This window comes from Sesamum indicum, linkage group LG13 (assembly GCF_026168435.1).
Source record: "Sesamum indicum cultivar Baizhima isolate 11 linkage group LG13, ASM2616843v1, whole genome shotgun sequence".
NCBI classification, from domain to species: Eukaryota; Viridiplantae; Streptophyta; class Magnoliopsida; order Lamiales; family Pedaliaceae; genus Sesamum; species Sesamum indicum.
Window position 1 is genome coordinate 11,270,703 of NC_142669.1, and position 72,089 is coordinate 11,342,791.

At 33.5% G+C, this 72,089-nt stretch overlaps 6 protein-coding genes and 1 pseudogene across 8 annotated transcripts; 4 read left to right on the forward strand and 3 right to left on the reverse strand.

Moving 5' to 3' along the window:
- Nucleotides 1-7,512: 7,512 nt before the first annotated feature.
- On the reverse strand, nt 7,513-8,738 carry LOC105176852 (non-specific lipid-transfer protein 1). The gene is made up of 2 exons (XM_011099785.3): nt 8,285-8,738; nt 7,513-7,685 (listed from the first exon to the last, which is right to left on the reverse strand). Exons 1-2 carry the CDS (start codon nt 8,629-8,631, stop codon nt 7,676-7,678), a joined length of 357 nt encoding a protein of 118 aa, XP_011098087.1. The 5' UTR covers nt 8,632-8,738; the 3' UTR covers nt 7,513-7,675.
- A 371-nt stretch (nt 8,739-9,109) lies between these two features.
- Nucleotides 9,110-9,259, forward strand: LOC148784502 (U1 spliceosomal RNA; annotated as a pseudogene).
- Nucleotides 9,260-9,649: 390 nt separating this feature from the next.
- LOC105176851 (uncharacterized) lies at nt 9,650-19,557 on the reverse strand. 2 transcript variants are annotated; one of them, XM_011099784.3, is made up of 8 exons: nt 19,286-19,557; nt 17,513-18,262; nt 16,572-16,760; nt 16,362-16,453; nt 15,923-15,982; nt 15,747-15,816; nt 13,903-14,106; nt 9,650-10,156 (listed from the first exon to the last, which is right to left on the reverse strand). In XM_011099784.3, the coding sequence occupies exons 2-8, from the start codon at nt 18,185-18,187 to the stop codon at nt 9,770-9,772; spliced, it is 1,677 nt and encodes a 558-aa protein (XP_011098086.3). In that variant the 5' UTR covers nt 18,188-18,262; nt 19,286-19,557; the 3' UTR covers nt 9,650-9,769. The 2 variants fall into 2 exon arrangements, with proteins under 2 accessions (XP_011098086.3, XP_088733271.1); XM_088877145.1 differs by having other exon boundaries at nt 17,513-17,871; nt 19,286-19,556.
- A 7,474-nt stretch (nt 19,558-27,031) lies between these two features.
- Nucleotides 27,032-29,121, forward strand: LOC105176849 (uncharacterized). 2 transcript variants are annotated; one of them, XR_849004.3, is made up of 5 exons: nt 27,032-27,359; nt 27,448-27,924; nt 28,367-28,397; nt 28,578-28,956; nt 29,049-29,121. XR_849004.3 is itself a non-coding variant. In XM_011099783.3 (4 exons), the coding sequence occupies exons 1-4, from the start codon at nt 27,293-27,295 to the stop codon at nt 28,741-28,743; spliced, it is 741 nt and encodes a 246-aa protein (XP_011098085.1). In that variant the 5' UTR covers nt 27,032-27,292; the 3' UTR covers nt 28,744-29,069. The 2 variants fall into 2 exon arrangements, 1 of the variants encoding a protein (XP_011098085.1); XM_011099783.3 differs by having other exon boundaries at nt 28,578-29,069.
- A 725-nt stretch (nt 29,122-29,846) lies between these two features.
- On the reverse strand, nt 29,847-31,736 carry LOC105177060 (transcription termination factor MTERF8, chloroplastic-like; the record flags this gene model as incomplete). Its single annotated transcript, XM_011100083.3, has 2 exons — nt 29,847-31,328; nt 31,621-31,736. Coding segments are annotated over 2 exons (1,263 nt in total), but the record flags the coding sequence as incomplete, so codon positions are not given.
- A 7,802-nt stretch (nt 31,737-39,538) lies between these two features.
- On the forward strand, nt 39,539-44,649 carry LOC105176848 (ribose-phosphate pyrophosphokinase 4). Its single transcript, XM_011099781.3, has 7 exons — nt 39,539-39,899; nt 40,671-40,986; nt 43,042-43,137; nt 43,272-43,340; nt 43,430-43,558; nt 44,146-44,245; nt 44,344-44,649. Exons 1-7 carry the CDS (start codon nt 39,784-39,786, stop codon nt 44,472-44,474), a joined length of 957 nt encoding a protein of 318 aa, XP_011098083.1. The 5' UTR covers nt 39,539-39,783; the 3' UTR covers nt 44,475-44,649.
- A 7,796-nt stretch (nt 44,650-52,445) lies between these two features.
- On the forward strand, nt 52,446-60,414 carry LOC105176847 (mitogen-activated protein kinase 20). The gene is made up of 10 exons (XM_011099780.3): nt 52,446-53,016; nt 54,517-54,925; nt 55,249-55,376; nt 55,472-55,531; nt 56,325-56,474; nt 56,583-56,738; nt 56,960-57,171; nt 57,287-57,388; nt 59,400-59,572; nt 59,681-60,414. Exons 1-10 carry the CDS (start codon nt 52,993-52,995, stop codon nt 60,112-60,114), a joined length of 1,848 nt encoding a protein of 615 aa, XP_011098082.1. The 5' UTR covers nt 52,446-52,992; the 3' UTR covers nt 60,115-60,414.
- Nucleotides 60,415-72,089: the final 11,675 nt, after the last annotated feature.

The window sequence follows — 72,089 nt, forward strand, 5'->3', positions numbered from 1 at the left end:
ATGTTATCTCCTACTTCTGTCCCTAGCAAATTGATAATTTTTTAAGATTACTATCATTTTCCTGATTTTCATGTTGATTTTTCTTCCCTTAATTCCTCCCCTTGTTGGTTATCATCTAAGGTCTCCACCTTATTGAAGTTGAATTCTATGTCTATGTTGGTTTCTTGTCGAGGTGAGTTTTTTAGGCATGGCATTTCATTTTCATTAAAAACAACATCCCTGCTTATTATTACTTTTAAACCAGGTTTATTTCTTAGCCACAGCCATACCCTTTAGTACCTTCAAGATAAACAATAAAAACGCATTTTTGTGATCGAGGTTCTAGCTTATCATTAGCATGCAAAGCAACGGCAGAACATCCAAAAACGCGAAGAGAAGAAATATCAACATGCTTTTCAGACCAAATAGTTTCAGGTATTTTACTACGTAATGGCATAGAAGGACAACAATTAATAAGATATGCAGCAGTTAAAAGGGCTTCGCCCTTTGATAAGTTTGAGCTAATGAGCATTCATCGAACTTTATTTAAGAGTGTTCTATTCATCCTTTCAGCAACACCATTATGCTGAGAAGTGTATGGTGTTGATCTGTGCGTTTTAATACCAAAATTTTCACTAATTCAGAGAATTGCTGATTACAAAATTCAAGTCCATTATTAGTTCTTAAAACCTTTATTCTTTTGTAAGTTTGATTTTCAACAAAGGTTTTCCAAGTTTTGAATTTATCAAAAACCTCTGATTTTTGTTTCAAAAGAAAGACAAAAACCTTTCGAAAAAAATCATCAATGATTGATTAAAAATATTTGTTACCACCATGCGTGAGGGTATTTGCAGGTCCCTACACATCGGCATGAATATATTCTAAAACACAAGAAGATGATGCAGTTTTTGGATAAGAAGATGCAGAAAATTGAACTCTATGTTGTTTTCTTAGCACACAATCATCACAGAAATCCAACTTTTCAAGTTTTTCTGAAAGAATTCCATTTTTATAGAGTAATTCTAATCCTTTAGAACTAATGTGTCCAAGTTTTTTGTGCCACAGATTTGTTTTGTCACTTTTAATGACAGTGTTGACTTCATAAATATAATTTACATAACAAATATATAAGTTTTTCTTCCTTTCAGCCTTAAACGCAGTTAAGGAACCCCTCAAAATTTTTATTACGCCTTTCCCCCATTTACCCTCAAGGCCATCTTCCTCAGGGCCGCACACGACATAAAATTGTGACACAAGTCAGGCATATACCTGACATTTCTCATGGTTAACTTATAACTATTTTCAAAACACACAATTATGTCACCAAGTCCCTGTATTTCACATAATTTTCATTTGCCATAGATACACATCCCAGTTTTTCAGGCTTGAAATTTGTAAAAATTTCTTTAAATGGACTCGTATGAAAAGTACACCCTAATTCTATTAACCATTCATTTTTATGAGAAACAATAATATCATTTACTTCAGAAACCATAAAAACTTTTTCAGTGTTTGCAGTTGTCAAATTTACATCTTCTTTATTTCTATTATCTTTTCTGGGTTTCTTACATTCCTTAATGTAGTGACCCCTGCCCCTACAATTAAAACATCTTCTTTCTTTTGGTTTTTCTTCTCTATTTTTATCATTTCTTGTTCTAGACCTAGATTTGCTTCAGCTTTTACTTCTACTTCTTCCCCTACTGAATTTTCTATTCTTAAAATCAGTATATCGAGTTCTAGTTCTTCCCCTTACATAAATTTACTTCACTTTGACTTTTATTTGTTTTTAAGTCAATTTCTTTACTTTTAAGGCCGTTAATTATAGTTTCAAGGTTTACATTATCTCTTCCATACTTGATTACAACTTTTACATCACTATATGCCTCTGGTATAGCATTTCACAAGACTATTGGTGAATAATCGTTTATGTTTTTATCTCCAGTTAACTTAATGTCTTGAATTAGTTTTGTGAATTCATCTAAATTTTCTTCAATATTTTTAGATAAATCCAATTTATACCGAAAGAATTTTTCTAATAAAAAAATTTGCTAGGTAGGGAGGTTTCAGTATAAAGCTCTTCAAGTTTATCCCGCAAATTTTTAGCGGATTCCTATTTTCCTACTTTTTTAAGGACTGTATCAAACAGGTTTAAAATTATGGAGGAGTAGGCATACTCATCGTTTTCTAATTTCTTTTCTTCAGAAACCCCTTCGACATATTTACCGTCAATTGCTTTAAAAACCTTTTGTTGGATTAATATTCCTTTAATTTTTTGTTGTCAAATCGAAAAAATCGCTTTTACCATTAAAAGGTTGAAGATTAAATCCTGTCATTTTAATGATTTACAATTTAATAAATTACCAAAATATTTTTCTATTTTTTAAAAAAAAAATCAAAAAGACTGACCAGATTTTTTGAAAAGGTTTTTCTTCAAAAAATAGATTTTTTAACACAGACATATAGACAGAAAAAATCGAGCAGAATCCGAAAAATATTGACAGAAAATTTCAGCAATAATTCTCAGCAAAAAATATCTCAATATCGACAGAAAATTTCAGCACTTATTCTCAGCAAAAATATCTCAATATTGACAGAAAATTTCAGCACTTAATCTCAGCAAAAAGTATCTCAATATTGACAAAAAATTTTAGCAAAATGTTACAATAACGACAGAAAATTTCAGCAGTAAATTTTGCAAGAAAATACTCCAAAAATTCACTGAAAAATTGCTAAATATTAAAATGACAATATTTGACAGTAACAACAAGAATATATCTCAAAGTTTTGCAATTAAAAAACCGAGGTCTTTCCAGCCTAATTCCCAACCAGATACTCGACGACCTCAGGGGTCCGGCCAGGTGGGAGATCAGGGGAAATAAAACCGCAGTAATTGTTAGTTAAGTGGAACAGTTATATTAACGACAAAAATAGCAGCAGTAACAGTTAAAAAAGGCGAAAATAAAGGAGTAGGGTTAGAAGTTACCGTGCGCCTTCCAAATCAGAGCAACCGTGGCTTTGATACCACTATTGGGGATTGTCCCTATTTACTATTACAGACCAAATAGGGTATTGAACCTTTAAATACAGAAATAATACACAAAAGTTACAAGATATTGAGCGAAAATTGCAGCAAAATAAAGACAATGAAATAATCGATCAAACGAGGCTCAGAGAGCTAGATACGTTTCTTAGGCTTTCCCCACAGTCATAAAGACCGGTAGCCTTTGAAAACAAATTAACCGTACACACGGTTTTGGCACAAAGCCCTTGCCACTTAGGCTATAACTCTAAATCATACAGATCCTCACTATTAAGTTCATAAAGAACCAAAATATTATGCTTGGTTTAGAACAGAGGAAGAGAGAAGAAGAGAGAAGCACTTTTCAAATTGCCCACAACCAAGAAACCGACTACCGTTATATAGGTAGCTCTCGAAAGTAGAAATGGAAGAAGGTGGCCAAGGCAAAGTTCCAAGACGATGGGAAAATTGCGCCATAAATGAGAGGTTGAAGAAGAAGAGACATGGAGAAGAGGGAGCATCAATCGGCCGCTAGAGAGAGAGAAGAGAGAGATGTGAGATGTGAGAGATCAGGGTTAGGGTAGAGAATAAATAGTCAAACGGTGAGTCGGGTCATGGATTGTGGGTTGGTGGGTCGTGGGCTTGGGCCAAAGTGTTGCCATCCAAGTGAGTAAATGGCCTACCTTTATTATTATTGGTCATGGGCCATTTAGATATCCAACAACTTCCCTTGCCGCAAAAGCCTCCAATTCACGCTCTGGCACCCATTTCTTGCGAACAGAGCTCCACCAGACACACTCTCCGACTAAGTCATGGGAAACAATACCAATCCCAATCTCAGATGAAGCTGCGAACATAGCACCATCAAAATTGACCTTGGTTTTGTTGTCCCCATGAGGAAACCAGCGGCCCGACGGCATCTTAGTAGTTATCTTTGTTACTGTTGCACTGATTTGACGGTACATGAGGAGGTAATTAAGAGCAAAAGAGAGGAGCCCACCTAGCGGAAGAGAGATTCATTCCATGAGAACACGATTCCTGTTCCACCAAAGTGCCCAACAAATGGAGATGAAACGTTCAAATTCTTCCAGGGCAAAACTCTTTGCCATGTGCTCAAGCCACTCGCAAGAAACTGAATGGAAATCGGACATGAACGCCCAACGAAGATGGGAAAGACTCCAAACTTGGCGGGCAAACAGGCATCGAAGAAACACGTGCGCTGTATCCTCGTCTCCGTATTGACACATTGCGCACACCAATATTGTATCCCTCAGTTAATGCTGTAAATTTGCCCTCGTCAGAAGCGCATTCATAGCCAACTCCATGTAAAGACTCAGATATTTCCTGGGACATTAGACTCCCATAATGTCTTCCAAAGAGGGGAACAGGGGAGCCATACCCGCACACTAGATACATTCCAACATTTTAGGCGCTAAACATGCAAATAGGCCAACAATCTATTTGTCCTAATTCCATAACATGATATACAAACACAAAAATAAAAGGAACTATAGTATTTTGGTCCTCCGACCAAGCTTCATATTTTCTTCCTCCATCTTATTTAGGTGACGCAATAGTTAAATCCAATTACCTATTTGGAGTCTTTATGCAGCATTATTTTATAAAGTCTATTTCTATATGGTTAGGAAATAATTAAAGAGCGCATTATTACAACCTTTGACATTCATATAATTAAGCCCAAAGCCTCCAACACAATTTATCGTACGCAAGAATTGTTATTATTTTTTACGCAGCATTATTTTCTAAAGTCTATTTCTGTACGGTCAGGAAATTAAAGAGCACTGTATTGGAACATTTCACATTTAATTTTCAACAATAACCCTACTAATTAACTTCTATGTAATGGACCATTTGACTTAGAAATATGACATATGCTGCAATATGGGGAGTTTTTTTGTTAGATGAAAACAAATATCTTAATGCTATATGTATTTTTCAAATCACAGAAAATTTATGTATAATTACGCGAAACCTCAAGAGAAAAAACTATAATTATCCCTTTATATAACTATTAATGAGAATTTCATAAGTAATAGGGTCAAAAGTATACCGAACATAAAATACTGGACGAAAAATAAAATTTTCCCCAAAGTCGGCATACAATAATTTCGAAGATCACATTATAGACAACACATAGGTGAACTCATCTTACTTATATAATTACCTAAAATTAAGTACAATTTTAGTAAGTTCTAGATGGAACAAAATCACAAAATTATTAACAACTTTATATATCTATACTATTATAAAAAAAAAAATTATCGTATCAATTTTTGAATATTCAAAATTATCCTTTATCTAATCTCTTCCTTTTAGAAAAATTTGGTTAAATTAGTAATTTTATTATTTTTATGATAGTTTCACAATTATATTTTTTTCCTTAATTACCTACTACTCTACATTTATCTCTTACCTTACTTTTCCACATATATTACAATTTATAATTATAAGTTGTTCTTTTTACAAATTTCTTTTTTCTCATCATCTCACACTAAAGTTTTTTTAATATGCAGGTGAGAATCGTGTGCGACAATAACTAATATATGTATATATATAATCTTTCTAGGTAAGTCGGATCTTTGTTCACTATTATTTTTTTCCCGCGATTCATTTATTGAATTGAAAATAGATACTTTTTGTCTGTATTTGTAATTAAGTTTCTTATTTCCATAGACTAAAAAATTAAATAAAAAGAAAGGGAGAATGAGGCAAAGGTACTTTCAGAAGTCCATTCAAAGTGGGCAAAAAATGTGAAAAGGAAGTCAATTTCATTTTCGCACAGTCGATATCAGAAGACATTATGGGTGAAGATAGGAAAGGTCCACTTGACAGGAATTTCAACCTAAATTTGTTGATTGATTGGAACAAAATGGCTACAAAAGGACCAGACCCTAACACAGTTCATTGCACCTATTCATATTTCTTGCTCCACAAAGATTACAAGAAATTTTCTTTCGTGTGATAATTTGTGAGGAAATGACAAACAAGAGAATCTATGGACAGTCGTCTCCAAAATCAGACGCCCACAACGGCGTATTTTGGGCGGGTGCTTAGCAATTTATTTTCTCGTAATATTAAAAATGAGCAAATTATTTCGTTTAAAAAAATAAAAGCAATCTATTTCATGTACTGTAAGGAAGTAAATTGCTTCATTTTAAAAAAATATAGGGAAGCAATCTATTTCATATACTGTAAGGAAGTAAATTGCTTCATTTTAAAAAAATATAAGGAAGTAAATTGTTGTATTTTAAAAAATATAGGGAAGTAAATTGCTATTTATTTTTTGAAAAAAGTGGGGAAGAAGGGGGCGGGGGAAAAGTGGGGAAGAAGACAGGTGGGGGGTGGGGGGGGTTTATAATTATTATTTTAATTTTTTATAAATTATAATTATATATATTATAAATATATTTTAATAGTATTAAATTATATATATTATAAATTAAAATAATTATATATTAATAGGCCTAGTTTGACCATTTGACTAAAAGGGGTATTTTAGTCATTGTTTTTAAAAAAATAGGTTCAAATTGACCAGGGGGCGGTGTGATTATTTATTCGTAACATGAGGGTGATTTTTTATATTAAAAATTTTATAGGGGGATTGTTGATATTTTTATATATCACAGGGGGTCAAAATGGATTTCACCCTTTATTTTTTTATATAGGATAATTTGCTTATTTGCAATATTACGAGTGGATTGTATTTTTCTCTATATTTGGCTAGTTAAATGAATTGAGTTGAGCCAAAGTCGAAATCAGTACTATATGATAGATGGAATAAAAAAATTGATTTGGTTAGTTATTATTTGAATATAAAAATTGATTTCGACATCCGCACCGGAGACGACTGCATATCCATGGTCTCCGGCAGCCAAAACATCGACATACACGACGTTTCTTGGTGGGCTGGGCCACCGAATCAGCATCGGAAGCCTAGTAAAAAGCCATGAGCATGAATGCGTCATGGGAATAAGTGTGAGAAACTGTACTTCATAGGCTCGGACAATGGCTTGAGGATCAAAACATGGGCGCCATCCTTGCATGTGATTGGTTCTTCATCTGGAAAACTAGTCCCGGTGTCTATAGTTCTTTTTGCTCGAATTGATTTTTTTATTTTAAATTATTGCATCTTCTATTTCGTTCAATATATACAAACTACGAATATAAAATTTTCACATTATTTATTTTATATAAGGAAAAAAATCCAATTCATTATCAGCTCGTAGTATATTTCTATTTCATTTATATTATTTCATTAACTTAAATGATTCTTTTCACTTACTAGAATTTATGAATTTCCTGGTTTTGATTTGCAGCCATTATGTATTTGGTTTATATATACATTTTGTTATGTGACTGGTCATTCTTTTTAACTGTATATCAATCACAAATGTGTGGTACTTGTCATATAATTGATTCAAATTTAGCTAAGTCAGGTCCTAGAATTTCCATACGTTGGATCGGAGGCAGAATTTGTTCTTGATAAAGAAAAATTTAATACAAAACCATTTATTTTTATATCCAAAAAGTCAGTGTGTGAAGCACAATGACTTGAAAACACATATAGAAGCTTTATTGTTTTTACAGCTATTTCTTATGTATTGGCATGCGGAAACGGCCTCTGAACAGGGTGGATGTCCATAGAGATTTCACAAGCTAAGTGATCCTGCATAGACAACAAAAAAACACAAGAAGGTATCTAAAATTTATTTTCAACATCTTTGGATTGATGGATTTGGATTTAAGAAAAGAATTTTATAGAAAATGATTTTGAAATGACTCGATACGAAAGGAATTTGAAACCCATCAATTTTCAACAAAATATAGTTCAAAAATAGAGTGAAAGGCTTCCAATCCTTTGAATTTAAAATAATCCGAACAAATCCAAAGAATTTATTATTAGGTATTTGAAATTCCATCAGTTCAAATGCACCATTGGAGTTTATGAGATTTTAGGTTTTAATTTAGAAATAAGTTTTCGAAATGTTTGAATAAAATAAAATGATTCGGTTCATAAAATATTAGTAATGATAATTTTGTAATTAATCTGAAAGAATTTGTTCAAGTTTTAAAAATAGATCAAGTATCTGAGCAACCTTAGCGGACGCTCCTAACGTCTTACTTTTTAAACATATAAGCTTGTCTTCGAGAAAGTTTACCAAACACTTTGTAATTCTCAAATATCTTATAAAATATTTGTGAAGCTTTTGAAGGAATACGACCAAATTTTAATGGAAAGAAGAGAATACGAAGAAGGTGGTTTACTTGCTGCAATCAGTGTCCCTTCTGATCGGGAAGGAGAGAGCCACACGACACAATTGTGGGAGTGCTAGAAGATTAGCATCCATGGCACCTGGATACTGAGGAGCAATTTGCTTCAAGCAATTGCACGCTTGTCGCCTGTCGTCTGTTGTCCTAGCCATCCCATGAAGGCGGCTCAGCTCGTTGCAGCATTGGCTGGATGGCCGAGACACCATGCCTAAGGCGAAAGATGCACACTGCATCACGGTTGGCATTATATCCAAGCAGGTGAGCGCCTCTGCTGGCGATTCAAGCAGAAAAACACCGGCGCTCACTAGTAGAACGATGAAAATGATTGAACGTTTCACCATTTTCGTTCCCAAGGATGGATTATTTGTTTTATCTCAAAGATGGGACATGTAAAGATTAATTAGACAAGGAAAGAACAGATGCTAGGATAAGGATTGAATGGTATTTTGGTTTTTGCTAACTCCTATTTATTGTTCTGTCTCTTCAACACTTCCCATTGTATCAGCTGCCAAGAATAGCAAACATTTTCAAGGTGGATGATGATCGCTTTGTTTTTGTTTCATCCCTGACATATTTTCCTTTCTATTTGTAGTCTTGTGGACAAGATTGCATAAATGGATCACGGTATGTTTACTATATGAGACATTGATGTCATTGTCACCTTACTTTTATGTTGTCATTGTATTTTTCTTCAAACATGTAAACATTGATGTGTTTCTGGTATAAGCAATTGAGGAGTGTTTATGAGATTCCCAACCGATTTGGAAGTTTTAGTAGAGTTTGGAAGAGTAATATAGATAGGAACGAGGTGAGTTGAGTGAACATACGTTGATGGACGATCAAGAAGGTCCATGGCCTAGGTTGGTGATCTTCGTTGCACTTGGAAAGGGTGCCTATCTAAGGTAGGCCTAAGTGGTCAAACCTACACTATAACTTGTGGTAGAGGGACCTCCGTTCGCGCGGCCCACAATTCATAGTTGAATGTGTTTTGGCCCCTCCAGCTCAAACTGTGTTGGCTTTTGGGCTATTATGTTAATGTAAATAAATCTGCATGTCTTCTGAATAGTTAAAGCTTAGATTCTATTTATTTGAAGTGGAATTGTTTCCGCCAGAATTTGCTATTTTCATCTGCTTACAAAAGATAAAAGGTGTAAAGCTAAGCTCTACATAATGTCCATTTAAAATGCGAAACATATCGTTTCTAACATTACTCATTTACACTCCAAACGCAGATTTGGATTGTTCAATCGCAAGGCTAAACAGAAGCTTAGCCAGAGAAAATTGGAAACCTCAACTCTGCCAAGTGCTTATCTGCAGACCATGCATTTAATATGCACGCAGAGTTTCCTGAATATAATCTACCACAAAAATATGACTGATTTTCAGGTTCCAGCAATAACATTGGTTAACAATTTCAACCAGAAGAATGTCATCAGTGAAAATTTATAAAAGGAGAAATTACACAAAACCATGTAGTTATTAATTAATGAGAATAACATTGTCAACATCAGCAAGTATGGCTTCAGCTCCATAAGATAATTTTGATTGCGAGTGAGTTTTTCTGACTTGGGCATGAGACTCAGCTTCCTGCTGAAACATTCTGACAAGCTCTTGAAGTTCCAATTTCCGCACCTCAGCCTTCTCTTCAATCAACGGCCTTTTCAGTCCAAGATAAATCAATCCAATTGCTATTAGCACAGCTCCTAACAAGAAGAGAGCGCAGGAGAATAGGGCAAATGCATAAGGGGACCTATCAGATCCTGGGATCCCATCCACATTTATGCCCCAGAGCCCAGTGATAATGGAAAGAACAAGGCCACAACCTCCAAATACTCCCAGGTTGTGTTGAACTCTCAGGCTTTGATCCTGAAACATCGGATTGTAGTTAAGTGTCTTTAGACTTTTTGGGGATGAGCACAGCAATTAAGAGATTTATGGGAATGGAAAACTGCAATGAAATGCAAGGATTATAAGTCATGATGTTCCCTCCCTCCAACCCAAAAAGAAAGAAAAATAAACACATAGAAACACATACATAAACAGAAAGAAAATAATATACTTCTCATATCATGGAGAGCCAAGACAACAATTTGTATGTAATTAATTCTCTAATATATGCTCCTGCCACTACAAGGATTGCAGATCCACTCTTTTACCCAAATTTGAATCGTAAAAGAAGTAAAAGAAGTGAAGTGATGTAATTTTGTTGAGGAAATTTATAGCAAGTGTGAACATGTAGGGGGGAAATGTAAAATAAAAGGTTGGATCTGCCACATCAGCTAACAACAGCCAATTGAAATTTTGATTGTGTTTTCTTCTCAAATATTGTAAGTTGTAACTTTCAGCCTTCCGAAATTTAAGCCACCAACAGGAAATTGTAACTTAATGCAGAATATCCTTATATTTCTTGCCTCAAACTGCACCGATTACAAGAGCATGCACAAAGTGTTAAGAAATCCTAGAACTTGTGTAATGGAGAGACACCAGAAGCCTATTACTATGTAGAACCCAACCTTGACATGATACGAAATTCATGCTCCCAAAGATTGTCTATTGTTCTGAAAAGTTGCTACATTCTCAAGTAACCATGGCACCTGAGCCATCAGTGGTACACAAACAAATCTTTAGCACAACCTGGATCTCGTTCGCTTAAACATGTCTACAGTTAAAACCACAAACTGTACCAACAACCACATGCATGCTCTAGTCTTCACTATAAATATCCACCAAGACCTCAAAATAAGGAAATACTGAAAGCACAACCAAAGTTCTCTACCAGGATTAAGTATATCGACCAGGAACCAGAACCTGAATAGATTTACAATATTTAACATACACCAGAAGCATATAGCATCGCTTGGAGAAATTCCCAAACATCAATCACTAAATCTACATTTCAAGTTAATGTGGAACCTAGGGACGATAGAAGTCCAATAGGAAAGTAGAAAAAAAAACAGTCATTGGTGTTGGGCCTATCCTTGTCCCGGCCCTCCATCAAGTCAGCATGTGAAGGTGACACTCCTGTGAAAACTTTATGATATTTAAACACTTGAGACATAGACATTTAACATGCATAAGAAAGTAGTATCAAATTCTCAATTACTACAGTTAACTACACACTTTATTCATTAATTTTCCGCCTGATTCTCTATATCAATCCTATTTATCACAGAGTTTTCAACTACATATGTCTTGCTTTTCTCATTTCTTCAGGACTTCCATCTATGATTTGCCTAAACTTCTGTAGCCACAAATTGATTTGGCATTACAAAATTTCTTAAAATGCCATCACTTTATATTCTCAAAGCAAACGACTTACTCCATTTTTTTCAGGCAAAGCATCCTGATATTACTTAACTTTAGGTTTAATATCAAATCACTGTGGAAATTTTTGCCTGAAAAAGGTCATGTGCACGGTGCATCATGCTTTTTGGGGCAAAATGATCAAAGTAGAATATGAAAGTTCCATTTAAGTCTCCGAATTAACAGGGTCAAAATTAAGATATATTAGAGCTTGATTCAAATATCCAATTTAAGGAAAAATGTAAAGTGGTATTTATTTTTCTTCTAAAATTTAACTTAAGTACTATGTCGTAACTAATTTGAAAAATGGAAGTAAACTTATTATTCGACTTTAGATATAATTATTTAATTCCACATTTTGTATGAAATACCATAATTTGGACTGGAAATTAATCTTCTCGAAAATGAAAAGAAAGATTCATTTTGTAAATTAACATGCTCTTTTTAAGTTTATAAAGTTTTATGATTCAATAAAGTAATTTAATAAAAATATATATATATATATAAAAAAGTAAAACAAAATCTTCAAAATTACTAAATACTAACTGAGTAATTTGCACTTTGGGTGAGTAATTCTTTTAGAGGCATGTAAACTAAGGATCCTTAAGTGAAATTTTATATCTGAAGGACTATTGAACATATTTCTCAGTCTTGAAAGCAGATTCAATCAACTTATCCAATAAACTTAGTCGTTAAATTTTATTCTTACGCCGCTAAGACTTTCTGGCTTTTGCATTATATTACCCTAGAGCTTTTACAGAGAAATTAATAGATCATTTCTTCTTCTTGGGGGGTATAAGACTAAAATTGATAGATTATATTAATGATGACATTATTTTTTTTTTATAAGTTTATCATTAAGTGACTTTATTACAATAAAAAAAAATTCTCAATATTATGGGCTCAAACATAACATGTTAAACAACTTTTAAAATAAATCTTGCTTTTTTCATTTGAGAATTGAGAATAAAAAAATTTAGTAATGTGGTATTGTTGTGAAAGTAGAACTAAATGATCATCAAAGAGGAAAAATTACTTTAATTTTTATTAATGACTCCATGTTACATAGATTAAATTAAAGGTAAAAATGATTTTACTATAAAGTTTCAGTAAATTATATGTTTGACCCATATGCACGTATACAATACATTTAAACATTTACCCTCTTTTAGTTTTTGAGTAAAATGAATCACGTGAAAAATTAGGAGTCCGGTGCAGTATGCACAAGCATATGACTGTTTTCTGGGAAACATCACCTAGAAAGTGCTAAAAAGCATGGAAGTGGAACCATATTAAACTTGAGGGACCATAAAGTCATGATTTTAACTTTAGGTATGAAGAGATATTTGAATATAGACTTATTGACTATTAATGTGATTTGATGTTTCTTTTATTAACATGATCTCCTCAAACTCTCAACCTGCCACTAAAATATGTCTTATTAGGAATGAACTTTTTACAACTCTAAGACCAAGTACTCTACCAGGTATCAAGTGTAAGAGAATATAAACCTTCCAAGGAACACATAAGGTTCAATGTATTCATACATCTAGGAGGAATTTACTGGCCTCAAGCTTGCAAGAGCAGAGGAAGAACTTTGGAATAATAGATCCACTGTCTGCTGTAAAATTCTTTATGACATAGCTATAAGCATTCACAACTCACTTGCCCGACCCTCACTCATCTGAAACTACTTTCCACCTAATCATAAGATAGTCCCGACATATTTGGAATCCGCCACAACTCATTAGTTATCAATTTCTCAACAATTTCAATGGAAGCTGTCATTTTGAGCAGGTAATTAAGTGGGAAATAGATCTTCAGATTTCTAGTACTTATCTCCAAAAATGGTTAACCCAAGCATGCCATATAGGTTCAAAAATGATATTTTATCCACTATGTCCTCAGTATATTCGTTTTCCACTATTTTCCTTGAATAGATCAGTTGAATCAATGTCAAACAATATGAGGAACACATGTTCATTAACATCAGAACAAGTCAGTAAGCAAGCTGATCAGACCACATTCTAAACCAGAAGATATTTCCGTTTTGTGTGATGGCTCAAATAGTGAATTTTCACTTGAACTGAAAGATCATTTTCAAATCTACAGAAATTTCAGTATTTTAGAATTTACTTGACATGGTAACCAGAAGTGAAGGAATCTCATTTTTAAGAAGTTACTGGTCATTCTTTTTAACCTTCGCCACCAAAAACAAACAAACACATAAGTATCTAATTGTACCATATCAATCATTATCTCTTAAGAAATCTATAGGTTGATATTGAGCATAAAGAAGCTTGTGGAACCTGCAACCATGCACGAACAGTACTCTGCATGACATCCTGTATTGTAAACAAGCGACCACGAACTGCTTCTTGCTCTTGAATCATTGTCCTTGTGCTCTTTTTTATTCCTTCCAGCAAAATCCTTGCTGCATTCCCCCGTACATGTTGGAGGAGTTCAAACACAATCTCCTCCCTCGCATGTAGAGACCACTTCACTCTAATCACCTGTAAGAACAAGAAAACATTTCATCAAGGAATAATTACAAGAAAACTCCTTACTATATTACCACCCTGAGCAGAAGAACATTCCATTGAGGAATATTGAATAATACATCAAAACCCCCTTAATTACAGAATAAATGCATATTCCATGTACATTGATGTATATACTTTGTGCAGAAAAGAGAGAACAAAGATTAATAGAGGCAAAATTATGTATTTGCGATTTATTTATAGAGGGTTCTATACATGCTGAAGATATTTCTATTATGGAAAAAATACAATTTACTTCTATGATATGAGAAATGAGCAAAAAAACCCTCTGTTAAAAATAAAATAGTAAATTACCCCCTGCGTTTTGGAAAATGAAGCAAATTACACCCCTATCAATGGTTTAGATAGGGGGGGTAATTTGCATCATTTTTTGAAACATAAAGGAGTAATTTGCTAATTCTTTTTTCACTATTTGCTCATTTTACTCATCACAGGGGGCTAAATTGCATTTAACCCATTCTATTATTATTACTAGCATCATGCTGTGTAGTTAATCGCACGCCATGGCGCGCGTGAGAGGCGCAGCCCTCGCGCCATTCACGGCCTATGGCGCGCGCCTGGGCGCCATTCAGGTGTTGCCCAGGCGCGGCTTTGTGAAAAAGGGCCTGGGCCCATCCAATAAAAGAAAAACCTTATAATTAAGGAAATTCCAGCATAAATAAATAATCTGCTCTGCGTGCATGAGTAACTTGCTCATTCTTGCCTCTTCTTTCTTTCGTTCTTCCTCTGCGGCTGCCTCTTCTTCTTCAGTTTATCTTTCTCCTTTTTTGATAAACTAATTGGGATTCGTTTGAATCTTTAGGACTTTTGCTATCCTTCAATGGTTCAACATTGGTCATTCTAATTATATGAAATTTTGTTATGTTGAATTTGTTGTTTTATATGTTTTATTTAACTCCTTATACATTAATCTAGTCAAAATAATACTAATTATATAAACATATAGATTATTTCTTATATTTGCGCCATCCTTCGAAAAAAGGCGCGCGCCATGCGCCATGGCTTCAGGAACCCTTGGCGCCATTGTGCGCCATGCGGCACTGACTATTTGGCATCATGGACACACTCATTGCGGGTGCTAAAATTTTTCAAATATAAAATTATAAATAACTACTAATGTTTTTAGAGAGATTAGGTGAGACAAGAACAACTCTCTTGCACAATAATATCTAGACAACAGTAAATGAAAAAGGGAAAAATGCAAGCAACCCCCTTGTGATATCGCAAATGAGCAAATTACCCCCTTGTGAAAAAATAAATAGCGATTTACCTCCCTATATTTTTAAAATACAACAATTTACCCCCTATGATTTTTAAAATGAAGCAATCTACCTCCCAATATAAGGAGGTAAATTGCTTCATTTTAAAAAGTATAGGGAGGTAAATTGCTATATTTTTTTCATAGGGGGGTAATGTGCTCATTTTTAATATCACAGGGGGATAAATTGCTATTCACCCAAATGAAAAGTGTTATTATGTGATTTTCAGAGAATCTAATTTATTCATTAATTATTTTCAGAAGCAATCAACGACAAAAGGTTCAGTTTCATCACATACCAAATTGGCTTTTCATGACGATCATGGGAGCATACCTCTGTTGAAAGTCTTCTAATCTCCTGGTTCAGAATTATGCTAAACATATGCATGTCCTCATGAGTTCTCCTGTTGAAAATAATGAAACTTTTTATTGCTAGTAAGCAAAATGGACTAAAATTAAATCGTTCGAAGTAATAAAAATTCTTATCACAACCTAAACCAATGAAAATACCTATTCATGAACTTCAACTCAACTTCATCTGCTGCCCCAAAAATGTATTTGCGAAATAATCTAGAAAGATAAACACATTGAAATCATTGTGAATGTGAACTTCAAAAATAGAAGAATTTGATGAGTTATAGTCTAGCAATATAGAAGCATACATAATATCCAGGTATTACATTCTGGTGTACAGCAGCCAATGCCGTTAATAAATTGCCTATAATTTGTCGAATTATTGAGAAGGTAAGGAGAAGGAAATTCGAGATGTGGAAGCATTCTGCTGAAGGAATAAAGAAGTATAAATGATTCTAAGACCATTTGCTATATTAACACCTTAGCTGATGAGTTTAGCACAGCATAAGCATGTATCTAACCTCATGCATTGAAATATCAGGTGTGCAAAACAGTTACAGTTTACGTAAATGAAAGGAAAGAGATAACTCTTGACCTATCATCCCAACGGGCAAGGCGACAAGCAAGGAGGGCTATCACCTCATGACTTGATCGTGGTATATTACTACCTCCAGCCGCAAGCAATTCCTGATCCAATTTAATCATGAGATCCCAGTACTGATGCAAGGAATATTTAGCTTGAATGTTTTGAGATAAGAACGGTGGAGGCCTGTTGCCTACATTCTTTGGTGAAACATGAACAAACCTGAACTTCTGAAACACCCAAAATGTTAGTGTGTGATGAAGATCCTTTAACATGCAACGCAGTCAACAAAAAGTTCTGTGCTTGCCAAGATCGTATAACGACTGGGATGTCATCTTCTTCCGCAACAGGATCACCAACTGATTGGCCTAACAGCTCGAACAGTAGTCCACCAGCAACTCTAACAGGAACCTGTTCATAAAGGCAAGTCTTGCATACAACTGGGTGTTCATCGAATAAGGAAATAAGATTTCCCCTTCTGCTTTTTTAGTTCTTTTTTTCAAGAAAACCTCCCAGTTCAGAAGGCATGGAATTCTTTCCAAGTGTTATAACCAAGATATTAATTGAGGCTTATGACTCGACCTCACTAGAGATGCAAGGTACACCCATAAATGTAAGTTTTTTACTGGTCATAATTCAACAAGTGTTTCAACGTACTTTATCAATCAATTATGAGACTCAAATGTCTTTACAACAACCGAGGTTGTCATAATACAACCTAGGATTGATTTTTCATGAAGACATATTAGAGTATATTTACCAAGTCTATGGAAACTCCTTTACAAATTCGTTTGGAGAACCTAAGTACTTCATACCTTCGTATATTACAACATTAGATCCCCTAAGAAGCTAAATAACCTGTAGCTGCTTTGCCAACATTTGCCTCCCTCGTCTTGCCCTGCCCCATGAAACACCACACACACAAACCAAACGAAAAACAAAAAAGGAGAAAGAAACACATGATACAAAATCCGATGAATAAAATCAAAAAAGGAAAAGGGAAGTCAAAGCTTTTATTTTTTTCCAAAAACTCCAAATCAGTTAACTGTACATGAATGTAGCAAAAACATTGCCAGTTATCTAGTGATATAGGAAACTATTCCATCACTGTGTAAGTTGGTATTAGTTAGAGAACACAGTGAAATTCTGTACAATAACATTACCTCATACAGGAGGTGTTTCATACGTTCACTTATCAGCTTACTCTCATCTCGCAAGGCAATGCTGATTGCAGGATGTAACCATTGAGCATTACTCAACCATGAATTGACAAAAGGGTGACTTGCATTTACATGGCACCACCAAGTGGGCCCCACAGGACGTTCCCAGTAGGGAGCTGCAACATCTGCAACAGTTATGTCATCTTCATCAGCTATTTCAATGGGTTGAGAGGCCCAATCAGCGTCAACTTGCACCGTCAGAATGAGTTCAGAAATCCTTTCCCAGCCTATTGGCATCCAATAATTTCTTTCTCGGGGATGATAACAGCCCAAATGGTGCTCTTGACATTGAGATTGACCGTCTGCAGTATCAATGTGAATATCTTCTAAATCTGTTTGAAGGGATGATCCAGAATTGTTGTACTTACATAAATGTTGGGTCAAGAGATTAGTCGATTGAGATTTTAATACCGGCTTCTGTGACTTGTCAGCTTTTAAGCCAGAACCTGAAGAAAGTAGCTTCCTATTGCCTCTTATGAACTCAAAAGCACATATTAGCCCATTTGTCCATAACTCACTACCCAACATGACATCCCTAGAAAATTGATGTTTTTGATTTTCTTGTTTCTTCGTAACACTGCTCATTGTTGCAGGATTATCCTTGCTCTCAAAAGTCATATATCCTTTCTTTCAGATTGAAGCAAGAAAATGTACTCAGAAACCTCAAAATAACGAATATACAAGCTTCAACATCTGGCGAACAAATAAAGAAAGTAAGATAAAAATGTCTTAGTTCATTAAGACAAGTGCAGAAAAATTGATGATCTCAAAGCAGATCACAGTTTAGAGTCCAGTACAGTTTTTCCACCTGATGTGGGCTAACTTTAGTGGTTACTTAGTGTAAGTGATGATGTAATTTTGCCATACTAAATACCTCCCGCTATCAATGGCAAACACCTAAGATAAAATATACTTGGCACTTGAGATATGACTTATTGATAGATCAGAGATATATTTAAATTTTCCATTTCCCTCATTTCCAGGAAAACTAGAATAGATCACAAGTATAGTCATAACCAGCAAATAGTATCAATATTTTCATGCTAAATCCCAATATATAAATTGCCTGAAAAAAGTACTGATTGAAGCCTTATCATGGGATTGTAAGGTGTAAAGATTATTTCCAAACAGTTCTAGACTACTTGAATAATACAAAATTGGAGATAACATCAATTGTCAACCAATATCTATTAATATGACACCACGATGACCAATCATCAAAGCATAAATTTCTATCTGAATTCATGATTATACATAACAGGACCAAATGGTACAGGGCATAAGCATAACCAGCATCATTGCATTGTTAATTTTCAGATACATGCATCTATGTAAAGCGACTCACATCATGTCATCCAATTGGGAACTTACCCAGTTTCATTAGAAGGTAATACATATGGGTGGATAGATGGTATCGGCCGAAACTTTGAACCAAGATTGAATTATGAACCATTAGATTAAACACTGTCAGCATTTCACTTTACAACATCATCACATATATTTTCCCTTTAAAACATCATCATATCCCCAATCAATGCACCACAACCCCAAATGTGTAACATGAAATTTACCCTATAAAGCAGCAGACTAACAGAAACTGCAATCAAGCCAAGCAATTTGGGCTGCGTCCAGGTAATCAGAAATAAATCCATAACACATCAAAGATACATAAATCAAGCATCAGAATATTCTACAGATGAAATATAATGAACAAACCAGAAAATTAAGAAAGCTAAACTCTCAAACACTTTGTTCTTGTTGGATGACAGCATTCTTGATTTCTTGCTTCTTTTTCCTTTTCCCCGCGCGGTGCTGCTGGTGGAACTCACCAGAATCAATTGCTTGATGAATTCTTCCAGAAAGTAGCGACTTCAAATGGGTATTTGATGTTAGTGCGGTAGATGGTCGTTTGTGCTAGTGTGCTAGCGTGTGTGTGTTGGGGAGTGGTAAGTTACGATTTGTGATATGGTGAGGCGAGTTTTGCTGGAACTGCCAAGTGTTTACAGGGAAAGAGGTGATTTCCCGCTTGCATCTCAACCGTCGATTGGGGGATTTCGGGAAATCAATGGTAGTTTGATTTCATTTTGGAGTATCTTGAAATAAAAGAATGGATAAATTATATTTTGTCATTCGATTATGTTTGTTTTTACATTTTATCATTAAAAAAAAATTTTGTGTCAACTTACTATTTTAACTTCACGAAATTTGCATTTTGCCATATATGGTCATTTTTTTGTTGATTTTTCCGTCAGAAAAAAATATCACATGATGTGTATATGTAAAAAATATCACATGTGCATTGCATGTAATATTTTTTCGACAAAAAATTTGGTGGCAAACTTTTTCCTAGCATGCGAACTTCTGGTTACTACTTTGTGACGAGGGAGTCTCTTTCTACTGGCCTTATGTAGGAAGATTATCATCATGAGGAGTGTGAGTTGATGTAAACTCTCGAGGTGGCCACTTGCCCTCGTTATATTATTCTATTTTGTTGTAGAGGTGATGACATCAATCAGTTGTATGCCCCTGTCATGATGAAAATGATAATATTTTTCGGACATTTGTTTCTTGATTTGTCTTTCATTTGTCTTGGCCACTGGTAGATCAATTCTTGTTGTTCCACCAGTGTTAATATTTTCCCTCTTGTGGCATAAAAGGGGGTGTACTGGATAAACCCAGTGGGAGGTAAGTGTCGACATTCCTCCTTCTTCAACTCTTTCTCCTCCTCTTTACCCTTCCTCTTAACATCGGAGGTAGGCTCCATAGCCTTTAACTGTTCAATTATGATGTACTTCTACAATTGTAGGAGCAATTCTTCTAAAGTGCTAAGGGGCTTTCTGGCCATGGATTCTTTAAACCTTCCAAGAAGCAAGTTTTGTTGGATAATATTGGCCAACAACTCGTGGTTGATGTGCGGCACCTCATGTACTGCCTCCAAAAATCTTTGAACGTAATCTCTTAATGACTATTTTCCTTCTAGTTTATGGTGAAAAGGTATGCAACAATTACTGGGATTTTCTCGTTCATGGAAAAGTGATGCAAAAAACATTAAGTCAACTGCTCAAGGCTAAATATGGTTCCGGTAGTTGGTTGAACCACGTAAGAGCACGCTTCGAGATTGTAGTGCAAAAGGCTTTGCAGTAAATGCTATCACTGAAGTCATACCAATCTTAGCACAGAATTTGTTCAAGTGTTCTTGTGAATCTCGCATTCTGTCATATTTGAAAGATTTGAACTTTCACGCCAACTGGAAATGCCTTGGCTAAGATGGCGGAGGAGAAAGGGTTGCGTTTTGGTGGAGCTACGGCCAATGACAGATAAGGATCCTACACTTCCCTTGAGGGCAAGAGTGCAGAGGGTTTCCGAGATTAGGGAGATCTTGTTCTTGGTTTTGAGCAACTTTAGCTGGAGAGACCTTGCTATTCATTTCTTCTCGCCTCTGCTCATCCTCCTGGGGAGCCGAGGATGATTCTTCACTTTGACAACAAGAAGAAGGAGGTGGGTTCATGGGGTGGTTGGCTGTGATTAGGCTACTGCTTGTGCGGCAACTCCAGTGGATGCATCACGGATCAGAGCAAGTAAGACTTCTTGCAATTGTATCATCGTCTCTTGAAGTGGATCACCCCAAAGGGGTGATTCTCTCTATGGTGGAGATAGGACTTGCTCATAGGGTGGTGTGGTTATTCCACAAAGTGGGGTTTGTTCATAGAGTGGTGGGGCTTGTCACGGGGTCATATGCTACATGGGCAGCATTCACAACCTTAAAATCGAGAGTTCGAGATCTAGTTTGCATTCTCAATGCCGGGGTAAGAGTTTCCCACAAACAGCACGAATGATATGGATGTGGTTTTGAGTGGAGAAGTGAATGAAAAAATTACCCTCGACGTATTAACACTTCCCAAGCCTAGGTTTTTTCTAAAAAGAGAATTTTTGTATAGTTGTCTGTCGAATGATGAATAGTGAATTTTTTTAAAAAATATAATATATATAAGGTACTTGAAGTGTTATAATTTAGTATGTATATGTATGTATTGTATGATGTAGAAAATTACTTTTATACTCTAGCAAATAAATAAATACTATTAATATGTCCATCAACTTCCTTTATGCTTTTCTTCTAAAGCGTGTACCTTATTGGTGAATGAGCTCAAACGATCCTTGACAAAATGGTGTCTGTACCCAAAACTGACAAAGTTCAGTATGTAAAGAATACCTAAAACTCCAAAATAACTTTCTGACAAAAAAAAACTCCGCAAATTAGCCCCATAACTTTGATAAAGGAAGTGACATCTCCTCAGATAATAGTTTTAATGTTTTATCTTATTTTGAATTAATCAAATGAGGTCCCTTTTTTTCTTCTTTACATCATTAAATACTTTCAAATTAAAAAATTAATTCAAATCAACGAATACATTTAACGAGACAAATAGACAACAAAATAAAAATAGTTATATATACTCACATTCATAGATTAAAATACACAACTTTTTAATCGTGATCAGAAATCAACTTTGCCAATCGAGTTAGACTCCCGATACCATATATATTCAAGCAATCACTACAAGAACCACATGTAATTGGTTAGTAATAAATAGCCATAGTGACTAGCATTTACCATTGTCACGCAATGGTTGTTGGTCGTGGTTTTTGCGAGGATGGCTAAAATATTTTAACCATGACAAATGATGCATACCAGAAATTTGGCCACACCACAAGAATCGAAGGATCTTTATGAAATTCTAAGATTACTGGAGGACTAACCCTGCAAAACAGATGTTGGCACTCCTATGCTTAAGTCAATAATGGCTTATAAAGAAATAAAAAGAAAAACTTGAACTAAAGTGAGAATAATGATAAAATATGATATGAGAGTGATAAATATTTATATGGAGTGCAAGTGCAAAATATAGGCTCAAAGTAGCCTAAAAATCAAGAGGAAATTGAGAGAATAAATGAGAGATTGAGTATGAAGAATGCTGTTAACAAATGACTTCACAAGACCTCTATTTATAAACGTGTACAGAGAAGGATACGGGGGTTGTTGTGGAGTTTCGTACGCCGTTGGAAAATCCTTTGAGTTGGCTATCATCCAAAACAAACCATTTGTAATTTGGATAAATATTCACTTAGATACGTGAGCTAGACTGAACCCTACCATATCTATCTTAAAATGAGAAAATTGGTTACTTGCTGATTCCCAGCTTATTTGCCACCAATTTACTTGGAACCGCTTGAAGATAGTTTAGGATAACGTATACAAATGTGTTAGAAAGCTATACGATGTGTCCTCCCAACTATATAGTGACATGTCCAACTAAAATGGGCATATTTCTTTGGCGTGTCACTCCAGTAAAATAACAGGTAAGCTTGTGGGCTTTCTTCCCTGTTGATGGGCTTTATCCGTTCTACTAGTAGGCTTTATCTGTCCTGTTAGTAGGCCCTTATCCGTCCTGCTGATGAGCCAGCGTCAGCTGGGCTAATATGCCTAGTTTGTGGATTTGGCCTAAATAATTTCAGGGTGCATCATCAGCAAATGCTTTTACTATAACTCTTAGCTATGAAAAAAAAAAGAAAAAACCATAATGAAACAATTAGTTTTTTATATCAATTTTATTTAACCGACATTAATAATTATTATTTTTTATGATTTTTTATCATATTTATTAATATTATAGCCAATAATATTTTTTTTCTTCTAAGAATATTGCATTGTGATCCCAATATTCGAATAGAACCAAACCTAGCAACACCCTAGACAAATACCACCAATGAAAAATTCAAAATTTCAACAGTTGCTGCTTCTATGAAATACATTATACAGTTCATACTTGAACTATTTTCATACTAAAGGACAGGCCAATAGTCAAGATCATGTCACTTTATTTTATCATCAAAAGAAGCACAACAAATACTATATTATATACTGTTGGTGTAAGTGTAGAAATTGCATATCAGTGGGTCAAAAGTACAGAATCGGGTCAGGATTCGGACACATCCACCGCTGCTTGAGAGACAATTTTCAACAAAGTGGTGTAGGACTATAGGGCCAATAACTAGGCAACAATCAAGAACCCTAATTGGAAGGGAGGGTAGCCGTAATTATGGTGATCTATCAAAGCATCTCTCTTTAATTTTCTTTTTTTTTTTTTTTTTTTAGAAAAAAGAACATGATTATTCCCTTTTCTTTTCCTTTTTTTTATTTTTTAATTATATCATGCTGTGTGATTCTACTATATGTGATAATGTAATTTAAATTGTGGGAATAATGCATCTTGTAAAAGATTTAAAGAACTAACGAAAAATATGAGTCTTTTTATTGGGGTTAATTGTTATGATTAAAATGAAAAATTACGGTGAATATTAATTAATAATGGTTGTTTAATGATTATTTAGCCGTTGTTTCAACAGACAAGGACAACACATTAGCTATAGTTGGGAATCGTAGTAAATATTTTGATCATTGGTAAAATAATGATAGATGTTGATTAACCATTATAATTAAAATTTGATTTATGGCGGTCGCTTCAGTTGTTATAGATAGTATTGATTTGTAATGATTTTTAAGTCGTAATAGTTTATAGTGGTTGGAGCAGAAGCAACTCCAATCCACTTGAATAAAGATTTAGTTCAAGTTAACAACCCTGATTAGGATGCCTTCTCCAATTGACCTGATACAAATATGGACTCTAGATATCAAATGCTTTTTTTTTAAAAAAAAAAAGAAAGAAAAAAAACTGAGGAAAGTAAGCTTTGCTTAGTTTTATTTTTAGCCCATCTCATACATATATCAATAAATATAAAAAAGACATAATTTGACAATAAACAGTATTTTTTGTCTCTCAAAATATAATATCAAATATACAATATTTATTTTATATTATTTTAAATCATCTCTAAACAAATGCAAACATACATAGAAGGAGCGAAAAGGGAAGGCTGGCGACGGGTTTTGGTGGAATGCGGAAGGGGCCCGAAGATGGGGTTTGGGGGGAATGGGGAGGGGGGCGGCCGCAATGGGTTAGGGGGAAGAGGGAGACAATAGACTTTAGGGGTGAGAGTTGGGGAAGGGGGAGGCGGCGACGACGCTAAAAGTTGGGGTAAAGGACGGTTATTTGGGTGGAGCAAGGAGGCAATGCATTGGAGGATGAAGAGGATGGGCCACGATGGCCAGTTCAGAGTTATTTTTTTAATTAAAAAGTATATATTATTAAAATATTCTATTTTATACGTAAAATAGTGTTTTTAATTTTAAATAAATAGTTATATATATTATAAATATTAATAAATTGTACATATACTATATTATATAAAAAAAATAGTATTTTACTTTGAAAAATTGTGCACAGTCCTAATAGGGTCACGTGCACAATGCCTCTCTCTCTAATGGGATAAATTACTTTAATTTTAATAATACAAAAAGACAATTTAATATTTTTTTAATAAGGAATATTTTGTACATTATTCATATTACAGGGTAGCTTTCATTTTTTCATATATATATGTAACTAGTTATTCTTATTAGAAAAGATATAACATGGTAGACATTATAAATCTCCATTGACATGATGGTAAAATATCCCTTTGTTACAGTGCAATATCTGAACAGAGCAAAACTACTACAACAAAAAAGTTCAAACCATTACTCTTTGCACTTGTTATTCATTGGCCATTGGCAAAACATGTTTGCTCCACTTCCTATCACACATAAGCTTATATGTTTGATTTTCTTTGTCTAGGTGAAAATTGAGTGGGTGGATTATCGCAACTGTCTCAATAAACGACTTATGATTCTGGAAGGAAATATTGTATTTCTCGTCTCGGATCTTAGAGACAGTATATTTTTTATCCCATTAGTTATGAACTTGTCATTAATGATCCCATGAATCATAAAACTTCTCGATTTTAGTCCTTTCATCAAATTCTATTAGTGTTTTAACAGAAAAGAAAACATGTTAAACATTAATAACATTGTCCCTTAAGGGACACCCCAACAGTTTGGACTCAGTATTTTGATATTGTATTCAATATGTATTGAAATGCGGTAATAAGAATATCATAATTAACGGGCAAAAAATATAGTACCTACTAATTTTAAGATTCGTAACAAAAAATGCTATTTTCCTCTTCTCAAAAGATACGTCAATCTATGACAATGATCAGAATCGAAATCGCTCAAATTTTTTTATACAAAAAAACAAAAAGGAAAAGAGAAGGTATATGTTGACTTACTACTCAATAATTGTTTGTACCTTAGGAAACATTAGAAAACGTGTAGTTTAGCGCACACGATCGCTACCTTCTCCAACAATAAAGGCAAAACTTGACAAGGTAGCTAAGCCAAACTCTCTGGAAAAATGAAAAAAAAAAAAAAAAAAAAAGTTGTTTATAAAGTTGAATAGACACATTACTACCCAACCAGCACTTTGTATTTGATGGTCAAAATCATTCCATACCAACATAATTAGAATTGTTAGATTGAAGCACACTCGATGGCACGTGTCAATAATTTAAAATTTTGTTACACCTATTTCATTAAATAATTTTTTTAAAAAAAGGCACTACAAGAAAATAGAAAATTAATGATAAAAAAAATTAATAATAATTTTAATATTGTCACAATTATATATATTTATATAAAAAAATAATCTTTTTTTATTCTAGAAATTATGTCTAGCTGTGAGAGGGGCGTATGTATTACACAATTCATTCTCAAAGGATAAGTAACTCCATTTTAAAAAGAATAAGGAAGTAATTTGGTATTTATTTTTTTATAGAAAAATAATTTACACATATTTCGTATCACAAGAGGCTGCTTGCATGTTTTTTTATATTAATTAAAGGGTAAATTACAACGATCTTTTCGGAGGTTTGGCATAATTACGAATACCCCCTCGTTGTTTGAAAAATTACGAATACCTACTCTGCTATTTTATGAAATTATGTAATTCTTCGATAGCGAAATGAAATTGTCAACTTTGTGCTTAATATTATTTAAAAAATTAAAAATACATAAAAAAAAATCAAACGGGGTGGATGAAAAAAAATAAGAATTATAAAAAAAAATTATCTATTTAGTCCATTAAAAAATAAAAGTAAATAAAACTATTATGTTTTATCCATAAAGGCATTTTGATCAATTTATCATAAAAAATGGATGAAAACCTAATGAATTGGGCTAATTGTTAGAGGACCGTTAAAATCAGGGAGGTATTAATAATTTTTTAAACAACGGGAGGTATTTATAATTATATCAAACTTTAGAAGAAGTTGTTATAATTTATCCATAATAAAAACAAAAACTAAAAGATCCAATTGGATAGAAATGAATCCTCCCCATTCCACATGTACTGAAATAGCAAAAGTGGGAAAGAGGGGGGAAAAGTGAAATAGCAACTATCATCTGCCATCATTACCATCATCAATACTTCAACCCCACCCATATTCCAAACTATTCCCTCTTTCATTCAACTTTTCCTCTCCTCCTCCCACCTCTCCACCCCCTTTTTCCCACTTTATTCTTTCCTTATGTCTCAACCTCCATTTTACACACACCACACACACTCCCTCTCTCTCTGTGTTTACTTTTTCTACATACATATCAGAAGGACACAAAGTGTGCCCTTTTCAAAGGCAATCATGTGTGTTTGGATTGACATCTTGTCCTCTTTTCCACACCCAAACTAGAAACTGGAGAGAAGAAGAAGAAGAGTGTCTACAATCCTCATGGGCAGAAGAACTATCATCACTTGTCTTTCATTCATTCATCTTGCTGCTGTTCTAGGCCTACCAGGTAAGCTGCAATTGGCATAATTTTCTTTCTCCAAACAAGTCACTACTTCTTGCCCTCTTTTCTTGAATTCTGGCTTTTGCTTTTCCAGGTTCAGTGGAAGCAACTAGTCACGTAAAGCTACCGCACCATGACAACAGAACAATTCAAGAAACTACCTTGATTTCCACTAGGCAGATGGATGTCACAACCCCAATGACAACAGTTCCAACAACTCTTCCCTCCACTCCAACTACAACAACTCCAATGCTAAACCCGACGGAATCTGACCCGGATTCTCCAAGGATCATGAGTCCAGTTATGACTCCACCAGCAGCAAACTCACCGGCCGGGAGCTGGTGTGTGGCCACCCAATCTGCATCGCAAAACGCATTGCAGTTAGCGTTGGACTATGCCTGCGGCCATGGTGGGGCTGACTGCTCAGCCATTCAGCCGGGCGGTAGCTGCTACATGCCGGCCACGGTTCGTGATCACGCCTCATACGCCTTCAATAGTTACTATCAGAAGAATCCAATCCCTACCAGCTGCAATTTTGGTGGCTCAGCGGTTACCACCAGCACGGATCCCAGTAAGATCATAGCTTCTACTGTTCATACATGTTAGAATTATGGGGTTGTGTTAGAATTGGCGAGCTTTTTAGATCCCAAGAAAGAAAACAGACAGTTGTCAGGATCCATCCCGGTCGTTTTCACAATACCAGGACTAGCAGTGGAATCTAGGTTATGCTGAAATTTAATTTTCGTTCTTGGGATTTTGTTAATCTTAGATGTAGAGTATTATAGCCGTTTGATCGTGTAATGTGTGATGCCATGCTAACGTAGTACAACGACACTAGTTCACACGAGTGAAGAACGACAAAACAGTGCGTAATTCTTGGATAGACTGGCTCTAATACAAAAGGTGGACCCTAAGGCAATTTTGTAATCCAATGCTCTACAGTGATAAAAGCAACATATACTACATATTTTGCAGTTCTTGCCTCATTCTTAATGATGTAATTCCTTGTGCAGGTTATGGTACATGCCAATATCCATCCACTAGGTGAATCTTCTAGCTTCTACTCTCTGTTAAAATTATAGTCCGGATCAGGTGTGGTCCGATTTGAACTAATGACATAAACTTGTCGTGTGATTAGTTCAGTTCGATCAAAACTGATCAGGATAAGCATTTGTCCTCTCATGAAAGTAGAAAAACATTCTGACCAGCAGCTAAAATCTGCAGCACAACATCATCTGTGTTGAATACGACGAATTCAAGTGGATCCCGGGTTTTCGGAGCTGGACCGCCGGTCACCCCTTCTCCTACAGCAGCTGCAATGTCAAGTAGCATTCCTTATTTTCAACATATCTTGGTGCCTCTGATCATTATATTAGACAATCCCAGATGACAGAGATTGAATGTCTGGCTGTATTCACAGTTCTTGGCTCTAATTTTATACACAATGACACTTATATTGAGTGTGGAAAGAGCTTTTTATTCACAAGATTGTGAAGAGTTGAGTGTTGAGTGGCATCGAACAGCCATACATGAACAGGGTTGATATCAAGTCGGCGCTGTTTGCAAGTGACATCTTTCCAATTGCAAATCACCCCAATGAAATGTATAGATGAAAAGGCAAAGGAGAGTTTTTTTTTGTAGTGATTTAAACCTGGTTTTGTGCTGCTAAACTTAGTGGTTTCATTTTCATTGCAGGTTTTAAGCGATTGGAGCGGATACGTGTTTGTTTATATCAAATCATTATAATCTCAATCATTACTTTCCCAAATTATAATGGGCTCTTTAGAAATTTGCATAACTATAAATATTTTCTCGTTATTTAAAAAGTTACAAATATTGTCTAAACTTACAATATCCTAATAAATACACCCTACATGGACTGTTACAAGAGAGTATTGTTAGGATTTTTTAATTTCAGAGAATTTTTTTAATTTTTCAAACAGCGAGAAGGTATTTTATAATTATGACAAATTTCAAAGGAGCCAGAAGTAATTTAACCTTACTTTTTAATATATAAATACATATATAAACTTTTAATCAATAACATAATATAATAATATGTTTTTTCATAATACATCGATACGACATCGCTAACACATTTAAATCAATAAAAAAATTGATTTAAAACCACTAAAAAAGTACAGAAAATAAAAATAAAACCAAACAGCAGGGAGAATCTGGGTTAACAATGGTGGGAAGACAGCGTTATATAGACGAACTCCGATGTTAGAGGGCATAACTCGCAGTGGCAATGAAGTCGAACAAACAAAGACAACTACAGAAGGGGAAGGAAACGAAAGGAAAGGTCGGATTCTGAATTACCTCATATAAATAAACATAAAATTTATTAATCTTCCACAAAATTTTCTATGAAATGAAAGTTGAAGTATTTGAAATTCTTTCTAATATGGAATTGTCCTAACAAATTCAAATAAGAATTTGTTAATAAGGATATAAAGTCGATACTTCCGATTCATCAATCCAAACACGACGTAAAGGTCAAAAACATGATTAAAATACTAAGTCTATGGGTATAATATTAGTTTGCTACATATCAGCAAATAAAGCTCCTATGTCTAGCAAAATCAGGATATTTCAGCAACTGTTTTGCCCTTCAACAGTAAGCTTTCGATTCTATGATCAAAGAACAAAAACTTCATCCGATGAAAACCATGATTTAGAATAGATCACAGAGTTCTAGAACTATATATGCCAACTACTAAAACCTGAAATAAGACAACAATGTCACAACCAAACTTCAAGATACCATCCAATTCTGCTATCAAAATGTTACCGGACGTTGAAATTCACACATTTCTACTTCGGGTTTACTTTGGATTTTCACATTCCAAACCCAAGTCAACGAGACTCAACTTTCCATGATATACATCCAACAGAGGAATTTTTCCTTGATACTTGGTGACATACCTGTCCAAGAACAATCTCTCAGAGATCAACATCAAACTGCTTAGCCTATAAGATTTCTTTGTCAACTTCTTCAACAACAAAGCTTTAGCGATGCGACATCTTGGCTTGATTCTCTTCTCCAAATTGTAGCAAATGACAACTGGGTAATTAGCAATATCTAATGGCTGGAAGCTCATCTCATTTACAAGAAACTCCATGACAGACATTATCTTCTTCTCTGATAAGCTCATACACTTGGGATGTACTGAAAACGCTTTAAGAATATCAGACTCAGACCAACCCCATCTTTGGTATACTTCCTTCTTATGTTCCCAAGTTGACTTGCTCATACCAAAGAGAGTTTCCATTGCAACCACAAAATAAACCTTTGTAGTATCGAAACCCAATTCAATAACCCTGTCGACCAATACAGCTAGCCTATCAGTTTTTATTAGCAGAATCTTGGGATTATTTGACAAAAAAAACGAGATATTGGATTCACTCAGTCCATATTTCCTCAACGTAGCAACATTAGAATGAATATATTTCAGCACACCATTGATAAAATGATAATTCCCACCTACGCGCTTGATAAAATGAACGATCCTCTCATCGGTCTGCAACAGCGTCTTCAGAATGTTATAAATAGGGATGATTCTGTCTTGAAGGCTGCATCTCAAAATCAGCGGGCTATGGGACACCATCCTAGCAAGAATAGGAGCTGGAACCCCAATTGAACGGAAAAACTTTAATTTAGGCGATACCGTTTTCTCAGGGTCCGCCGTAAGGGTAATGGGCAACTTAGTGATCATTTTAGATATATGGGCATTGCTAAATCCATGACTCTTGAAGAGGGCCAGCAGAAGATCTGCTTTTTCAGGGGAATTCAGCTGAACTTTCTTGGATGCAGAAATAGCAGCTTCTGAGGACAAACCACAGGAGTTTATCAAGTAAGACACGGTGAACGATTGTTTGTCGTCACCTTTAAGTTCAAATCTCTTCGAAGAGAATAATCTGAAAAAAAATCCATCTTTTCCAGCTACAAGAAATCTTGTTATACCATAAACCCTAGCATTTGAAAGGGGCACTATCAATTGCTTTCTGCACTGAACACTGAACATGGATTTGAATCTCTTTTCTCAGTTGGGAATTGAATGCAGAAGAAAACCCGTCAATCAATTGGGGTTAAAAGTTAAAACCAACAACCATCATATTGGGGATTATTCAACTTTCAAGAACCGTCTCCAAGAGATTTACGGTCTCATGAAGAAGGAACTTCAAAAATCAAAGGGAAATTCATGGAATGTACCTAATGCAAAAAAAAAACCTGGAGAACTCATAAATGTTGAAATGTATGTACCTCGGAGGAATGAGGATGAAATAGCAAAGAGCGGCGGAATCGACTTTCAGTATCTCCCTCACGCTGCAATGCTGCTCCTCACTGTGTATTTGAATAAGAAAATAATAAACGGATAATTACACTTTCTCCAATGGGTTATTTTTTTGTGATTTAAAAAATTATATATAATTTTTTTTAGATTTGATTTTGTATAATAAATAAATTTATTTACTAATCAAAATTTAAATAATTTATTAATACAACAAAATACCGAACAAATACCCATATTTTCTTGACTTATTACTAATTTATTACATTTAATAAAGTTTTTTACAATCAAATTATCTTTATACATTTTCACATGTCAATACATGTGAAGAGGTATATTTTCACCGTAATAAGTAATTAATAAGTCAATTATGGGTAAATATCAATTCTCATTTAATTATTTTTATTAATATCAACAAATTCAGTGAATTTTGACTAACAAATACACCTATTATTAGACGGAAGCAAACCTCAATATATTAAATATAATTTTTTAAATCACAAGCAAAATCACGTGTAATTATATCAAACATCATAAAAGAAAAATAATTATCCCAATAAAATATAATTCATTTGTATCCACCAAATTGTCATTATTGTAAATTGAGCCCTACATTTTGGAAAGTGTCCTAGATAGGCCCCACCATTAGAGTTAAAAAATAAATTAAATTACCCTATATCAATGAAATCCATAAATAAAACTTTATTTGATTTTGATTTTTTCAACTTAGCAAATCAAATTTGAATCAAAGTTTTCCTTTGACAAGTTTCCAAACTTAATTTAGACTTGGTACACTATTAATTAAGGTGGACACATATTTGATTTAATTAAAATTTATTCATAATTCGACCAATAATCAATCCAAATTTTAAAATAATTTTTTAACCTTGATAATTAATTCAATCACAGAACAATTATGCTTTTATTGGTTTGATTTATTTAGATTCCCACCTATTAAAGCAGTGAACTTGCTAGCTCGGTGATATTTATCGTTGAAAATAGAGTTATATATATTTACTTCTTATTTATTAATGTTATGTTAAGTAGAATTTTGAATTCTAAAATAATTTCTATTATATTAAAAGCCTATAAATCTATGTGCTAAACTCATTATTTATCATATTGGCTTTGAGTAAAATTTTCTCATGAAATTTATAATCTTTAAAAATAGATAGTTAATTGTCAATGAAGTCTAATTTAGTTGGCGAAGTTGAGGTTTCATGATTTTAGAGGTCATGAGTTCGAACCCGTCATGTGCATGAGATATTGTCTACTGCATAGTAGGAGTTGTTGTCTATTGTAATAGGTAGTAGTAGGATTTGTCTATTATAATAGTAGGTGTTGTCGAGCAAGATATGATTATTGTAATAATTTTTGTTAAATATTAACATCAACAGGAATGATTGTAATTATAATCGATTTATTAGAAAAAGAAAAAGAAATCGATAGTTATTTTTAGCTTCACTTTAATTAGTTGTCTTATATGACACCGGAGTTGAGTTTTCATTCATTCACTTCTGCATTCAGTAAATTTTTCATCCATTCAACAATTTTCTAGGAAATTCTTTTCTTCCAGCAATATTCATAGGCTTTTCATACATGTCTTTTGTTTAGTTAAAAATAAAATAAAGTGAAAAATTACACAAAAGAGAACAAGTCAGTCATCTCGTGAAGGTCTTGCCCCTCCGAAAATTCGCCACCAGAGCCAAATATACTAGCAGCCCGCGACACAACCACAATTAGGTTATTCGTGTACTTGCACACCAACTAGTTGATGTAAGTCAAAGGTAGATATCTCTTTGAGTAGAGTATCCTAACTTCAAAAGCTCTCCTCCAAAATGGTTTCTTGTTTTGTTCATACAAGAGCTAAACAAAGCTCTCTCTAGCAAATCCACACAAAACACTAAGTTATGTCTCTTTTAACCTTGCTAGAAACTCAAGAGAGTAGGACTAGAAAGCCTTGAACGAATTTCAAGCTCTTAAGAAAAGGGTGGAAGAAATTTGACTCTTTGGAAGTAGAGGTATACAAGAGAGTGAGGGAGAGAAATATAGATACACACACCTTACAAGCACCCACAAATAGCCAACGATCCCTCTATGTAGAACTCAACTCATGAGGATGCAAGTCCTTCATCAAGGGGCTTTAATGCATGGTAGATCCTTGCGGTCTTTTGAGTATCCGTTGAGGCTTGCTCACAATTTGAATTAAATACACTTTGATTTTAGATTAGTAATTAGTTTAACTGATTCAATTGGGCACCACTTAGAGGCCGGAACCGTTCTAAGACCAGTCATAAACAATATTGAGTTGGTACTGGGCTGAGCTTTTTCGGGTTGTTTCATACTGGTCCTGGACTGACTTCCCACTGTGCACCTTGAGATCTTAGGGTGATTACTAGGTAGGCAAAGTCCCGTAATGTGGGTCAAAAATTGAGGCACCACGTCTAATCATGTTTCCACTATCCCCATAAATTGGTTGTCTACTGATTTTTGACCTCGAATTACCAAGCTCTCCATTGATACCTCTTTCAGTTGATAGCAGTGTGCGAGTTACCAGAGCCCTCGGCCACAGCCTATACTGTATGTCCTCCCTAGGGTCAACAAATCCGTCTTCATATTGTTTCTCACAATGAAGAGCAATATGGTCCAACAACCCACATATGTAACAAAAATTTAACAGGCGCTCATATGAGAATGATACCGCAACTTGCTCCTCAATCGATGGTCTGATAGTCAAGTGTAGGGTGGAAACCCCTCAGTGATACCTTAAAACGAATAGCCTAACCAACTATTACAAGTATAAATGGAGTACGAAACTCCTTATAATTACAGACTAAAAGAATGAAAGAAATAATACAGAAAATTATAATAAAAAGATATAACAAAATATGATTTGAGAAAAAGGCTCAAATAGAACCAGATCCAACAGATATTGCACTAAGCACGGTCACAGAGACGTCGAACACCACAGATCTCACCCACGGTTACTCCACCAAACAAACGTCACCAACAGATCACTGAGATCAATCACAAAGACCCAAAATGCCGTTCGCTCAGAACTTTTAGTAAGAAGAATGAAGTAGTATATATTCTGTGTATTTCCGCCGAGGAAGAAGATTGCTATTTAAAGGGGAGAGAAATGGTTCATATAAGAGAAAGTTAGGTGGCTTTTCAAAAGCCATTAGATTGGCTTTGGAAGGCCACCCCTTTTACTAAAGGTGTAAACAGGAAAGGAGGATCACAGAGATCCATGGCAGATTATAAAGAGGAGAGAGTTGCAATGGCGCAAATGTGAGAAGAGAAGAGAGAGGAGAGAGAGGAGAGAGAGGAGAGAAATGAGGCTGCTTAGGGTTAGAATAGAGATTAAATAGGTGGGGTAGTGGACCGGGTTTGGGGTATGGGCTGGGTTTGGCTTGGGTGGGCCTTACCAGGTGGGTGATGTAAGTGGGTTTTGTCTCGTGGGCCTAACAGTCATTGGGCCATATATTCTTACATCAAGAATCTTTCCAAAGGCCGACGAACATCAAGCAATACCCAAATACACATTGTCGCACCTGAAGAATTAATCGCGGAATCGTGATGAATCCATAAACTGGCCCAACTTATTCCCTATCAACTATGAGCTTGTCTTTGTCATTTTTTGCCCAAAGGGGACCATTAACATACATACACATGAAAAACAAACCAATTGAGATGTGAATAAATTGCATTTAACCCTCTATTTATGAGAAATTAATGCAATGTGCTTGGGCTCAAAAAACCATATGACAATTTTTCTTCTAGGTACCAACAATCTCATGACGTAGAATGAGATAGAGCAATAGATGACACGGCGTAATCAACACTCGAAAATAAGCCCCGAAAAAGGGCTCACATTCAAGGCAACATAGTTGAGGATATGACATAATTAACCCTCCAAGATACGTCAAAATGAGTGGCTTAGACTGAAGGAGAAATCAACAAGGAGACCTATAAAATTCCCATAAAACCCTGCAAACATGTGGTTAGGAAAGAACAAATCATTCCAAGTAAGGATACAAGTGTCTTTTAACATCATAAATAATGAATGCATTGGTCATTACATGACCCCCTACTCAAAGGATCAAGACTAGAACAAAAAGAGCTTACCAGGAATTGAAGAGTGTAAGAACCAACTTTTGGCTGAACAGAGACTCTTAACAATTGAATTCATCACTTGTAGAATTCAACATTGTCTTTTTTGTAACCTCACTTTCTTACATAGTTTTCATCACTTTCATATCAACTCAATCACATTGTCTTTTTCTCTAATAGAGGCCGTCGCAACGTCAATATTTCAATAAATTGAACAATTATCATATCGATAATTAATAATGTTAATATGATAAAGAACAATTAAATAAGTTACCAGCACCGGGCGGCAAGCAATTTTCACGTATATAAATTTTCTTGGATGCAACTCGCAATTTTACGCATATAAATCTACGTTAAGTAAAATATATACTCACTTATCCATTAAAACTCAAACTCATATATCAAATTTGTTCGTAAAATCTCAACCTTAACACTGAATTGAAACATAATTGGTGCTCAATCACCATTATTAAAAAACAAAAAACGCAATTGCGTTCTGTATACTTTTTGAAAAGCACCCTATTCGAGTCTTAATTTTTTGGTCTGTTCTATGTTTTTAAAAGGGAAAATACAAGCAACCCCCTTGTAATATCGCAAATGAACCAATTACCCCCTTATGAAAAAATAAATAGTGATCTACCTTCCTGTATTTTATAAAATACAATAATTTACCCCCCTATACTTTTTAGAATGAAGCAATTTACACCCTGTTATTTTCTTCTCTCATTTTTGATTTTTTAATCTTTAAAATTTCACTAATTTTTTACTTTTCTCTATTTCTCAACTTTCACGTCCTATTTTTTTTTCTTTTTCTTCTCAATAACATTTATAATTTGTTCTATTTTTTTATTTATTCAATTATGATAAAAAAAAAATTAATAACTATTTGAGAAATTGCATTTCTGGTCTCATATATCGAATTTTTGTTTAATTCAGTCCTATTTATTATCATTTTCTTATATTGTTCGTAAGTTGAAAAATTTCTCAATAATTAACAGAAATTTCAGTACATATTCTATACATTCTTTATTAATTATTGAAGAAAAATGCCCACGAGAACCAACATTAATATTTTTTTTTAATTTATGGAATACAGAGTAGGAAAATCATAACAGTATGAGATTAAATTGAAAAAAACTCTAATATACTGGAACAGAACTGCAATTCCCCCTAACTATTCTTTATAACGAAAAAAATGAGTTAAAAGCTTTTGACGTGTGATGAAGAGGCGTGACGTTGGAGATTAATTGTATTGAGGACAAAACGTTGTCCGCTTCGGACATAATATATAGGGAAAAATATTATTTTAGTCTGTTAAGTATGCTTAATTTTAATTTTAGTCCGATAATTATGTTCATTTTTTGTTTAGGTCCAGTAACTTACAAAATTGCTTACTTTTAGTCCTCTGGCAGATTTTCGGACAATTTTACCCCTATGAGTGCATATAGACTAAAACTGTCTTTCAAAAGTTGCATAGGGTTAATTGTCCGAAAATTTGCCAGAGAACTAAAAGTAAGCAATTTCATAAGTTACTGGATTTAAACAAAAATGGACATAGTTATCGGACTAAAGTAATACTTTTCCCTAATATATATATATATATATATATATATACACGTTTCTATGTTCATGCATAGGTAGTCCATTTCATTTTAATATAAACAAAAATAAAACCAAACTCCAATTGTTTAAGTGATGGAAGCATCAAATGAATCTGGTTCGAGTTCTGTATTCAACTCTATTTTTTTTTCTTGCATTTCAATACTTGGAACGATTACGTAATTTTGGGATCAATGAAGACTTATTGCACACTATTTAGGTTTTACGAACAAGTTCAAGATTATGGGTATAAATTTGGTTAAATGTGTGGATATTTATTTCATTTTATATGGATGTTTGTATCTTTTTATCTGAGTTATTGAGTTCTTGTAATTTATTAATATTTTTAATTGTATTGATGTATTGATTAAACCGACGTAATTTGTTACTGTTTTTCAATCATATTAATGTAATTGTTAAATGGATGTATTACTCAAAAAAAAAAAAAAAAAGAAAGAAAGAAAGAAAGAAAGAATTGACTTCAAAAGAAATCGGTTATATATATACACACACATAGGGTGACTAACAATTTATCCCTTATGATATTGAAAATGAGCATATTACCCCTATATGTAAAAAAATATAGCAATTTACCCCCTATACTTTTAAAAATGAAGCAATTTACCTACTTATACAGGGAGGTATATTGCTTCATTTTTTTTTAAAAAAAAGAGAGGTAAATAGTTGTATTTTAAAAATATACGAAAATAAATCGCTATTTATTTTTTTATAAGGGAGTAATTTATTCATTAGCGATATCACAAGGGGGTTGCTTGCATTTTTCCATATATATATATATGTATATTAGTTTTTTCTGAATGGTTAATTCATTATTGAAAAAAATAGATTATTTGCTACTTTATAATTAATTTTAACAGTTTAAAAATGATGATAAATCAATATTATTTAACACAATCAAACGAAATCAATACAAAAATTTAAATATTGATTAGGGTTAATGGCTATTTGACATGATTTTAACGATTGTGGAAGAATTTATCATAATTTTTAGTTATAAATAATATGCGTCTCACTTATAGAAATAATTAATAATAATTATTGTTTGATTATTATTAATTAGTATTTTTCATAATTTTTACTTTTAATTATAATAATTAATCAACCATGACTAAAAGTTATATCTCTTCCGGTGATTGGGTTGATTTTTTTCAATTCGCATGTAGTTCGACTTATTTTTTTTTAATAGTAAAAATCATACTGTACTTTTGAGTTTTCTTATTGTCATTACCACGAAATTGACTAAAATTATTGTTGGAAATTCAATTTTACTAATGTTAAATTGGTACATAATTAAGTTTAATTTGAAAAATGTTTCATGCCTTCAATAATTATGAAATCAATTTATTACATCATTTAATATATATATATATATATATATATATTTGATAATTGACAAGAAAAATACATAAATAAAATTTCAAATCAAATTACACGTCTAAGAAAGAAAAATAAGAAACAAAAATAATATTTTCATTGAGTACGATTCGAACTCACAATTTTTTAATTATGGCGTGCAGTTATTAATTCACAAATATAAAATTGGGCAATAATAACTCAATAAAAAAAAGTAATTTATTGTAGATTCATTGTACAACTTATAAGTTTTCTCCTTAATTTCTTTGTCAAATTTCAATATTTTTATGAGTCGTCATCAATTGCCATCACCAACAAATTAATTCTTTTTTCAATCTTTAATTGCAATTTTCAGATCTCTCTCTCACTCACCATCAATTATTAATACAATATTTCACAAAATCTATTTATAAAATTGATGTGGTCGGGGATTTTCCGAAATAATGAAATTGAAAATTTTACCTACGGTATAATCGCACATTAGGTGGAAGCACAATTTTCGAGGGGAGTTTTTTGATATGTGTGTCACTATCAATGAATAGTAGTTGAGTTAAAAAAATAATATTTTTAGTATTTATAGTAGTGTTGGAAGTTAAATTGTGTGGTGAGTTACATTTGTTTAACATGTGCCTCGTATATGTTAAATTACTTTTTTATCCTTATAGATTAATATTTTGTACCAATATACATCAAAAACAAAAAAAATAAAATAAAACTTTCATTGGAAGTATTAAATGGATTTGGTTATGATGTGGAGGCCATATTTAAATTCCTTAGAAAGATTAAATAGCTCTCAAGGTATTGTTTGAAGAAAAGTGGTAGAATTCGAAGGAAAGTAGTAGCGACAGAGGAGTAGTGTATAGTGGAGCGGAAAGCGAAGGGGGCCTATATATATCGTAGGCGTGGGTCTCACTGCAGGGCGACGGAGAGGGGTTTAAAAGCAGCATTGCTTGCTGCTTCTCTTGCTCCTTCAAAGTAGCTGCCGGGCGTTCAAGAGGCTGTCTTCCTCTTCGTCTTTGGCAGCAAGAAGCAGACCGGAGGGGGGAGAGATGGAGAGGCCGAAGAAGAAGCAAGTGCTGCTCTTCCACTGTGAGGAGGCTGAAGAGTTGGCGCGCAAAGTTGCTGCTCATTCTGGCCTCGTTAAGCTCCAATGTATTAACTGGAGGTAACCTTCCCGAACCCTGGTGCATCCCAAGAGAGGGGGAGAGATAAAAGTGAGGAGGAAAATGTGGTTGTGTATGTGAGTTTAGGAAGTTGTTTTGGGGATTTTTGGTAGTGATTTTATGTTTGTTTGGTCTGGTAGAAGGATTGTGATTCTAGATGATTTCCTCTGGTGAATACCATGAAAATAAGTTTGAAGTAAAAGGAAAAGGCTTCCTGTGTTTGTTCTGATATGGGTCGCTTTTGGGAATCCTGCCTGTATGTTGTATGTCCGTCCTATGTCTCCAGGAAAATGCTGAAAGTTTTTCCCAGGGAGGACACAGAATTCAGTTATTGATTTTCTTTAACTTAAGCCTTTCTGCTCTTGAACTGATGCATACTAGTTATAGTTACTTGTTATCTACCCCAGCAATTGGTTTAAAATAGCCACAGAGTTTGTGATTTGTTTATGGAAGCTTGTTGAAATCCATGATGTTGTTTGTCATGTGATGGTTAAGTTTGCACTGTGAGAATTGCACAAAGGTTTGTAAAGTCAAGGATGTCTACTACCGGTGTGGTGATGTAGTAAGAGTTCATTTTTGGCTTTGTCATGATTTTTGCATCTGTCTGATGTCATTTATCTCACAACAGATTTGTCAAACTATGCTTATATAATTAGTCAATTCAATAAATACAACTAAACAGTAGTTGTTGCAAATTTTCTGATAGTGTTATTTTCTCCTTTTTTTGTCGCAAGTCTTTTTAATTGAACTGAGTTGATTTGACTGTCAAACAGGAGTTTTGATGACGGGTTTCCAAATCTTTTCATAAAAAATGCACATGATATCCGAGGCCAGCATGTTGCCTTTTTAGCATCTTTCAGCTCAACAGCAGTCATTTTTGAACAGCTTTCGGTCATCTATGCACTTCCAATGCTATTTGCTGCGTCTTTCACTGTGGTATTGCCTTTCTTTCCAACTGGTTCGTTTGAACGAATAGAGGAGGAAGGTGATGTCGCAACTGCATTTACCTTGGCTAGAATGTTATCCAACACTCCCATCTCAAGGGGCGGTCCGACCAGTTTAGTTATCTATGATATACATGCTTTGCAGGTTTCTTTCAGATACACTCATTCTACTCTTTCTATTTATTCAAGATGCTTGTGCTTATATGGCACTTTTTTAGATGTATCTATTGAATTTCTTGATATATTTCTTTGATATGTGATGCTCCCTGCTTTCCTAAGTTGTTAAAATGACACAAATTTTGATATTGCTATACTAGTATAAAAAGTCGGCTATAATCCCTTTCTATTTTAAAAATAGGCTAAAACCCTCTCCCTGTGTTTTGTAAAACTCAACAACAAACACCCCTTCTGTTAGTAATTAACAGAAAATGCATTACACCCGCTCTTTGTGCGTTTGGGGTTATTTTTTAACTATTTTTTACCGTTTTTTTAGGTGTTTTTTACTAAAATGCCATTTTTTGTTTTTATTTTGTTTCTTTTATAATTTAAAATTGAAATATTAAATTATATTTAATTTATTTAATATAAAATATTAAATTAAATTATATTTAAATTCAAATAATTTTATAATTATTAATTGTTAAATCTATAATTATTTTTAATCAATTAAAATATATATTTAACTGCAATAATTATTATTATAATTATTCTTAATTAGCTAAAATATTTAATTATTTAAAATCTTCTTAATTAACTAAAATATATTTTAATTAATAAAAAAATTAAAAAGAAAAAGAAAAACTGAACGATTTTCGCCGGAAACTTGTTTCTAAGTTTCTAGCACCGTCCGGATGAGCTTCCGACGACCAATGATACCATTCGAATCCTCTCTTCAAGATGAACAATTCTATATCTTCAATTTGAGTTTTCATCAATTGGAGAGACGAGACTCAAGCACGACCACCGAACATGTTTGTCACTGATTCGCCGCCGTCCGATTGAATCTCGATCTCAGACCATCACCATCAGACTCTCTCTTCAAGACGATTCGAATGAGACCGGCCTCACTCATTTTGGTAAAGCACTTACGAAGATACGCCGATTTTAAAAATCCGCGCCACCGCGACAGAGATGGTGGTGGGCTGGTAGGGGGTAAGGGGGTTAGGGGTGGGGTAGTTAGTTTTTTTTTTTAATATATAATAATAATATATTTTTTAACTTTTAAATTATTTATATATAATATAAGTTAAATAATTTATTGAATTTAGACTTTTTATTTTTTTAAAATCTAACGTTGAGATTAATTGATTAGATCTAACAATAAATATTTGATCAAAAAAGATTCAACGATTATTAAAATAAGAAATAATATATATTAAGGGTATAACGGTTATTTTATAAAAAAATTAACACCGTTAGTTGGATTTAACGAAGAGGGGGCGACTGAGCTGAGTTTTACAAAACACAGGGGTTTTAGCTTATTTTTAAAACAGAAAGGGCTTTTTAGCCGACTTTTTAAAACATAAGGGGGTTTTATGCATTTTGTCCAAAATTGTGAGAGGTATAGCATCATTATAACCTACACTGATATCCTGCAGAAACTTAATATCAACATTGTTGATCTGGACCTTGGTGAGGAACGGTGTATTCATGTGGCAATATCTCCATGTTTAGCTCGACTAAAAGGAGGTGTAGTTGTTTTAAGGACATTGGAACGGTACAACTTATTGAGTATTAAAATGTTGGGGAAAGCCTCTTAAAATAGTCAGATCATTAGGAGTCCTCAGTTCAAATTCGAAAATTCCCTCTTCTCATGCTGTCTTGTTATTTTCTATTCCTTCCTAAATGTCTTCAGGTACAATGGTAGGTACTTTCATGATCTACTTGAAGTAATTATCAGCTTAACAAAAGTCATTTTAGGATTTGATAAAATCCAGTATTATTTTGTTTCAGTGTAAACAAATAGTATAAGAGGAGTGGATCTTACAGAGATGAGATATCCTATCAATGACAGTGAAGTTCAAAATAAAATTTGAAAATTATCAGTTTTTAACCTCTCTTGTTAAACTGTATGTCTGATTAACACTATCTGTCTCTTCTTTTTTTTTATTATGTTGATTCATTCTTAAATCGCTCTGTCTTGTCTGATTCTTCAACTTGAAGCCAAAATGCAACCTTTCTGCATCCTTTGTTTCTACAGGAAAGATTTTATTTCAGTGACACCATTTTGCCTTTGTTTGTGACTGGGATCCCACTTCTGAAACAACGTCTTCAACTACTTCCAGAGTCTGATAAGGTGAGACTTAGTTGTATAAACAATGCTACTATTATTTTTGCAAAGCCCCTGAAAGATTTCATAGCATATCAGAATATTTTCATCTTATCAGGTAAATGCATTATACTGATTCTTAAACTGAACTTTTTCCCCAGGTAGTTATTGCATTTCCAGATGATGGAGCTTGGAAGCGATTCCATAAGCTGTTGGATGATTTTCCAGTGGTTAGTTTACACAATGAACTTCGATCTTCTTTTATCTTTTGCTTTCGTTTACCATCTTGTGGAGTTCTGATCCCATTGTTTGGCCATAGGTCATCTGCAACAAGGTTCGTGAAGGGGATAAAAGAATAGTCAGGATCAAGGAAGGGGATCCTACGGGTTATCATGTTGTCATTGTTGATGACTTAGTACAATCTGGTGGCACCTTAATAGAATGCCAGGTGATCTTACCTTATTCCTCAATTATTGCAAGACTGAGCCTGAGTTTTTGATGTATCAACCTGCGAAAAATGACCCATGAATAACATGGTTTAGGTCGTCTGGCTATTGCCAGGTAATTGCTAAAATGACTGTAAGTTCACACTGCAGCTACTTCATTCTCATAAGCCTAAAATTTTTGGTTCTTGGCCTGCTGGTTTCTACCTCTCATTAAAAATAGAAGTTAAAGCTGGTAATAGTCCAGTAAAAGCACCGGTTATGATATTATAGAAACTCAAGAAAGAGGAACAAGTACTTTACTAACAAATTTGTGAAGTAGAACTATTGTAATCATTTCGACATTGACATACACTATTGATGTGGCTTTGATTGAAGACGGGAGCATTTATCTGCACAAGATTATTCGTATTCTTGGACATTCAACTATTAAGGCCTAAAACAAGAAACAGTTATATTGGGTTTATCCTCAAATTGTAAATCCATGCATCCAACTCAACCTTGAACTCTATACCAGCTTAAGTTTCTATGATGATAAAAAAGGCCTTGACTCCATCATGTTCTATTACATACTATTGTTTGGTACTTTCAGAAAGTGTTGGCAGCTCATGGTGCAGCCAAGGTGAGTGCTTATGTTACACACGGTGTGTTCCCAAAGAAGTCCTGGGAGCGGTTTCTTCACAAGAGCGAAGGTAGTGTTTGCTTTTACTTGTGAATCTCTCTCTCTCTCTCTCTCTCTCTCTCTCTCTCTCTCTCTCTCTCTCTCTCTCTCTCATCAGTGTTTTGGCAGAAGTGGAGAAGGCATTCGCCCACTTTTGGATCACGGATTCGTGCCCACATACTGTGAAAGCCATAGCCGGCAAAGCTCCCTTTCAGGTTCTGAGTCTTGCTGGTTCTATAGCTGATGCTCTTCAAATCTGAGGATTACAAGTGAACCAACAATCAATCATAATAAGAGTCTGTGGCTACATGTAGCTAAAGTCTGTATGTGAAGGACAAGTCACATTCTTGTTGGCAATTGCAGAGTCAAAAGTGAGCCAACCTATATTGTGATCAATAAACCTGTCATGTTCAATAAAGTTTGTCTTTGTCTTCCTCTCATAGAATGTTTTTTGTGTGATTCTCAATACTTCTAATCCATGAGTTCTTAGGGTACCATGATTTTAGGGTTTGTTACGGAAACTTTGATCGAGAGTTAAGGTAATTATCAACAATATCTCTTCTTTGAAATGACAAAAGTTTCTTCTCAAAATCTAACATTTAAATACTAAAATAGCTTATATGTTGGACACCTTAATGGTTGAGAACCCAATTGACCTTTCCTGGGTCAAAGGTTAATTTTTTTCTTGGATTAGAGGGCTGATTTTCAGCAATGTAGGTGCTCAAAATAAGTCCATATACAATGTGTGTGGTAGTGGAGAGTTGTTGGTAAGTTGAAAGTTAACTTACAGGTTGTGAAGATTAAGTATTTCTTCCATATATCAATAACTATATTCCTATTTGTAAATACATGTGGCTCATGATCAATTAATTTGAAAGGCCCAAACCCAATCACTACTAGAAGATCATTTTATCACCAAGACCCAAGTATTTTCACTAAAAAAGGTCCAAGTATTTTCACTCAGGCCCATGAACCGACCCAACCCACTTATGATCCCGACCCAGTTAGTTTAAATACACTCAACCCTAATTCTAAAATCATTTTCACTCATCTCTCTTTCTCTCATCTACAACAGCCGCTTCTCTTTCTCTCCCTCTCTCTCAAGCCGTGGCGGCTCTTCCCCATTCAAACCCGTCTCCTTGAATCGTTCATTCTCTTAATCTTCAACAATGGCTTCTCAATGTTTTTGGGAGCACTCAAAACCGCTCCCCCCCCCCCCCCCGCATTCTCTCTTGTCTCTATAAATCTTTCTCTCCCCTTCTCGTCTCTTCAACCTATGAAGAAAGAAAAACTATCTCTGAAATTAAACTTTGTGTTCTTGAAACCTTAGTGGTCGTTCTAATTTTCATTATGTTATGTTTTTAGTGAACTTGAGGTGTTTCTCTTGGTGAGAAAAGGAGCAACTGTGGTGGTTTGTGGTTGCTGGTCTTTCTCGTGGCCGTGTGATCTGTGGCTCTCTGAGCCGAAATATATTTACTACTGCTTTTCCATACTGTTGTTTATTATCTGTATATTTATTATTTTGTTGTAAATCTTTCCCTGTATTATTTAAGGGTTCAAAACCCCCTAAATCTGTAATAGTTGAGTTAGACATTTACAAACTTCTTGCTGACGGGTTTATACCCAACATTATCTCACAAGAATTTGAATTGGCTGAACTCTCTTCCTTTAACCAAAGGAATTCGTTTTGCCATCCAAAATTATGAGCTATCATCTCCTCTCTCCATATTCTAGAGTTCATCTTGATTTAGAATCAATAGAAGAAAAAGGTAAGTCGAAACTACACTAAATGATAGTGTAGTTTTCGATCCTCCTTCCATGTATTTGTTCCTTACTAGCACAAGGAGAAATCTTTCCAGTTGTGTGGATGGTTTAGAGTACGTCGGACTCTTATGTGGATGAATGCCGTAGAGGAGATCCACCTAGTTGATCAAAAAGAGAAACAAGAAAAAGTATTCCTATTTACATAATTGCTCTTGGTTTCTTCTTTATTCGATAGGCTGGATCGTAGATCTAGTATTTTAATTTATTCTCTACGATTTTATACACTAATAGTCTAGAAATGTTCAAGGGACCACCTCTTGAACGTCGACTTATGCTTTTATTTTTGCCTCATTGCGCTTCTGCCATGTCGGGCCGATCCACTCCCTTCTAAACCATTTCAGAGCTCATAGGAGACATGCTATCAAATACTGACATAGGACAGATTCTCTCTTGGGATCCACCGTCCTTATTATATACTCCGACTGCTTTGGACAAGACTTATAATGACCATATCAAAAGACACAATCACCTATTGCCAGATCCAAGATAAAATTTTCGTATGCATGCAGTTGCCATGATTTCTCAAGTCCGAGGACTAATCCAATACTATAGGAACCAAGAATTCTAATCCTACTGAATAAATTTTCAAGGTTTTCATATGACGATTACCGCGAGTCGGTTCAGTCAATCCACTACCTTGCTAAGTTTTCCACTAAAATTGCATATACGACATACGTCTCTCATCAATGAAACACGGCATTGTAATACTTCGTGCAAGTCTTTATAGGACTTTTGATGTGTTGTCTCTAGGTTTTTGACTTGAAATTTCCAAACAAACCCTTAAAAGTTGGTTTCAGAGTCGTCAACCTATGCCCAACCGACTTCATGGGTTTAACCATTCGATTTATGGGCATTTGTTGTGATGTTAAAGCTCCGTTTAACATGAACAGTAAGCACAACAAACACATATGCGATACTGAATATTTATTCTATTCATCGAGATAATATTATTTTAATAATAGTCGAATGTCGCCAATCAATTAACTTCCTGATCACCTATTTTAACAAAAAATCTGGCATAGAACCACCATCTCAGTAATAGACCTTGAAGGTCTCTAAAAACATAACATGTATAGACCACCCGTGATTGTGGGATCATTTTAATATCAATCCCATACATGAAATCGTAAAATTAAGTCATTTTTTAAATATTGACCCTCCATATTTCAGGTATAAACTTATGCTCCCCAATCTTTCTTATTAATTTCATTATCTTCTCCAACTATAGATGAACTTAAGCATTGGAGGGCCATCGACAGGACTCCCCCGCATAGTTGTAACGATTGTGCATTTTGCATTAGAGATTCAATACATACCAATTTGAGCCGGAGTAACAATCATAAAAAGATAACTTGCCCTATATTTTTTGTAACAACAAACTCGTAATAGTATAACTTTTTCAATCATATTATTTTCAAGAATTGTTGAAAAGGTTAAGAGATCGAAGGTCTATATTATAGAAAAAAAAAAAACATTAGATACTTATTGATTTATTTATTTGTTTCCAAGATATATTAAAATTAATTATCAATCCGACCCCTTTCCAATCTCTTCAAGGAAAAGGAAAACCATCGTACTATCATTGTCTCCACTAGATTTTCTTGATTCATAGCTATTTGTACAAGCAAAGGACGCATATATACATAGTTGAAATCCTCGTCACCACGAAATTAAAGAAAAGTTCTTGTCACCAAAAGTGGGAATCCTTCTCACTTATATATACTTTACAAAAAGCGTTATACCAACAATAATTTTTCATAGCACAAAATTCTTTAGTTATGTTTTCGTACAGTCGAAGAATTCAAAATCATATAAATCGCATTTTATTCGAAGATTCTTAGATATGGATAAAATGGAATATATAGTTTAGTTAATAATGATATTTAAAACTAAAAGATTGTGATAGAAAGTAATTAATCACAATTGTGCAATAACTATTAGCCGTTGTTTATGTTAAGACCAAAACAATAATAGTAGCTAAAAATAATTAATGAATAATGGGTTGATGGGTCGTACCTAGAAACACAATAATAATTTTGATGATAGCTAAAATCAATATAAATGTTGATTAATCGTAGTTAAAATTTATTTGATTGTAGTAGATAGTATAGATCTATCATAATTTTAAACTGCGATTATTTATAATGTAAGAAATAATTCTTTTTCTATTTTTTTTTTTTTTTGCTTTTTTGTAGTGGCATGTTTAATAAAGTTGTTAATATAATACGATATTAATATAAAAAGGAAAGACAACCTCTTTTTTTTAAGTAAAAGCGATAGAGTATTTTTATAAATACGTCACTAATTATTTAAATCATTAATTTTTACATACAATTCTGATAAGTTATAACTAATAATTATATTTTAATAAGATTAAAACTATTTCAAATTAATATGCACCTTTACTAACAACTTTAATATTTTGACATTAATATTATCTTTGAAAATAATTTAAACAAAAATGAATATTATATTTCTTGATGTCTATAAAGTTGAGCCTCCAAACAAAGCATAAATCTAAGTTATAAGACATGAGCACAATCAGCTTCCACATTTGTTAGCTTTAGCTTAGTGGGATTGTTTACCTTTTTATTGCACCTTTTGAACCTCAATAATTTTGTGGCTCTGATTCCAATTCCAACTTTTGACAATGGCTACTGCCCTCTCAAAGTTTTCAAAACCCAAGTCTAGTTGGTTCTAACCCCACTTTTTAGAAACATAGACTGTTTTTTTTTTTAAAAGCTAATATACTATTGAAGAGATTAAATATATAAAAAATTTAAAAATAAAAATATATAAATGATAAAAAAATTAAAAAGCTCGCAAGCATGAACAAAATATTTTGAATTCGAGCTTGTTAGAAGCTCGAGCTCAAAAAACTCAAGCTCAAGTCGAACTCCATATCGTGCCGACTCAAAAAGCTCGCAAATCAGCTTAATTCATCTGCCACCCCTATTCCCAACCCCCTCAACCACCCTACAGTCCCCTCCCCCTCCTAGTTTCCCCCCGATCCCATGCCATCTTCAACCCCCTCCCCTTGTCCCATGTTGTCACCACCACGTTGTAGTCCAGTCGTCTTTCCCCCAGCGCCACTGCCGCATCCCCCTTTGTCCGGTCACCCACCCCCCTCCACCTTTTGCTCAGTTGCCCCACCCCTCCCCTTTCATCATCGCTGTCACTTTCCCTTCCACCAGGCCCAATTTTTTTCCCTAGTGTCGCCAAACTGTCTCTCTATAATATATATATATATTATATTTATAATTTTAATCATATATTATATATTTATATATATTTACATAAATATACAATTTTAAAATTTAAACTCGTTGCTCAGTTATTGAAATATGAACTACATATTCAAATTAGATCCAATAATTTTAAATAAAAATAAAAATATAATTTAGAATTAAAAATTAAAAAAAGTTGCATACAATACACACAATCGGATGAAGGGTCTCTTTCCTTCATTTTAAATTAAACGAAGATAAATTGTACTTAACCCTAAATTCATATATTAACCTTGCTACAAACATAGAGACCCAACAGATCCCACCCCACGTCTTCTTAGTGGTTTAATTACCAAATAAATAAATATGTGTGTAAGAATAAATACACACAAATTGAAAAATATATTTTTTTTGTCAAAATTAATTACTATGACAAAAAATATGTCAAAATATTAACTAACCACAATTATGTAACGTCTATCATTATTCCGTCTGAACCATTAATCGCAATAAAAAAATAATTAAAATTATAATAAATATTAATTAACTTCAATTAAATTTAAATTCTTATATTAATTTTGTTCGATCATAATAAATAATATTAATTTATCGTGATTTTTAAACTTGAGTCAATTTTAAAACTATACATGCATGGATACTGCCAAACGACCGCCTACAAAATCTTGTGAGTTAAGAAACAAAATATTTTATACTAATAATACAAACAAATTGATAGTGTGGGTTCACCTTTAATTGGCTAAGTAAAGTTGAGAGAGACGTTTGGCTTTTTGTGTAGATTTTGCTTCACAATATTTATATTTGATTTAGGTTTAATAGCATATGCATGAGTGGCTGATAGCATTTGCTTGTGCTCCAGCACCAAGCAGACAACGGGTCTTAATCCTGCCGGAAAAAACATGTGGTTAGGAAGGTGCTGCATCAAGTGGTTGTACCTTGTGGTACTCTCATTAGTTAATGAAAGCTCAAATGGATAATATCGAATTCGAATTTCAATATTGTAGAATATTGGGGCATCAATATTTGTTGGTTTGGACTCTATATATGGTCTCATTAGCATATTCATAATCTTGTGGCTGAACAGTGTGAAGAATTATTACATTTTTAAATATGTTTGTATTTGTTAGATGATGTTACTTGTGACTCGATCGATTGTATGAGATATTGTTTGTTTTGGTTTTATATGAACCTCACAGTTTTGTTTTGAAAAGACACCTCGATAGGAAGAGGAGGACTTGGGCTTGTAAGCGGTTCAAATTCCTCGTCTATAATCAATGTGAGATGTTTGCCTACGTTATTAGAGTAGTCTTGTCAAAGAGAATTGTGTCCACATGTAACCGATTAAAATTTAGGGTAAAAACGATTTTGCATCTCACATTAAATGTATAAAATAGTATAAATACCCCCTCAAACATTGTAAGAGGGGGACTTTTGGTAGAATTGAAGAGCAAAGATTGTTTAATGAACTAGTTCTAGTTTGTAAAATGTGAAGTGTGCTTGGATCAAAAACTCCCTTTTTATCGCAATCAACTTTAAAGTCGTTTGTGGGGATGATGTCATGCGACCGTCCTAAATCCCTAGTTTGGAGGGCTGATGATGTTGCAAAAAGTGGTAGGAAACGAGGCCATGTAAAATGACTTTTTCGATTTAATGAATTTACTTTTTACCTAAATAAAAAAGAATAATTTAAAACATGACGTTGCTGGGGATCAAACCAGTGCGCACGACAAACAAGAATACTCACCACTATACTACGATGTGCATATAATATATATATAAATCTATACTATCAAGGTCAGTGGTTCGGGGTCGAACATTGTCATGTATATTGCATGTTTGAATTTTTGTCAAAGTGTTTGATACTGTTAATGGTATATATTGGTTGATTCTTATATAATTATGTATTGATTTAGCAACAGTAAGTTAGTTATAGAGATTTTGGCTGCCACATAAATCTCGGAGCCATCCTCCCTAGTGTATCTATCGGATGCTACACACGTCTTCCTATTTTTATAATATATATATATATATATATATTATTAATATTGTTTGACAACATGTGTATGGACTAAAATACCCTCAATCGTATTTATTCTTCAAAGTTAATTTTCTATTCATGCATACTTCAAATATTTGATTTTAGTAATTTGTTTAGTTATTCATTTTTTTAATTAAATAAATATAATAAAAATTTAAATTACGTACACAAATCGAATATGCTTCAATAACTAGTACAATATAAATCCCATGCATTCATTTCATAGGGTTGTCTAGAAAATTATAAAAAATCGTGAACATGTTTATTCTTAAAAGGACGTATTATTGAAAAAATGAGGTTTTGAGACTTATACATTGCACAAATTTCTTATTTACAATCGATGTTGGATGTTTGTCAATATAATATTGATTTAATTTTATAATGGAATCTCAATCTAGATGTATATAGTATGTTTTCAATTTTCTACCAAAGTTATATTAATAATATTATTCTTCAGTAACATAAAAAGAAAAGTCACTTTTCAATTATAAACAACGATTTGTGATGCTACTGTACTAATTTTTTTATTATGCCGATTGTTACCTTAATTGATTTTCTTTTTTTCTTTTTTCTTTAAATTTTAAAATATATAAAATGTATTAATCTATATATTTGATTTTATTTATAATATATTTAAAAATATAAAATATTATTTATTATATGCATAGAGGACCACGACTAATTTATGAAAAATACTAGTATAAACAAAATTGATATCCCCTGAGATTACACCATAATGCATAAATAGTTTATATATTTTGCTAAATTACAGTTACACCCTTTGAAGTTATAGTCGTAATTACAACTTCCACACTTTCTTTTTAAATGCAAAATTTATACAAACACATTCTAAAAAATATTACACTAACACCCTTTAAGAGGTGCAGTTGTAATTTTATAAAATATAGAGGATATTTATATAAATTAATCTAATTTTGGGAGGTGTAAATGTAATTTAGCAAAAATTGTAATCTTATCCAAAACCCCAACAGCTAAAACCACAAAATCCACATACCAAAGGGTATAACGTACAACGCATAAGCAGAGACGTACAGCTCTCAATTGTGTTCTTTTTTCCTTTTTTTTTGGGATAATTTACTGCTCTTATATTCCCATTTCCGATTTGTTTGTACTTTGTAGTTGTATTTTCTCTCTCTAAAATCCCAACCTTTCTTTCTCTCTCTACTTTGTGTCGGTGTCAGATCTCGGCATCCCTCCCTCCCTCTCTCTCTCTCTCCCCCTCCCTCAAACCCCACACCAACAGCTAAAGGGTTCCTTAAGATCCACACATTCACACTCTCGCATGCAAAAGGCGTAGAATTGCGTATAAATAACTGCGCAAGACAGGAAATTTGTAAATTTTGTGGGGTTCAGGAGGGTTATTGATTGTTGGTTTTGTTGGTGTATGATTGCTGGTGAGGGAGAAGAAGAGGAGGAGGAGCGTTTATATGAAGGATATATTTCTGTGTGTTTTCAGTAGTAATTCAAGGCAGGACTGTTCCTTCGCCATCCGAAGCAGGGGTAGATGGGGGAAATGTGGCTGAATTTTGTGTTGAACTTTTCATGAGAATCTTGGGAAAGATATCTTTCATTGTTGTACTTTGATTCTTTGCGTTTGAGGACTGCTGAAAAAATTCTGTTTTGTGGGGGATATTTTGAATTTCTTTGGAAATGCAGACGGATCACCGAAAGAAAGTGAGTTGCTTTTCTTTTCCGCATGTTTACTCTCGAGATTTTATGATTTTGTTTTCCATAGCGGATTCAAATTTCATAGAAATACTGGAAATAGGACTGAAAATGGATTTTGGGTTCTTGGGGTTTTGTGTTTCATGTGCATATGTGTTGAAGAGTTGTTCTTGAGATTTGTCTGTTCTTTATTTTTCCTTTTCTTATTAAATTCCATATTCCTGTTTTAGTGGTGCAAAGAGAAACACAAATGTGCAAGTTATGAATCGTGTGGTGCATTAGTTGGCTAATTAATTGTTTGACGACTGATTGAATTTATAGTTTTAGGCTGGTGATGGCGAGATGATGAATAGGAATTTTATTGTTTCAGATTGTTATGTGTTACATTACATGCCCTGCCGGATTTTTCCAAAGAGACAAATAAATGAACACTTTCGGCTGTGATACTCCTGTTTTTGGTTTCCAAGATACTTTGTGTTATGTTAACTCTTTCATCATCTCTAATTAATAGCTTAAATTAACTACGTCTATTTTTCCTTTCTTTTCTAGTACTGATTGTTTGCACAAAGTTGGAGTTATCTTTTCCTCTTTCTCTTCCTTTTTCATATTCGCCAGTTAAAATTTCAACTATTGCTAGTAGATGGCGGACAGCATCTTTTCGTTTTATATGCCATATTAGATTATTCATAGGGAGTTTGTATTGGATTAATCTTATGAAGAATTGTCAGTTGCAGGCCATCTCCTGTTTGAAGATTTGGTAATAATGGCTTGATATGAATATTCTTGCACTCGTACTGCTAAATATCCTTTTTACAAGGGAAAAATTATTCTGCTTGATGAAAGTTTTTCTTCCTTCAAGGAACAACATGTATACGTAGTATTGAAAAAATGGAGGAGAAAGAAATAATCTTTTAGATCCATTGACACTGTTATATGCTTGCTTGTCTATCATATTTGGTAGTTACAATTTTCTTTAGAAAGAAACTTCAGATTGATCTTTCATGATGTCCCCTTGACAAGGCCAATACGTGTAACAGAATATTTTTAATTGTGTAAGCATCAAAATTGTATCCACTTGACTTTTACATGTTTTCACTTGTGGAGAAAGTGAACTAAATTCTCTCTCATATTGGGGCCAAAGCCAATCTTTTCCTCTGGTTGCACACTTGTTTTCCCTTGCTTTATATTGAAATTCATGATTTGCGGTGTCTTTTCTTTTTTGGAAATTGAATTCTATTCAACAAAAGAAGTGTTGTCCTGTTCTTCTGTCACTCACTATGCTCTCTTATTTTCTGAATTCTTTTATTAATGGTTGTTTTGTCTTTGCAACATATTATTTTACTTCTTTCTGCATGCATATATTAGTAATAGAAGTAGTCAAATTTTGACAGCACATTATGTTCATTTTTATATACATTATTATGTTCGAACTACAATTTTATTAATTGATTGGTATATTATGTGATTCATTTCGTCACTGAATTAATTATTTCTTATTCTATGAAACAGAGTTCCACAGAAATGGAATTTTTTTCTGAGTATGGTGATGCAAGCAGGTATAAGATCCAGGAGGTCATAGGAAAAGGAAGCTATGGTGTTGTTTGTTCAGCGATTGACACCCATACTGGTGAAAAAGTGGCAATAAAGAAAATACATGATGTTTTTGAACACATTTCAGACGCTGCTCGAATTCTTCGAGAAGTAAAGCTTCTCAGACTTCTGCGACACCCGGATATTGTTGAAATCAAACACATTATGCTTCCTCCTTCAAGGAGAGAATTCAAAGATATCTTTGTTGTTTTTGAGCTAATGGAATCAGATCTTCATCAAGTCATTAAGGCTAATGATGATTTGACACGGGAACATTATCAATTTTTCCTTTACCAATTGCTTCGAGCCCTTAAATATATTCACACCGGTAACCTTCCTGCTACCCTTCTTTGCTTTTGCATGTTTCTCTTATTAGAGTCCCCACCCAGATATAGTAGAAAAATAAGAAATATGAGTCTGATTCTTCAATCTGGTCACCACTAGGAATTTATGTATGACTATACACTCCTCCAATGACTGGAATGTGAGCCTAAGTTATGATCTACAGTGTTGACGATTGTCAAGATGGCTGCCATTATGTCACGGTTAATGTCTTTGCTGTTCTTGTGTCTTGTTTTTGCCTTGTCATTCAGTCGGTGTATTTAATTGTGAATTTGTGAAGTTATCTGATGACTAAGAATTTGGCTGCAGCAAATGTTTATCATCGGGATTTGAAACCAAAAAATATTCTGGCAAATGCAAATTGTAAACTCAAAATCTGTGATTTTGGATTGGCTAGAGTGGCATTCAGTGACACACCTACAACAATATTTTGGACGGTATGGACATAAGAATTTCGGACATTTATTATTTAGTTTGTTTGATTCTTTTTGCTCGTTTATGAGAGCTTTACACGTTATGGAATAAAATATAGGATTATGTTGCTACAAGATGGTACAGGGCTCCAGAATTGTGCGGCTCATTTTTCTCAAAGGTATAAATTTGCATCTCATCAGCCATGAAAAGTGTGTACTCAGTTATATTTGTAATTAGATTGCAACTATCAGGTACCCTTCCTTCTAAAATATTACGATTTTGTTCCTCTAGCTTTAGATCGATCTGTTTCAATGGTGTTATTATTATATTTTTACCTTATCTATTATTCAACATTACAATTCCTTGTCATTCAAAGGCTTCAAGGCACACAATGGGCTGCGCCTGCAGGTAGTGTCCATAGCCGGTCCTAGGGGTGGTCCTGGGCCTTTAAATGGCCTCCATGGGTCCATTTTAAACCCACAACCACCCATGGACTGGCCCAATCCAGGCCCGGACGAAACCTTGTTGGGCCTGATTATTCTTATATTTATTTTATTTTGTGGAATTGAGGTATTCTTTTGAACAATTACATAAATTTATGATTGTCTTATGAAATCGATAAATAATAAATTAATCAAACCAAAAATTGTAATAAAAAAATTATAACTAGAAAAAACTAGCGAAAACTACATCATGAATTTAAATAATAATTTGACTAACAAGGTTACAATAATAAACCTAGATGATAATAAGCCCAAAAAATACATAAAATAAACTTTGAATAAAAATAAAGAAAGAGTATTAATGTTAGTGTATTAAAACCTAAGAAATAAAACAATAAAGATAAAAATTTTAGAGTTTCAAAAATATAAATAACCTATTAGTATAGTCAACTTGTTTGAATATATTTGAATATAAATAAAACCTGTGCTCATGTACTTATACTTCTTGGTCTGATCGCCTATTTTCAGTATACTCCAGCAATTGATATATGGAGTATTGGCTGCATTTTTGCCGAGGTTTTGACTGGGAAGCCACTTTTTCCTGGAAAGAATGTTGTTCACCAGCTGGATATGATAACTGATCTTCTTGGAACTCCATCAATGGATACAATTTCTCGAGTAACAATTTCTTCATCAATTCATATTTATGGTATTTGCAGATCTTTAAGGTTTGCTTACATGCACCAACCTGCTCTTGGTATTCTATTTCTTGTATTCTTTGTTTAGGTTCGAAATGAGAAGGCTAGAAGATATCTTACAAGCATGAGAAAGAAGCAGCCGGTTCCTTTTTCTCATAAATTTCCAAATGCTGATCCCTTGGCCCTTCGGCTCTTGGAGAGGCTGCTTGCTTTTGATCCAAAGGACCGTCCTACAGCTGAAGAGGTTTAACAAGTCTTGAGTTTCTTAAAACTTATTTTCAATTGGAAGTCTTTTGGATGTTTAGGAGACCCATTTGATTGAATTCGATGTCCTTTACACGCAGCATTTCCCTTATCTACTAATACCAGTATATTTGAATATGTCTTGTATATTGGTTTGGGATTTTATAATATCCTTGTTTCTAAGTTTGTTCAATCGTTTTCTTCCTTTTGTGCATTTTTCAGGCACTGGCTGATCCTTACTTTAAGGGATTGGCCAAAGTTGAGAGAGAACCATCCTGCCAGCCAATTTCAAAAATGGAATTTGAATTTGAGAGGCGAAGAGTCACAAAGGAGGATATCCGAGAATTAATATTCCGTGAGATATTAGAGTACCATCCTCAGCTGCTGAAGGATTACATTAATGGAATTGAGAGAACCAACTTCCTATATCCAAGGTGATAATTGCTTATCATGATACCTTCCTTATCCCCTTTTTATTGTTGATCGAAATTGTTCCTTCCCCTATCACTGTATATATTGCTGATCTTGCAAAATATATCCCTTGTTTAGTGCTGTAGATCAATTCAAAAAGCAGTTTGCTCATTTGGAAGAAAATACTGGTAAGAGTGGACCAGTGATTCCTCTTGAAAGAAAGCACGTTTCCCTTCCTAGGTATTGAAAGCAAAACTCAGCACTTTCATTCTGTCATCCTTGTTTTTTGGTTCTTTCTTTTTGCTTTTTGCCTTTTGTTCTGTTTGGGGTGTTTGTGTTTTGTTTTCCTTTTATGTTTTTGTTTTACTAATTTTGTCTTGTGAATAAAACTGAGCCATGTATCTTAGCCTAGTAAGATTTGGTATTGGGCTGTGCTCCTATTAGTATTACGTAGTTACTCTAAACCACTAGTTTTTAGTAATGGGGATTTCTCCAGTTTTGCTGGTCCATCAATGATCAATGAACTTGATGTCTCATGTTGTTGTCAAACTTCAACTGAAATATTATATAGTTGGTATTATCATCCTGTGTTCTATAGTCTATTTGTAGTTCATCTCCTTGTTTCTTGGCCTCATAGTCATTCGTGCACCACTTTTGACTCATACTGCCAAATGCTGGAGCTTTTTATCTCATGGAAGAGTACCGTGATTTTGGTTATGGACATCTATAATTTATGTGCAAATGATGTGAAGATGCTTTGTACTAATTTTACTAGAAGAAAACAGAGGAGTTCATGTTGAACTATAATTGAATAATTTAAATGTGGTATAAGAAATATGGTGTTAATTTATTAGTAAATTCCATTTTAGATGATTATAGAAATTTATATGAGTTATTGTGTGGACATGTCATGGTTGGGAGATTGGACATTGAAGCTCTCTTTGGTTCAATGGAAGCAATGTGAAAGTGGAAGGGGTAGGGCCTATGGTATTTTCTTTACATAAGGATGTATGATACTTTTTTCCTCAAGTTGTTGGTATGATTGAAATGAAAGAATAACAAAAATTTGAACTACTTTCCTTTGTTGGAATCAATTAAAATGAAGTGAGATGGCAAGATTAAGTTTTATAGTTTTACCAATTAAACATTATTTAATGTTTGTGCCATACAATTAATAAATTAGTATTAAATGATTTAAAATTACTCATAATTAACTCAAGTATTATTAGCTTGGAAGCTCTTTAACAATAGCAAGCAAAAGGCAAGAATAAAAATAAAATTTTTATTTTCTTTGCCAGGGATGAGAGCATGAAGAAGATTAATGTATAGATGCTATTTAAGCAGAGAAGGGATATATGAAAGCGGGAAGATAATTAAAATGAAAGAATTGTGAAGAAATTGTGTTTATGGGGAATATGGTAAAAGACAATCCAGAAAAGGGTTTTTTTCCGAGTCTTTTAGTTCTATATTTTCACTTTTTTGTTTAATTTTTGATTGAAATGGAATTCGAATCCAAAGGGGTTTAATCTAAATCTTGTTTTATCTCCTCTCCACTTATTTTTCCAAAAACTAAATATAGAACTTTTTCATTATATTGACTTTTCTTCCCAACCAAACTCACTCCAAGGAAGGAACTAACACCGAGTTTGGTGATTGTCGTAGAGTTTCTTCACTTTTAAATATATGGTAGCAATTGTAAAACCGACTTTGTTGATTGTCGAAGATGTATTAAAACCAGCATCAATTGTAATCCTTAGCTCATGCCCTGAAACTCATACATGTTGGAAAAGGGATGTCCAAGTGGAGTAACTTATAATCAGATGTCTAGAAGTTGCTCCAGGTTTGTTACTTTTATTTGCTGTTCCTTCTGAAAGGAGTTATTATAAAAAAACAAATAAAATCTTGGAAATTGTTTGGTTTGGTCTACTCTTGTTTTCAAATGTGTAGATGGTGTACATGTTACTCAATCCACCAAAATAGAACCACGTAATTTACTATTTTCACCATGTCCAATTCTTTCCTCATGCAGTGTTGAAAGCTGTTATTAATGAAAATTCAATTCTAGTTGCTATCGTCTTATTTCATTGCTCCCTTCTGTGGTTTGCATATGTTGTGCTCATTATCAGATTACTGGACACCATCTGCTTTCTGTTATTATTCGATTGCATCATTTGTTACTGATCATGCTTGATTTTTCGTATGCATGCCTCTGGGTTTATTTTGCATTACATCCACACTTGTTATTGTGCAGGTCTACTACCATTGTATATTCAAATCCAGTACCTCAAAAAGATCAGACTGCTATTTCAAATGCCAAAGATCGGCAGAATCTTGAACAATCATGCAGCCGAAACTCAAGAGATTTCATTGGGCTTCACAATAGTTTAGCACGAACCTTGCAACCACCACACAGGATCCCCCAAGGTACTTGACAAATTTTAACCCCTTATCATGCTTTTCTCTTATGCGTGAATTATTATGTGTTTCCCTAGCATTTTTCCACTTATTCATATTTTTACTTTTGATGCTCAGCCAAACCAGGAAAAGTAGTTGGCCCAGTTTTGCCATCTGAGAACGGAAATGCATATGATTCTAGAACCCTAGTCAGAAACACTCTCCCCCCCCAGATCATTCCCTCGGCTTACTGTTACCATAGGAGCAGCACAGGAAAGCAAGAGAGATCAGTAGGTGATGCCCCGCGAGAGTTCACTTCTCATACAAAACAAATACCAAACTGTAGCATGGCTGCCAAATTAGCCCCCGATATAGCAATAAATATAGATAGCAACCCATTTTACATTACTCGAGCTGCAGTCACAAAACTTGACCATGTTGATGATGGGGTTACCATCGATACAAATCTTCTACAAGCAAAATCTCAATATAGCACTGCAGTAGCAGCCACAAGTATGGTTGCACAACAAAAGGTAGGTAGCATCCAGTACGGTATGGCGAGGATGTATTAGTTGCAGGGTTTAATATGAGGGAGGAAATGGACCACTTATTGCAGAATTCAACATATTGCAACAGTTGGCTGTTTCCATGGTGGTGGTGTACAGAACAGGAAACATTAGGGGCGGCGGTTTGACTTGCGGCGGAATCGTTTTGTGAATTGTTCTTTTCCCATGATAAATAATATGACAATTTTACAGGGTCACATTTCTTTCTTGGTGTATATGTAATATTCATGTGAATACACACACCAATGTTGGATGTTTTCGGGTAATATTTTTAAATGGACTTTGAAAAAAATCTCATTCTTGGAAGTCCATTTGTACAAGTGGATTTTATTTCTTTTTTTGGAGCGGTAATAACACGATCGTATCAATATCTTGATATACTGAACAATACATTAATTCAATCAATGCATCAATATAACTAAGAACAACAGATAAATTATAATAATTACATAAAGTGAATCAAAAGTTCATACATTTGATGGGATTTAAATTCATGATTTGATATATTTGATGAAATTTGAATTCATAATTTGAATTTGTTTACGAGACTTTATACTTAACGAATGTATAATTTGCTTATAACGCGCAAAATCTCAAATGAAATGTGGAACTTGATTTTGTGCCAAATATTTGTTTCTCATCAACACCAAAAATTTGCAAAAGAGTCTTGTAATTTTTTATCATTTTACAATTTTAGTCCTTTTCATGCTGGATTTTATAAAAATTGTCGGAATAAATCATTAGTCTTTTATTATACTGTTTAATATTACAACGATCGAATGAACAATCAAGATAATTGGATTGCACCTTGGATGGACAACTATAAAACCAACTGCTGGAGATTGGGTGTAAAACCTTTTAAGTTAATCGGACTTGGATTGAATTGTTTTAACTAAAGCGAACTAGATCCGTCTAAAACTCTAGCCCATAACTGCTTTGATTAGTTTAATTATTTTTTTATTATAGAAAAAGAAAATAATAAAAAATATATTTAAAATAAAATATATTATATCACATCCTCGACTTGTCCAATTTTTTTTTTTTTTTTTCTGTAAAAAAATAACATAGCCGCGACTCCCGATTACGAGAGTCATGATTGGGAGTCTATGGACTCCCCATGATTATTGAAGGGAGTCGTTAATTTTAATAATTAATTTTTATTTATTATAATTAATTATTAATTATAACTTTAATGAACTATAGTTTTAATAAATTTATAATTTATATAATATTAAAAAATTATACTAATTGTAATTGTTAAAAGTGACCGTTCATCCCATATATGCGTCGATATCGTTATCATCATGTTGATAATGATGATAACGAACAAAATGAACTAATACAAAATATGTATGAGGAAATAAGATTTCCAAGTACTATCACTTTTAATAATATTAAAAAGTATACTTTTTTTTTATATTATATAAATTATAAATTTATTAAAAATATAATTGATTAAATTTATAATTTATTAATTAATTAATTATAATAAATAAAAATTAATTATTAAAATTCAAAAAATTAACAGTAATAATGTGAGTCTCAATTATGACTCCAATAATTGGGAGTCATTGACCTAGTTTGCGACTCTGTGTTATTTTTTTTAAAAACAAATTGGGCAAGTCGCGGATGTGCATATTAATATTATATATTTATTTTAAATATATTTTTATTGTTTTCATTTTTTTTTATAATAAAAAATAATTAAATCCGATTTGATTTGAAAGAGGTATTAGGGAGTCCTACAAAGACACAATCTCACACCTCTTTCTCTCTAATTTGGCTCTCCATCTTCTCACTATAGCCATCCCTCTCCCCTCGTATCAAGCTTCTTCTTCATTCTCTAACCTCTCTCACGAGGCGCCTATCGCAAAGCGCAACGTGTGGCTAGTAGTCCGCTGACTACGTCCGTCAATCTTCACACACCTCTGCTCGGCACTAACGCAGCGCGCCGAAATATATCAGAGTCGGGAGGAACAAATTACAAAATCGTAAATTACACACGCGAATTCAGAAAATCAGATTACATTGAACTGAAAGTGCGTATACAATGATCAACGATACTAAGAACTAAAGTGAGTTGAATACACTAATCTAATAGTATAGTGTGATTGAATTTATTCTTTTATAGAATTTCATTTTCTCTAGCAAGAAACTTTATTAATATTCGGGGTGGTGTGGATATCTTTAGAAGAATTTTATTTTAAAACTTAAGTGAATAGAATTCGAAGATTGGTAGAACGCTTGAAGTCGTTTCAAGAAAAGACAACTAAGGTAATAATCCGGTTTAAATATTGCACCTTTTTCGTTTTTGTCCATATGCCTACACATTGTCTTTAATCTCAGCATTTTATATTACACTGAATGCCCAAGAATATCAAAGGGTTCACCCCTTTGATCCGGCCTCAGTTTGCATTTTAATTTTGTGTTTCTCACTTCGGCTATGTTTTCGAGCTGATGCACTTTCTCTCGGTTGTATCAGAGCCAAGTTTGATATTTAGACCATGAATCTAACATGTAATTATGTATTTGACATGTTTTATGTGTTTTAATGAATTCTTGAAAGCATGATTTTTGACTTTTCAGTTGTATGGTTATATGTTTGATAATGCATATTTATGTTTGCTAATTAATTTGGACATTATTATTTTTGAAAAATTGAATTTTCACAAAATTATGTGTTAAATATTTTAGTTTTTAATGCAAAATATGAAAATAAATAAATAAGCGCACGCAGCGCTCAGGTAGGGGCTCTGCTTGCCGACAGTGCCCGAACGGCTAGGCAGTTTCTATTGTTTTTTTTTTCAAAAATTGAATTTTTTTTTTTATTTTTTTTGCATATTTTTTTTGAAATAAGTTAATTTTAGACTATTTTAATTTTAGTTAAATTATATTTTTAATTATTTGTACATTGGATGTACGGGTCTAGTTTTTATTTTAATTGTATTTTTACACATATTTTTTGTGTATAATTATATTTTATTTTATAATATTGGATATCATTGGAATAATGCATGGTATGTATTATTTGCTGGAACAAGATTATATCTAGTATAATTGTGTTTAAACTTTTATAGGATAAACAACGAGGATGATCACATACCCCATAACCCATGTGTATTGTTTAATTTCTATTATGCGTGCCTTTTTCTTTTATTCTCTCTTATAGTTTTTAGCCTTGAAATAATGAGGCTTGCTTTCTCCCTATCTATGTACTCCTCTCAACATATGCTTGGGGTTTTTAATTTTATATTGTATTGAGTGTAAATAGATTGTGAGGTTTTTATTTTTTAAAAATAAAATATAAACAAGGAGAAGAAGGATTATGGAGGTTCAATTGACGATCCACGGAGATCCATTGAGAAGAGGTCCGTTAGATGAAGCCCACTATAGAGAGTCTAAGAAGAATGAAGAGGCATTATAAAGCCCATTAGAATGATAATGGGTTATTAACTTGTAATAGAATAGGCAACCTTAGATTGGTCATAGATCCACCTCGGACTCAATAGGTCGCTAAGATTGGGCTTTTGACCATCCAATAGGGGTGTGCTAGACTTTTAATTTTTGCGTGTGATGATATTTATATGCATGCAACATATTAACTGATGATGTCTCGTTCAAAACTAAATATGAACTTTCACTTGGATGATCAAAGTAAATATTAGGTTCAAAATGGAATTAACAAATGGTTTATGAAATTCCAAGCCTTCAATTCATAGCAATGTAGTGAGGAAGTTGCTTTCACCAAAATCTGATTTCACGAGTTGTGGCACATTTGAAATGAAAGAAAATTGTTGTATTGTTAAGAACAAAGGATTGAGCTCATATTTTTCGGTCTCACAAGTCATGGGGGGTGACAGTTGAGATACGATTTGGTTGATGGATCCGACATACTACTAAGTAATATGATTTGCTTGGAATCCAAATAATTTATTGGATGATAATGGTAATGATTACCCTCCACAAAGCTTTTTTTGTGTGAATGGTAAAAGCCAGACATGAAGAATTGCAGTGGACCCTAGGCCTACCTGAAAATAATTTTTCAAAACACCCACTTGAGAGTGCTGGGCTTTCATAGAAATATTTAGAGGGTTATAGCTAAAGACCAAGTCATAATTTGAATTAAGTATTAAAATCTGTTTGCTAATTTCTACTTCACATTTTCTAATGTAGATGTTTAAGAACCCATTAGCTATGGTAACAGAGACTAGCAAATTTGATGGAATGAATTATAATATTTCGCTAAGGAATCTGAGATTGTGCTCGATTTCAAAATCAGACTTATCTTCTAGAAAATCTTATCCTCTAACCATGATGGAAGAGTTCGCGCCAGAAGAACATTGGACGTTTGAGAAATAGTAGGAGGACCATCGTAAGGTCCGCAGAATCATAGTGGCATCCATGTCGAATGAGATCTAGAAGTAATACGAAAGGCTAGATAATGTCCCTACAATAATGCGTAGTACAAAAGAGGTTTATGCGGTTTCAGATAGGCATATTAAATATACACAACTAAAGTATTCTTCGGGACCAAGATGACTTGAAGAGTCCTCTGTACAAGAGCATGTGATCAAGATATTTTCCTTTGTGGAAAAAGTCGAAGATCTTCAAGATGGGCTTGATAATGATACGTAAATAGATGTGATCCTCCAGCGACTTCCTCCCTTTTCATTATAAATTTCAAGATGAACGGGCTTGAGAAGTTCATTAATGAACTTATCTACATGTTGGTCTAGTATGAGGCAACGACCAAAAGGTCTGGATCGACGATATTGGTTGGAAAAGCTTCAACCTCTAAAGCAAAAGGTAAGAGGACCTGATGCTTAAAGAGGAAGAATGGTAAGGCAAAAGCTGCTGCTAGTGCTTAGAAAGCTCCTATCCTAGTGGGTATGGGCAAAACGAAAAAAGGAAGGTTGGTAGTAGGCATCAAGGATAAATGGTGTCTGCATGTATTGTAAGGAAAAAGGCTAATGGAAGAGAGAGTACCCTAAGCTCCTCCCCAATGCAGGTATGTTTGTTATTAAGGTCAATATAATTACTAACACTATTTCTTGGGTATTGATACCAGTTCTGGGGCTTAAATTGCAATGACTTGCAGGTGTTGAAAAGAAGCAGAAGGCTAAGTAAAGATGAGGTGACCCTGAGACTTGGTGATGGTAAGGCCATGTTGTTGAAGCTGTAGGGATAGTTTAACTTAGTCATTAGTGATCATGTTAGGATTGAATGGAAGAATGTTATTATGTACTTAACATGACAAAAAGTATCATTTCCATCCCATTGTTAGAAATAGTGGTCCTAAATTTTTTATCAATAAAAACTCTTTGTATTTGATGAAAGATGGATCTTCTCATCTGCTGGGTCATCTTAATAACGGTCTTTATATTCTCCAACAATTTGATTTGCTCATGACTACTCAAGACAAACGTAAAATTGATAATCAAGAAAACGTACCAATTGTGGCATGCAAGACTACGTCATATCTTTCAATATAGGATTAGGAGGTTGGTTGACTTAAAGAATTTAGAAATAGATAATTTGAACAACCTACTAGCCTGCAAGGCTTGTCTAAAAGGGAAAATGACCAAGAAGCCATTTTTTTGACAAAGCACGCTTGGCAGTATCTATTGAATTGATCCACTTAAATGTTTATGGGCTACTAAATACACATGCCAGAGAAGGGTTCTCCTACTTCATAATCTTAACCGATGATCACTCACGGTATTATAATGTTTTAATAAGGTACAAATTTGAGGCTACATTTAAAGAGCCCAAACTAGAAGTTGATAACCAAACTGATCACCAAATTAAAGTCCTTCGGTCGGACTGAGGTCGCAAGTATTTATGTGATAAATTCTTAGATTGTTTAAAAGAGAATGGAATTCTCTTTTAATGGGCTCCTTTGAGAATGACACAACTTTAATGCGTCTCTGAAAGGAAGAATCGGACCTTGTTTGACATGGTCCGATCCATGATGAATTTTACCAAATTGCCCTTATCACTAAGGGCTGTGCTTTTGAGACAAAGACCAAGTTGTTGAACACAACACATTCTAAGACTAGGGCCCAGATGCTATATCAGATATGGTATGGCAAATCTACGTCCTACAAGTACTTAAGAGTGTGGGGATGCCTTACATACATCAAGAGGCTAGTAGAGACAACCTGGACTTGAGATCTAATTAGCGCAGGCTTGTTGGTTATTCAAAGGAAACTGCAGTGTATTTTTATGATCCCTCTAAGCAAAAGGTTTTTATCTCACGAGACGCAATGTTAGAAGTTGCTCCTTAAGTAATCAAATTATGGCAATACCTCAATGAGATATAGCGACATCATTTGCGTCTACTTTTCCCACTAATAATATTCCTAGCCTCCGAACGTCAGCAAGAGTACCCCCATCAACTAGAGAGGTATTAGTTCATGGGTTTGACCGGTCAGTTAGATAATGATGCAAAGATATTCAAACAAGCAATGCCGGACATCGATTTGGAAAAATGGCTTGAGGTCATGAAATCCAAAATTGACTTTCTGAGTTCAATGAGGTTTGGACCTTAGTAGATCCACCTAAAGGTATTAAGCCTATTGTGTGTGAATGGGTCAACAAATGTATGCTTGGAGCTGATGAGGAAGTAGCAATCTTCAAGTTCAAGCTTGTGGCAAAAGGATACACTCAGCATCCTAAGATCAACTTTAGGGAAACCTATTCGCCCATAACCATGGCCTAGTCCATTCAGATAATACTTGTCGTAGCAGCATGGTATAATTATAAAATATGACAGTTGGATATGAAAACTATCATTCTTAACAATTATGTTAAGGAAGAGATCCATATGGATCAACTAGAAGGTTTCACAAGTATTGGAGAAATAGAAGGTTTGTTGTCCTAAAGGTCCATTATAGCCTCAAATAAACTTCTCGAAGTTGGAATATACATTTTGATGAAATCATACGGGGTTATGATTTTCTCAAAAATAACTTTGACCCTTGTATATACAAGAAGGTTAGTGGGGGCTCAATTGCATTCCTCATGCTTTACATGGACGACATCTTGCTCATTAGAAATGATGTCAAGATGTTAGGTGTTACTAAAGCATGGTTGTCCACTCAATTCTCCATGAAGGATTTGGGTGAGGCTTCCTACATCCTTGGCATCAAGATCTTCCATGATAGATATAGAAGGATGTTAGCAATGACCTAAACCTTCGTATTTGAAGAAAGTATTGAAGAGATTCAAGATTGAAAACTCCAAATGAGAATTCCTTCCGATGAGGCATGGAGTTAATATGTCCAAGAAACAGTCTCCTGAGCTTCAAAGGATGTTAGATATCCCCTATGCATTAGTTGTGCACAGCCTACAGTATGTTGTGCAATATACTAAGCCCAATGTCGCCTTCGATTTGAGTGTAAAGAATAGATATCATGCATGTGTCAGGAAGGCACATTGAGCTATACTCAAAATCATACTTAAGTACCTGAAAATGACTAAAGATTTGTTCTTGATTTACAATGGTGGAGAGTTCATATTGAAAGGTTATAGTGATGCTAGCTTCTAATCGGCTGAGGATAATGCCAAATCTTAATCAGGGTCTATATTCAAGCTTAATGATGGTGTGGTTGCTTGGAGAAGTTCCAATAAGAATATAGCAGTTGATTCCATTACGAAAACTAAATACATAGCTGGTTCGAAAGCAGCTAATCAAGTGGTTCGGATGAAAAACTACATCCAAGTTAGATGTAGTGCCTAACATAGTTATCCTCTGTGATAACAACACCTTGATTATGCAAGCTAAGGAACCAAAATCTCATCACTGGTCCAAGATATTCTTAGACCCTACCATCTATTTAGAGAGATGGCGGGTAGAGGTAACCTTCGAACAGATGAAGACACATTAATAGAAAATACGGCAAATACATTGATCCATTGACCAAGTTTGTGTCACATATTGCTCATTCTCAGCATCTTGTGGATATGTGCTTGAAAACTATGAGTGATTGACTCTAGATCAAGTAAGAGATTGATAGAATAGGTGATTAGAAACCAATTCGATTAGCCTTGATGTAATCTGTTTTGATAATTTTGTTGTAATGTAATATTTATGAAATGAATAAAGCAAGTATTCGTTCTATGGTGTTTATATTTGTTGTGCTTGCTCCTTCATTACATATTTAATATCACAAAAAAATCTACACACCAAATGAACAATCATGGTAGTTAGGTTGCATATTGGATGGAAACTATGAAACTAAACTCCTGAAGATGGGTCTGAAATATTCCAAGTCAAGGACCTCGAAATGGACATCCAGCGTCTTATCGAGACTTGCACTAATTGGATGAGTATCGCGTTTCATCGACGACAAACGTGGGTCGTTTTTATAATTTTAGTGGGTGGTTGACAAGGTCGTCAAGTTGACTGAACTAACGCAAGGGGACTCATGGTATGCAAGCCTTTGAGGCTTGATTGGTATAACAAGAACTCCTAAACTTCGATAGTACGGTAAGACCTTGGACTTGAGGAATCACGACAATTAAATGCATATATTTGTCTTACCTTGGATTTGGCAAGAGATGGTCATATCTTGAATGTTGTCATTCAAATAGTAATTTATTAAAATTAAAAATTAATAAAAGTATTTTTTTTAAAAAAAATATTAATCCTAACATTTTTGACAATTTTTTCTACGGCTGTCTTCCATCATTAATGCGATTTCACGTGTCATAAAATTTGCCAAATCAGATTTGGAAAGGTTCAATTAATAAAGGAATAATTGCACACCTCCTCTTGAGGTTTGGTGTAATTACACATGAATTTATATGGTATGAAAATTACATCTAGCACCATGAAGTTTATTTCCATCTAACAAAATAAATCCTCGCGTTCGTAAAAAATCACTGAATTTGCTGATATTAGCAAAAAAAAACTGAATGAAAATTAAATTTACCCCCAGTTGACTTATCACTGACTAGATCAAATAATTTTTTTGACTAAACTACCTTATAACGATGAAAATATACCTTCTCATACGTATTAATACGTAAAAACATATGAGAAAAATTTGATCAAAAAAACAATAAATCAATAATAACTCAATCGAAATTAAATATAATTTTTTTTCATTTTTTAGTTAATATAAACACGTTCAATAAATTTTAATTAATGGATGGACTTATTTGTTAGAAACAAATCTTACGAGTGCTAAACATAATTTTTCAAATCATAAAAAATCTATATATAATTATACTAAACTTCAAAAAAGAGAAGTGCAATTATCCCATTCATAAATTCATCACAAGTATGATATGAGTAATTAATGAGTAATTAAATTTTAATTTCATTTTGACTTTACATCATATACTTAATCTCCTGTCACGAGAATCAATCACTACAACCAATGAAAGAGGCAATTGATCCAAGAAAGTTTGAACTTCCAATAAATAAATGTTCCCTCGAAAACAATAATAAATAAATGTTGAATAGTAGCAGCAAATGAAGGAGATTTGGATCATCACATGAACATCACTCACTCATCCCCCACACCGCCGACTCCTGTCCCCTCCTTGGAAACACCACCCCACATCTTTCTCAACTGCAATCACCAATGCCTCCCTATATAGAGCGTGCATAGTTCGATAAATTGATTTAATCGAATCATTACAAAAATTTTAATACGTACTGAATATTGAATTGAAAATTTTAATTTAATATTCGATAATCAATTTTGGTAAAATTCAATATTTGGTACCATATTAGTGTTGGTATACCATAATGTACCTAATCGAAATCTTAAGAAATTAGATATTATACTTATATATGTAGATTTAATAAATAAAAGATTATACGTTTATATATTAATATGTAGGATTTGTTTTTTAAAAAAAAAATCGATTAATATGGTAAAAGATCGAATCGAACAATCCGATGCAATATTCAATAAGCCAAAAGGTGTTTATTAAATATTGAAAATAAACACTTATCAACTTATTATTGAAAACAGTATGTCTTTTATTTATGCTTTTGAATTGCTTAAATAAGTTGATTTGAATAAAAAATTACACTACAAAAAAAATAGTTTAATAGCTATGAAAAAAAACTTGATACTAAAATCAACAACATATTTTAAAAAATGCGTTTCTGAATTCATGAACAGATATAATGGAACTTGTAGCTAGAAAATTAATTGATTGTGGAAGTTGATTGAATGTTAATTATTATATAAAAATAAATAGATCAAAATGTGGAAATTTTATTACTGTCATTCCTTTAATTTTTATAATGCTGCAACATAAAATTAGTATTTTTTAATTAAAATGAAAATAATATTATACATATAAAAACTAATTTTCTAATTAATTAAAATAATAATACGAAATGAGTAGTTCTCCACCAATTTTAATCATGATTCGGAGTCGTGGATGCGGATCATGACTTGGAGTCGTAGATGTGGACTATATATTTAAAAACAATAAAGAAAATTATTGTCAAGTCCTGGACTTTATTTGTGCTAATACTTTTACAATTGTTATATTTTTGATAATTTTTTTAATATTAAAATAATTTAGCCCCCCCCCCCCCCTATAATAAATTGAATTAATCCTAAATTTTACCCCACAGAAAAAAATATTCAAATGATATGTTATACTTGCTTTATATAAATTGGAGTAAATATACAAAATATTAGTATGATATTGTATACTAATAATATTAAATAGATATAATTCTCATGTTAAAATAAGTATAAAATAATATTTGAAAATATGAGCATCCTAGATAAAGAAAAACATTTAATATATGAAATCAGCAGCAAAAAAGAAAAATGCCCTCGCATTTGAAATTTATAATCCTATTTTCTTGGGACATTTCAAAATTTAATTTCTAACATAACTTTCTTATTTAAATCAATAATTTAGTTTTTGGTGTAATAATTAGAAGTAGAAAAAACCTTATATATTTTTTTAATTAAATGGGGAACATCATAAATTGAGTACTATGAACTTTACAATAATCAATTAAAATAAATGCTACTCATTTAAGAATTTGTTTGGGAGGGATAGTGCTATTACATTTATTTTGGAGAAAGTTGGAAGTAGTAACAACATGGAATTTATTTGTAAAAATTAGTGAGAAATAGATAAAAATTAACTACGAGTAACTAAAAAAATACGATTGTTATTACGGTTAATTATTATAATCAAAGAAAAAAATAATGGTCAACATAAATTGATCATTGCACGGGTTATTAGTCGTTGTTTTGCTAGTGATATCAAAATATTAGTCATGGTCAAAATCATAGCAAATATTTTGACTATAGTTAAAAACCATGATAAATATTAATAAACCGTCGTAAATAATTCAAGTTTTCGAATTGATTTTGTTTGATCGTAGTTAACAGTATTGATTTAACATGATTTCTAAGCCGTAATTATATTATAGGTGTCGCAAAAAGTTAATTTGTTTTGTAAGATAAGCATCTTTGATTAAAAATTGTTTCTCCCATATGTTAAAAGGATACACTTAGGATTATATAACATTTAGCTCGTCATTTTGTCAATATAATTTATTTTATTTGTATATTTTGTAGTAAAATATTTAGAAATGACTATAAAATTTATATTTCAAGATATAAAATACTAATAAAAAACTTAATGTTTAATTAAATAACGTTCCATAGCTACATATTAATTATTATTGTTCAATAATGTGGAACAATATAATTTACATGACCATACAAAAATTTACTTTCTCATTAATTAATCACAACAAGTGATACATATGGTATTCATTTTTCAACTCCCAATGGAATTATCCGGTCTCGTTAATTAAAATTTTCCAGTAAAATTAAGATACAATCAGCAGTCAGAGTACACAACGTTAATGATAAAAAATAAGATCTTCAACCCAACTGACACTTATTGGCAAAACCGAGCCAACCTAAGTCCACTTGCTGCCCGCTGGTAACCAACTAGCTCGACTAACACTTCAACATCAA

What these genes read in the sequence shown, in the direction of transcription:
- LOC105176852 (XM_011099785.3), bottom strand. Translation starts at nt 8,631, where the DNA reads ATGGTGAAACGTTCAATCATTTTCATCGTTCTACTAGTGAGCGCCGGT.
- LOC105176851 (XM_011099784.3), bottom strand. Translation starts at nt 18,187, where the DNA reads ATGACTTTTGAGAGCAAGGATAATCCTGCAACAATGAGCAGTGTTACG. An exon ending in TGAAACACCTCCTGTATGAG is followed by an intron (nt 16,761 to 17,512) that starts GTAATGTTATTG and finishes CTTTATGAACAG; the next exon opens with GTTCCTGTTAGAGTTGCTGG. An exon ending in TTAGAAGACTTTCAACAGAG is followed by an intron (nt 14,107 to 15,746) that starts GTATGCTCCCAT and finishes TTGTTCTTACAG; the next exon opens with GTGATTAGAGTGAAGTGGTC.
- LOC105176849 (XM_011099783.3), top strand. Translation starts at nt 27,293, where the DNA reads ATGGGCAGAAGAACTATCATCACTTGTCTTTCATTCATTCATCTTGCT. An exon ending in TGCTGTTCTAGGCCTACCAG is followed by an intron (nt 27,360 to 27,447) that starts GTAAGCTGCAAT and finishes TTGCTTTTCCAG; the next exon opens with GTTCAGTGGAAGCAACTAGT. An exon ending in TGCCAATATCCATCCACTAG is followed by an intron (nt 28,398 to 28,577) that starts GTGAATCTTCTA and finishes TAAAATCTGCAG; the next exon opens with CACAACATCATCTGTGTTGA.
- LOC105176848 (XM_011099781.3), top strand. Translation starts at nt 39,784, where the DNA reads ATGGAGAGGCCGAAGAAGAAGCAAGTGCTGCTCTTCCACTGTGAGGAG. An exon ending in TGTTGGATGATTTTCCAGTG is followed by an intron (nt 43,341 to 43,429) that starts GTTAGTTTACAC and finishes GTTTGGCCATAG; the next exon opens with GTCATCTGCAACAAGGTTCG. An exon ending in GCACCTTAATAGAATGCCAG is followed by an intron (nt 43,559 to 44,145) that starts GTGATCTTACCT and finishes TGGTACTTTCAG; the next exon opens with AAAGTGTTGGCAGCTCATGG.
- LOC105176847 (XM_011099780.3), top strand. Translation starts at nt 52,993, where the DNA reads ATGCAGACGGATCACCGAAAGAAA. An exon ending in CTACAACAATATTTTGGACG is followed by an intron (nt 55,377 to 55,471) that starts GTATGGACATAA and finishes AATAAAATATAG; the next exon opens with GATTATGTTGCTACAAGATG. An exon ending in GCGGCTCATTTTTCTCAAAG is followed by an intron (nt 55,532 to 56,324) that starts GTATAAATTTGC and finishes GCCTATTTTCAG; the next exon opens with TATACTCCAGCAATTGATAT.